This window comes from Rattus rattus, chromosome 5 (assembly GCF_011064425.1).
Source record: "Rattus rattus isolate New Zealand chromosome 5, Rrattus_CSIRO_v1, whole genome shotgun sequence".
In the NCBI taxonomy this organism is placed as follows: domain Eukaryota; kingdom Metazoa; phylum Chordata; class Mammalia; order Rodentia; family Muridae; genus Rattus; species Rattus rattus.
In genome coordinates, this window is record NC_046158.1 from 135308566 (window position 1) to 135361893 (window position 53328).

At 48.3% G+C, this 53328-nt stretch overlaps 1 protein-coding gene across 6 annotated transcripts; it reads left to right on the forward strand.

Moving 5' to 3' along the window:
* The first annotated feature begins 7172 nt into the window (after positions 1-7172).
* Positions 7173-52311, forward strand: Cep250 (centrosomal protein 250). 6 transcript variants are annotated; one of them, XM_032904544.1, is made up of 33 exons: positions 7173-7254; positions 13139-13418; positions 15278-15334; positions 16107-16189; positions 16500-16665; positions 17369-17475; positions 17692-17943; positions 19767-19863; positions 20970-21077; positions 21508-21657; positions 22346-22524; positions 23019-23201; positions 25446-25590; positions 26540-26686; positions 27409-27639; positions 28818-29011; positions 29206-29333; positions 29525-29694; positions 32100-32267; positions 32664-32798; positions 34430-34552; positions 36273-36406; positions 38174-38312; positions 38962-39304; positions 40139-40260; positions 41843-41963; positions 43055-43176; positions 43676-46273; positions 48044-48157; positions 48299-48448; positions 48766-48867; positions 49751-49813; positions 51600-52311. In XM_032904544.1, exons 2-33 carry the CDS (start codon positions 13236-13238, stop codon positions 51858-51860), a joined length of 7275 nt encoding a protein of 2424 aa, XP_032760435.1. In that variant the 5' UTR covers positions 7173-7254; positions 13139-13235; the 3' UTR covers positions 51861-52311. The 6 variants fall into 6 exon arrangements, with proteins under 6 accessions (XP_032760435.1, XP_032760429.1, XP_032760430.1 ...); XM_032904538.1 differs by lacking the exons at positions 7173-7254; positions 13139-13418; positions 15278-15334 and having other exon boundaries at positions 15899-16189; XM_032904539.1 differs by lacking the exons at positions 7173-7254; positions 13139-13418; positions 15278-15334 and having other exon boundaries at positions 15900-16189; positions 21583-21657.
* The last annotated feature ends 1017 nt before the right edge of the window (positions 52312-53328 follow it).

A 53328-nucleotide genomic window follows, 5' to 3' on the forward strand; every position in this document is an offset into this window, starting at 1 on the left:
TCGGACCTGGGTTTGAATCTTGGTGTTTCTGCTGTTTCTACATCATGTGATCTTGGAGAACCATCGAGCCATTCTGAGACTCTGAACAGGGATAACTACGGTACTGACACACAAAGGGCTTTTGTGGGTATTCTGTGGAGTAGATTATTAAACACCTCAACAGAGGGCCAATGAGATGGCTCAGTAAGTAAAGATGTTTGCCATCAAGCCTGACAACCTGAGTCTGATCTCCAGATCCCACAGAGTCAGAGAGAACAGAAGCAGCTCCCACAAGATGTCCTCCAATCTCCTTACTTCCCAGTCTCCCACCTATCTGAGCACATGCACGCGCGCGCGCGCGTGCACACACACACACACACACAAAATAAATAAGATGTAATTTTAATTTTATTTATTATTTATTTTACTTATTGTTTGCTTTCTTTTTCCAATAGAGGGTTTCTCTGTGTAGCCCTGGCTGTCCCGGACCCCTGTAGACTGAGCTGGCCTTGAACTTGGGGATCTGTGTGCCTTTGCCTCCCGAGTGCTGGGAGTGAAGGTGTGTGCCACCACCACTGAGGAAGCTTGAGCCCTTGATTTTCCTGCCACTATTCCCTGAATGCTGGAATTGCAGGTGTGCACTAACATGCTCACTCCTTTTCCAGGATTTCCAATGAAATTACATTTAAGAACTTTATTTTCTTTCTTTTTAAAAGTTCTCTCCCCGCCCCCGTCTCTGTCTGTCTGTCTGTCTCTGTCTCTGTCTCTGTCTCTCTCTCCCTCTCTCTCTCTCTCTGGACTCACTTTGTAGCCCTTGCTGTCCTGGAACTCACTGTTTTGGTCAAGCAGACCTGTGCCTCCTGAGCACCAGGATCAAAGGTGTGTATGTATCACTATGCCTGGCTTAAATTTTTATTTCTATTTGTATGTAGTGGTACACAGAGGTCAGAGGACAACCTGGAGGGGCTGGTTCTCTCCTTCCACCATGTGGGGCTACAGGATCAAATTCAGATCACCCGGTTGGCAGCAGGAGCTTTTCCCATTGGGCCATCCTAATGGCCCCTTTCAACACAGTATACGAAGGATCCTGCTCTCAATGTGATCCACAGTGATAAGGTGGTGTGGTAGGAACTTTAGGGAATTCTAACTTTCAAAGACTCACCCAGTGGTCTGGAACTTTGAGGACATGGAGGAATCTCAGACAAGGGCTATTGTCTGAGGACCAGGAGACTCCCAGGAATTGGGAAGTCTCCAATGAAAAAAAGGAAAAAGACTCCGAATTTGGATGGAAGGCCCTCTCCAGGGAGCAGCCCAGAGTTCCTGCCTGGCTCTTACTATAAAGGTGACTAATCACTTTGGTCCCCTCTGGTAATTGCAACCAGATGCTGCTGCTGGCTGTGCTTCAGTCCCGACATGTTTAATTACTGGGACACAGAGTCTCTGGGTCCCCTGTGGCTCCTTCCCTCCCCCATTCCTGTCAGGAATATTAATGTCAAACCTAAGGTAGGGGATGGGAGCCTTGGGAAGCCACTGGCATGGAAATAATCATCCCAGGCCCTTCCACTATGCAAAGCCTCTAACTTCTTTAAATGTTTCCCACCCATTATCTCATTGGTACCTCACAAAACATCCTTACAGAGAGAGTGAGCCAACGCGTTTCGAGCAGAGCGAACTGAAGAAGAATAATCCCTTGTTTTATTCAAGCTCTTAGGAAGTTTCAAGGACACTTCATATTCCTTGTGTTCCGTCAACCTCCTGAGATCCCAAGTCAGGCCAGCACAGCACAGTAGCTGAAGGGGGCAGGTTGGAGAGGGGAAGGCACGGTCTGTGTCCCAGCTCTACCGCTGACCAGCCGACGGGCCTTTGCATTCATTCATTCGTTTGCTTAATTGTGAGCCCTGGCTATGTAGCAGGGTGTGAGACGTCACAGTTCGTGTTCAAATGCTGGTGAAAGAGACAGACAAATGCACACTTCGAGGGACTTCTGAGTGCCGTCTAGGAAAGAAAACAGTCAACAAAGTGTCTGTTCTGGCAAGGGGTGCCTTGCTGATTGCATGGCATTTCAGAGACAGAGATACGGTGAGACACACCATGGTCTGGGACAGCTGACCACTCCAGTTGGAGGGCCCAGCAAATGCAGAGGCCCCAGGGTAGAAATGTGTGAAACCTAAGAAAGTTGCTGTTGCTGAGGCAGAGGGAGACCGTATTTCAGGGCCATACCTGTGGCTCTGTACGCCACAAACACCAAGTTCAGTTTTATTTGTAGTGCACTGGAGAATCAAATGGAGGATTTTAGGCAGGCGAGGTATCACATAATGAATAATACGAAACTGCTAGCCTTCAGATGAATCTCAGGGCCTTGATTCGCCAACCGGGTAATTGCGATTGAATTATTTAATCTCTCTGGGCCTTACTTTAGTAACAGTATATGCCAATAGCAATCATAATCCCTTGGGGGACTCAAGAAAGGGCTTGGCTGTACTTGAGTGCTGTTCTCTTAAAGGATCTGAGCTCAGTTCCCAGCAACTACATGGGGTAGCCCCCGAGTACCCATAACTGCAGCTCCAGAGGATCAGACATGCTCCTCTCGACTCCTCGGGTTCCCGCGTTTACACACCCACATCTACGCATAATTATAAATAAAATAAGCATTTTAAAAAATGAAGTGTGGCTAGACATGGAGGTAGATGCCTTTAATCTTAGCACTTGGGAGACAGGGGCAGAAAGATCTCGGAGTTCAAGGCCATCCTGGTCTACAGAATGAGTTCCAGGACAGCAAGGCTACACAGAGAAACACTGTCTCGAAAAACAAAAACAAAAACAAAACAAGAAACAAACAAACAAAAAAAAAACAAAAAGGGAAAAAGGAGGAAGAGATGTGATGTGATGTGTAGGAGGCAGAGTGTACCGTCAGCACTTATGTCAGGAGTGGTCAGAATCTGGGCCACAGGATTTTTGGTTCTTGACATTTATTTATCCATTTATACTTTGGAGAGAGGGTGTCTTTATGTAGCCTTGGGAGCTTGCTGTATAGACCAGGCTAGTTTCAGGTTCACAGCGATTTGTCTGACTCTGCCTCCTGAGTGCTGGGATCAATGGTGTGTACTCCCACACCCTGGGGTTCTTAGCCTCTTGTTCAAGGAACTGAGGTAAAGGCTCGCACCAATTGCAAAAGTAGCAAGGAAGCTACTCCAAGCAAAGTAACAGAGTAGGTCAAAGACAGTGTCAAGGGTGACAGCCCAGCCACTGAGATGGTTCAGTGCTTGGTGAAAGCACTTGGTGGGATGGCTTGATGACTTGAATTTGATGTCCGTGGCCTGCATAAAAGCAGAAGGAGAAAATTGACTCCATAAAAATTGTCCCCTGTCCTTCAGATGGGCAACGGAACACTTGAGCCCCCACCACAGACAATGCATGCATAGCCAGTGCCTAGTAAGCTATATAAAACTTTGTCTTGAAGAAGTAAAGAAACAGGGGTGGGGGAGATGGCTCAGTGGTTAAGAACACATACTGCTCTTCTAGACGATCTGAATTCTACTCCTACCAAGGATATCCAGATGGTTACCAACTGTTAACTACTTTTCCAGGGGATCTGCTACCCTCTTCTGGCTCCCAAGGGCACTGCATGCCAGTAGATCACGTACATAGAACACTAGAAGAGGAGGGGGGGGAGGGAAGGAAGGAAGGAAGGAAGGAAGGAAGGAAGGAAGGAGGGAAGGAAGGAAGGAAGAAAGGAAGGAAGGAAAGGCAGACTGTGTGAAGCAGGAGGATCCAAAGCTGGAGGCTCATCTGTATAGTAGACACAATGTTTTAAAAAGAAAGAGAAAATTCTCCTCTTCCCTCCCACGTCGAGCTCTTACCCGGAAACCTTCAGGTGGTTTCGCAGTTCATCGCGCTGCCCCTTACTGCTGGGATTGCACATGCTACCACCCTTAGCATCTTGCGGTTCTGGAGCAGAATCCTCAGGTCCTTGCTGGCCCGTCCGCTCCCAGATTCCATCCCTCTCTTCCTCCTTCCCTTCTTACTCCATCTACGTTCAGGAAAGCCTCAGTTTGTAATACCAGAGGACTCCTTAAGCAGATTGTCCGTTGGAGGTAAGAAATTTAATAGAAGAGTTCTCAACGACATGGACAGACAGCAACAAAGCAGAGGCTTCAAGGACAGTTCAGGCCCACGAGGCAGATGGACGGTCCCTTCCTATGGATCTCAAAAGAAGGGGAACAATTCCACAGCAGAAGCTGGTAGCTTAGCTGTCCATGACACCTAGAAGCTGGTAGCTTAGCTGTCCATGACATCTAGAAGCTGGTAGCGTAGCTGTCCATGACACCTAGGTGGCACGGGAGAGAAGAGATTCGCCACTCTGAGGAGGCAGGGAAGTGAGGAAGAGGAGGACGTCTAGTTATAAGTCAGTGGTGTGTCTCCAACACTTGCCCTGACATTCCGTTCTATGAACGTCCCTGGGGAGTGAGAATGGTACCTGTCATATTCCTAGAATCAGGGCACCTGGTAAGTCTGTTTATAGACTCACAGACAGGCTCTCCTGCAGGGATCTCGGAATCAACCATAACAATGGAGACCGAGCACTGTCTGGGCTGGGAGTCCAGTGATTCGGTCTCCTGAGCCAGGCACGGTGATGCAAGCCTGTAATGCCAACACTCGGGAAGCCGAGGCCGAAGGATCCTGAGTTTAAGATCAGCTTGGACTATATACTTAGACTCTGTCTAAAAAATAAACAGGCTGGTGAGATGGTTCTTCACTTAGCATGATGACAAAGAGCTGGAGGCAGTGGCTAGCATTTGTAATTCCAGCACTCCTGCAGGAGGATGGACAGTGGACACAGGAGAACCACTAAGAAGCTCCCAGGCCAGCTACCAGCAGAGCTGCAGAAACCAGAGAGACTGTCTCAGCAGGAAGGACAAGAGAATGTCTGGAAAAGTTGGGCTCTGACCTCCAAACGAGTGCCATGATACATGTATGTTTTCATTCCTGCACACACACACACACACACACACACACACACTCACAAACAAAATAACTTTAAAACACACAGGCAAATAAATTCTATCTCTGTATATGAGAACCCTAATAGAAATAAACAAACAAAAACACCAAGAACTTTAGTAAATGGTTAACAAGATGGCTCAGTGGGTAAAGGCACTTGTTCCCAAGCTGAACAACCTGAGTTAAATCCATGGGACCTGCATAAAAGGAGAGAACTAACTCCTGGAAGTTGTCAATAAATAAATGGAACAACAGCAAAAAACAAACTCCAAACTTCAAGAATTCTAGGAAGTGGGGTTGGGGAGTTAGCTCAGAGGTAGAGCACTTGCCTAGCAAGCGCAAGGCCCTGGGTTCGGTCCCCAGCTCCGAAAAAAAGAAAAAAAAAAAAGATTTACTTATTTAGTTCATGTATATGAGTACACTGTCGCTGTCTTCGACACACCACAAGAGGGCATCAGATCCCATTACAGATGGTTGTGAGCCACCCTGTGGTTGCTGGGATTTGAACTCAGGACCTCTGGAAGAGCAATCAGTGCTCTTAACTGCTGAGCCATCTCTCCAGCCCTGGTTTTCTTTTAACTCATTTATTTCTCTCTTTCCTCCTCTGCAGTCTGGAGGGAGACAGACTTTGTCACTCACTTTTCCATTTAGGAATCCCACTTTCTGCTTTGGTCCAGGTAGTTCCCAGTGGTTGCCTTTTATTATATTTAATAGAATTTCCAACTGGTTGTTAACACATTGTATTATTATCTGATATTAGAACATAACAATTGTCCAACAAATGCTTGCTGTGTAAATGGATACATTCGTACAGACATGAACGGTTCCCCCTTTACAAAGGCCAATGATTACTGTTTGGTTTTGATTTACTACCTCACTGGTCCCTTTTATAGGTATATTTGGTAGTTTGAAAACTATGGCTACTCCCTAAAGTATGCTGGCAGTTTGCTGATGGATTTTCTGTTTTAATTTTTGAGACGGGGTCTCATATAGCCCAGGCTAGCCTTGAAACTCTTTAAGTAGCTGAGAATGCCAAGGAATTTCTGAGATTCTTGCCTCCACCTCAAATGCTGGGGTTACAGGCCTACCCGCCATACCCAGATCTGTCAGACCTCGGGCTCACAATGCTAAGCAAGCAACAGATCAACCGAGTCACAACCCAAACCCTCGGGATGGATTTTTATGTCTAATGTTTTTTAACTCTGAGGATAACTCGACTTATTCAGTTCAATGGATACTTACTCAACGCCTTTGAGACTATACGGGAAGCATTCAGAATATCTCTCTCATAGCTTCAGAGAGGAAACTTATGAAAACAATAAGGCAGCAAATAAAAGGCAGAATTGCTATGAAATAAACAAAGAACCATGATGGGAAAACATGAGGTAAGTTTTACTTTTTAAAAATTATTTTGTTGCCTGGCAGTGGTGTTTTGCCTCTAATCCCTGCACTCTGGGCACAGTATCTCGTGAGTTCCAAGCCAGCCTGATCTACAGAGCAAGTTCCAGAATAACCAGAGCTACACAGAGAAACCCTATCTCGAAAAACCAACCAACCAATCAACGAAACAACCAAACAAACAAACCATCCAAAAAACCTAAAATATTTAAAAAGCTATAAGGTAGTTATTTCTCTCGCCTAGATCTCCCCTCTTTCTCTCTTCTTCCCCACTCCCTTGTAACTCAGAATATTCTGGAACTCCTTCTGTAGACCAGGCTGACCCCTAACTCAGAGATCTGCCTGCCTCCGTCTCCCCAAGGCTGGGAGTAAAGGCGTGTGCTACCACTGCCCAGCTGGCTGGGTCTCTTATGTTCACACAACCTCATGTATACGTTAATTCACTCAATAGTGTTGGAGGGATAGTGCGCAGGTGCACCTCGGCTTTACGCATGCGCATTATTTAACTCTGAAGCCACAGGCGGGAGATTGAGGGCGAGTGTTTCTTCGCCACCTCAGAACGTTCAGTGCTAGAATTCAAAGACTGTGGCTGTCTTTATTTTTGGAGAGCGACTGTGTGTCTCACCAAAACTTCCCTTTCCTTTTGGGCTTCTCTAGTAAGTTGGCTGCCAGTACCTAATATGGCGAGAGGTCTGCATCCGCGCACTTACCACGGGCGCTTAGCTCGGCTGGGCGGCCCCCACAAAAGGGCGGGAGTTTGGGGGGGCGGGGCCTGGCCTCCTGACTGGGAGACGCTCAGGGCCTGGCCTGCGGGCTGCGCAGCGGCCTCGGTGGCTGCGGACCGCTACGTGATCTCCGGGAACCGACCGTGGTGAGGTGGGCTGGGGCAGGCGGGAGGCGCCGAGCGTAACGGTCCGAGGGCCTGAGAGCCCGTGGAGATGTCGCCTAGATAGTGGCTCCCTGTATCCCGGGAGGAGCCCCGGGCCCAGAGAGAGGCTGGGACCGGTCCTAGGGGTCCGGGGCCTGCCTGCCTCAGTTTCCTGCTGCAGCCGCCCCTCCGGAGAACCTCACACTTGAGTGGCTCACTCGGTAGCCCGGAGCTGACGGGATGAGATGCAGCGCTCCCTGCGGATCTCTCTCTGTGCACCCGGGACCTTTGCAGCTCTCTGTGCCCCTATGGGCTTTGCGCGTGATCCGTCCCTGAAAGTCGGGTCCCAGCCCCCTGCCCCATCATCAGAACTTTTATTTTTCAGATCTCAAAGATCACTTTTTTTTTTTTTTTTTTTTTTTTTGGTTCTTTTTTTCGGAGCTGGGGACCGAACCCAGGGCCATGCGCCTTGCGCTTCCTAGGTAAGCGCTCTACCACTGAACTAAATCCCCAACCCTCGAAGATCACTTCTTCAAAACCTTTCTTAAGGCCTGCCCCAGGCTTCAGTTAATCTGATTCTTGGCTTTTGTGATCTTTGCCCAAGTCAGTGTTCTGTCGGCCCCCCTCTTTCATGTTCTGGGCTTGTTTGTTGTCTTTTTTTCAACTCTGAAGTCCCACGATGACTACTAGTAACTAAAAAGTTACTGAATAGATGACAGATCTGCTAAATGCATTACCTTCAAAGGCTCCTTTAATCCAGGCAGCGATCTATGGTGTGTGTTCTTCATAGTCACATTTTATGCACGAAGAGACAAGCATTCCTAAATCAAGTTCCACAGTGAGCTAGAATCCCCTATGTGTATTATGACTTAACTAGATTGAATGGCTGTTTACACATTAGCCTGTAAGATGTGGAGGTCAGTGTTACAACTCACATTTCAATAAAGGGGCTGCTTTTTTTTTTTCTTCTTTAATTGGTAACGAATTGAACCCAGGGTCATATGATCGCCAGTCAGTGTTCTACCGCTGAACTAAGCTCAAGTCCTCTTTCTCCTTTTTATTTTGAGACAGTGTCTTACCAACTTACCAAGGCTGGATTTGAACTTGATGTTCATTTGCCTTGGCCTCTCAAGATAAGATTTCAGGCCCGTGAGTCTAGGCTGGGCCCTGAGAAGGCTTATGAAGGAGAATTGATATTACCAAATGGATAGTTTTCTTAACAGAAATCAAAGCCAGACTTGCACTGTCCTACGGGTACACCCTCACCCTGTGCTCCAGGAATGCTCTATCATATTTTACTCCTTTTACCTCAGAAAGCTTCAGGTGTGCATGTCATTATTTCATACCCATTAGGAGATGCTCTGCAGGGCTGTGGTTTTTATAGTTTCTGACTCTGTGTGTGTGTGTGTGTGTGTGTGTGTGTGTGTGTGTGTGTATGTGTGTGTGTATGATGGGGGAGCTGTGCCCTGGTGTGCACTTCAAGGCTATGGAAGACTTTGTGGAGCTGTTTCTTGCCTTCAGTCTCCATGTGGGTTAGAATCATCAGGCAGATTCCTTACCTATTGAGCCATGCTCCCATTTAAAAAAAAAATATTTAGGGGTTGGGGATTTAGTTCAGTGGTAGAGCGCTTGCCTAGGAAGTGCAAGGCCCTGGGTTCGGTCCCCAGCTCTGAAAAAAAGAACCAAAAAAAAAAAATATTTTTTAATTATGTGCATGGGGGGCAGCAGGGTGGACACAAATGCAGGTGTCAGAGCCTTAGGCCTCCTGGAGCTCAGAGGCTGCTGTTAGCTGCCCAGAGTACATGATGAGAACTGAATTCGCATACCCTGCAAGAGCAGTATGGCCTCAAACTCAGAGGTCTACCTTCTTCTGCTGGGGTCAGAGGCATGTACCACTATGCCCAGCTCACACTTCCATTTAAAAAGAAAAAAAGATTTATTTATTTATTGTATATGAGTACACTGTAGCTGTCTTCAGAGACACCAGAAGAGGGCATCAGATTCATTACAGATGGTTGTGAGCCACCATGTGGTTGCTGGGATTTGAACTCAGGACCTCTGGAAGAGCAGTCAGTGCTCTCAACCACTGAGCCATCTCTCCAACCCCACACTTCCTTTTTTGAATCCTAGTTTTCTTTCATCCTTTCTCTTTTGGGATTTTATTTATTTCTATTTTGTATGTATAAGTGCTTTGCCTACATGTGTGTACGTGCACTGTTTGTGTACCTGGTGCCATCAGATGTTAGAAGAGGCCCTTGCATCCTCCAGGTAGTTACGACTCACTATGTGTGTGCTCAGAACTAAACCCAGGTCTTCTGCAAGAGCAACAAGTGTTCCTAGCCACAGGGCCCTGAGTCTTAGTTTTCTTAATTGTAAAATGAGGACAGTAATATTAGTACCTCTAAGTTTTTCCTTTGTGATGATGAAAGTTGCAGCTGATTACTGTAAGAATGATGCATGGTACACATTGTATATTGTCTAACTTTTGTTCTATGAACCGTCGACATTTTGTAAAGCTGTATTGGTGATCAGAAAGATCACGTTACTTAGTGTTGTCACTCAAATATAATGTGCACTTCAGACACCAGGTCTGTTTTAGGAGCAGGGAATGCAGCATTGACTCAAATAATGTTAGCTAGTGTGTGTGTGTGTGTGTGTGTGTGTGTGTGTGTGTGATGTTGGGGGGTGTGTGTGTGGTGTATATGTATGTATGTGTATGTGGTGTGTGTGTGTGGTGTGTGTGCATGGTGTGTGTGTATGTAAGTGTATGTGTGTGTGTATGTGTGTGTGTGCGTGTATGTGTGTGATGTGTATGTGGTGTGTGTGTGTGTGTGTGTGGTGTGGGTGTGTGGTGTGTGTAGGTGGTGTAGGGTGTGTGTGTGTGTATGTGTGTGTGTGTGGTGTGTATGTGTGTATGGGTGGTGTGTGTGTGGTGTGTGTGTGTGTGGTATGTGTGTGTGGTGTGTGTGTGTGGTGTGTGGGTGTGGTGTGTGTGCATGTGTGTGGTATGTGTGTGTATGTGGTGTGTGTGTGCATGTGGCATGTGTGTGTGTGTATGTGGTGTGTGTGTATGTGTGTGTGTGTGTGTGTGCATGTGGTGTGTGTGTGTGTGTGCCGTGTGTGTGTGTGTGTGTGTGTGTGCATGTGTATGTGTGTGTGTGTGTGTGTGTGTGTATGTATGTGTGTGTGTGTATGTGTGTGTGTGTGGTGTGTGTATGTGTGTATGTGTGTGTGTGTGTGTGTGTGTGTGTGTGTGTGGTGTGTATGTGTGTGTGTGTGTGTGGTGTATATGTGTGTGTGTATGTATGGTGTGTATGTATGTATGTGGTGTGTGTGTGATGTGTGGGGTGTGTGCTGAGTGTGTATGTATGTGGTGTGTGTGTATGTATGTGTTGTATGTATGTGGTGTGTATGTATGGGGTGTGTGTGCTGAGTGTGTGTATGTATGTGTGTGTGTGTGGTGTGTGTGTGTGTGTGTGTGTGTGTGTGTGTGCCCATTTGTAATCTCAGTACTCGGAAGGCAAAAACTGGATGATCACAAGCTCTAGGCCAGCCTGAGCCACCAAAGCAAGACACTGTCTGAGACAAAGAAGCACAAACCAGTCTTTGTACTGGAGGGACTTACATTTTGGTTAGTTGTTATGCATGGTAATTAGAGAAAGATAGACATGGTAAATAAAATGCCAGTGCATATGGATAGTGGTGGTGACACTTCACAGCGTACAACTCACTAAGGTGATATTTGATCAGAAGCCCGGTTAGGAAGCAAATCATGTGGATAGCAAATGAGTGTGGTTCTTGCTGTGTTCTACAACACACGCAGTGGCTGTGTGGCTGAGGAGTGTGAGCTAAGGGGAGAAGAGAAAGAAATAGGATTAATTCATTTGGCTAAGATGGGTCAATTAGGACACTGGGCAAGTACAAAGATTTGCTTTAACTTTTACTGCTGCTGCCTAGGGTGTGTGAGTTTTGTTTTTTCAGACTGGGTCTCTGTATGCCCAGTCAGTCTTCAAATTTACTATCTAGCCCCTTGGAAAAATCTAATTTGTAGCAGTCCTTCTGCCTCAGCCTCACAAGCACCTGACTTTAGGCATGTCTCATTATCTCCTTCAACTCTGGGTTCTCCTTCAACTCTGGGTTCTGTGTGTTGATCTCAGGTTGTCAGGATGGCAACCAGCACTTTTAGCCCTGAGCCACCTCAGCAGTCCTGTCTTGTATTTTGAAAGGACTCTCTAACTGCCCCATTGAGAACAAAACAAAATGACAGAATTCAGGAGGTATCGGTAGCACCTGGGAGGAGTGTGGCAGTGATGCAGTGGTGCTGCTGTACAAGGAGTCATTCCAAGTTTAGAATTAAGCCGCAGTTGTTGATTACCTCACGTGCTCACCATGGAGAAGTGTCGAGCAGATCAGCGGTGTTTCTGGCTTAGCAGGCTCAGGCAAGGGTGACCCTGATCTGAAGCTTTCCACTGGGGGCTGGAAGATCTGTTCTCAGCAGGGCTGTTGGCAGAAGGCCCAGATGCTTTCTCCTGGGCCTCCTCAGGTACTTGCGTGTCCTCAGGACAGAGCAGGTATTTCTCCAGAGAGGTTGATCAGAAAAAGCGAACAAGCAACAAGCCATGGCATCTTCTGTGACCTTGTTGCAGAAGGCATTTCTACCTAAACATTTTTAAAGATTTATTTTACTGTTTTATGTGTATGGATGTTTGCCTGTCTGTGCATACACCACACTTCTGCCCTCAGACATCAGAAAAAGGTGTCAGAGCCCTTGGAACTGGAGTTAAGGTGGTTTTGAGCTACCATCTTGGGGACCGAGAGCCAAACACTGGTCCTCTGCATGAGCAGCAAGTTCTCTTGACTGCTGGGCCAGCTGTCTAGCCTTATTTCTCTTTTTCATCCTACACTCAAAAAGAGAAGATTCAGTTTTCATTTTTTTTTTTTTTTAAAGACAGGATTTCATGTAACCACTATGTAACTGAGAAGGACTTTAAACTCTTGATCCGTCTGCCTTGATCTCCTGAGTGGCTGAACTTCAGGCCTGTGCCACCATGACCAACTTAGGCTCGATTTAATTTTTTGGTGGTGGTGGTGGTGGTGGGTGGTGGTGGTGGTGGTGGAGGTGGTGGTGGTGGTTGGATGGGCTTTTGTTGTTTTCTTTTTGTTGTTGTTTTTTATTTGTATGTGTGCATGTGTGTATTCATGTTCACTTGTTGGGGGCGGAGATTGATTGGGTGTCTCTCTTTATCCTAGGTGTGGAATCAGGATCTTACACTTAAACTCAGAACTCACCAGTTTGGCTAGTGGAGATTGTTACATGTGTTACGCAGAGATTGAATATATAGACAGGTCTCGGTCTTTAGATGCTGGAGAGGCAGGAGATTCCCGGTCATTGCCCGAGGGGTTAGGTAGCCTGGTTATTCAGAAGAGCCCGAGACGCATGTTTGCATATGTATCCTCTCAATCACAAATGTTGGTATCTATTTGTGAATTCTTAACGTTTTTATGGGATGGTGGCACATGCGTGTAATCACAACACTTGGGGGGTGGATGCAGGAGAATCAAGAGTTCAGATTCATTCTTAGCCACATAGCAAATCCCATGACAGCCGGGCATGTATGAAACCCTATCTCAAAAAAGACTGAGGGTCACGTATTTGATGTTCGTTTTGGCCTCTTCACATACCAAGTACATACATGATTCATATACATGGATACGGGCAAAACACTCATACACATTAACATAAATAAATATTAAAACAAAGTTCTGAGGAGTCCTGTAATGAAGAAACCTATTTAGTTCATTCAGCCCAGATTCACTCCACTTAATAAATGTCTGCCCAGTAAATCTGAGAAGCGTAGCCTTTTCAGTTTTGTCATATGTTTTGGTCCCTAGCTCAAGAGGACGTCTAAGACACATACAGCAATGGTTAGACACCCTCCTGCAATCAACCCATAGCTACACAGGAACTGCGGATTTGTTCTGTGAGCCCATGGAGACAGGAAGCCCTGGGTTGAACATGAAGCCCCAGTCACTGCAGCTGGTGCTGGAGGAGCAGGTGCTGGCCCTGCAGCAGCAGATGGCACAGAACCAGGCTGCCTCCTGGCGGAAGCTGAAGAGCTCCCAAGAGGCCCAGAAGAGGCAAGCAACCCTCGTGAGGAAGCTGCAGGCCAAGGTGAGGCAGGTGGCCCTCTGGTGAAGGAGAAAATGGAGCCTCCCCCAGAGTTGGATGCTAGGGTAGGATAAGGGCTGGAGGAGGGAGAGACCATATAGACCCAAACATTCCTGGTGAGGATGGCCCAGACATTCTGACTTTCAACCATAACCTCTCTGTCATAGTCACAACCACTCCAAAGAGTGGATTATGTTCCTTCCAAATGTGCCATTCCATTCACAGTAGTTAAACTAGTCGCCTAGGTGTGTTCTCTTAGTCTAGATAAGTGATTCTCCACCTTCCTAATGCTGCAGCCTTTTAGTGCAGTTCCTCATCTAGGGTAACCCCCATCCATGAAATTGTTTTCATTGCTACTTCATAACTGTCATAAATCGAATGTAAATGTGTATGTTTTCCTGATGGTCTTAGGCAACCCCTGTTAAAAGGGTTGTTTGATACCCCCCCACCCAAGGGTAATGACCCACCGTTTCAGAGCCCACAGTTAGCTAAGCCCTAACCCTAGGATTTCTGGTTTTGTCTTTCTAATATACAAAGGTGTGTGTGTGTGTGTGTGTGTGTGTGTGTTCAAATGCACATAAAGCTGTGAGTGTGAATAAGGAGGCCAGAGGTCAATATTGAGTGTCTTCTATCTCCACCTTATTTTTTTAGTTTTACTTTGTGCATTTGTGTGCATTTGCCTGTATAAGTGCATGCCATGTGTGTGCTGGTGACCTTGGGAGGCAGCTGGAGTTATAGGCAGTTGTGAGTTGTAATATGTTTGCTGGGTGTGGGGAAACTGAATTATTTTTAAAGATTTATTCATTTATTATATATGAGTACACTGTAGCTGACTTCAGACACACCAGATGAGGGCATCAGATCCCATTACAGATGGTTGTGAGCCACCATGTGGTTGCTGGGAATTGAACTCAGGACCTCTGGAAGAGCAGTCGGTGCTCTTAACCGCTGAGCCATCTCTCCAGCCCGGGGAAACCGAATTTGAGTCCTCTGAGAGACCAGCAAGCTTTTAAGCATTGATCCATCTCTTCAGCCTCCACCATATTGTTTTTTGAGATGGACTCTCTCACGGAACTGGACCTCATAGATTTGACTACACTGGCTGTCCAGGGAGCTGCAGGGATCTGCTGCCTGTCCTCTTCAACACTGAGATGGCTTTCTATGTGGGTGCTGGGGCTCTGAACTTGGGTCTAGATGCTTGCACAGTAAACATACTCTTGGTTTGTGTTTTGCAACAGAGTTTCCTGTGTGGCCCTGGTTGTCTTGGAACTCACTCTGTAGACCAGGCTGGCTTTGAATTTTTGGAGATCTGCCTGCCTCTGCCTCCTGAGGTGTACCACCACCACCACCAGGCACATTTTACTGACTAAGCCATCTCCTCAAACCCTAGGAAATATTGATCTTTTAAAAAAAATTGTGTGTGTGTTAAGTGCAAGCAAGCACACGCGTACCTTACACACGGTATGGAAGTCAGGGGACAATGCCAGGTGTTGGCCATGCCTCCTACCTGTTTGAAATAGGGTCCCTTTGTTTGCCACAGTATACATCAGGTTAGCTGGCCAGTGAACTTCAGGGCTTTCTCCTGTCCCTGTTTCCCATCTTGCCACACGAGTGCTGGGACACTACCACCTCTGGCTTAACTTGGGTTCTAGGGATCTGAATTCAGGTCCTAATGCTTACACAGCAAGCACTTTCCTACTGAGCGGTCTCCCTAGAAAGTATTAGAAACTCTTAAGACGATGTGGCCTTACTCCCAACTGCTTCCCAGGTTCACAGCAAATTTGTCCAAGATTCCTGGAGCCTTTGGGTGTGTTGTTTATGTGAGCTGTGGCTGAGCTCAGGGCCTGCTCTCTCTACTTCAGGTTTTACAGTACCGGACCTGGTGCCAAGACCTGGAGAAGCGGCTAGAAGCCACTGGAGTGAGTGAGATTCAGTTCTGGACTTCCCCGAGTCCCCAAACTACACTTTTTGGGCTTTAAATGCTACCAAAGCAGACCGTGGCTATATAGATATTTAGTAGGAGTCCCTTTGTCTTCAGCTCCTAGAGCTCTATCAATGTGATCTTCTAGAGATCCTTAGCCTGAGTGATTCCAAGCTGTGGTTTTCCATAAATAATGCAGTTTGTGGGGACTTAGCATAGTAGACTAGGTATGTGGAATTAGAGGGAAAATTCATTGTTCACCCAGCAGGTGTCAGTGTTTATATGTTAGGAAGATACAGGTCTCTAAGCATGCCTGCGGCAGAGGGATGCATTTATTTTGTTGCCTGGGTTGGACTGTCTTTGAAAGACCCCTTTGTCCTGCTTTGTTCCAACCCCTTAAGCACCTTCTCATTCCCCTCAGAAAGGTTCTCGGGAGAAGGAAAGAACACCTTCTGTGCAGGCCAGGGCACCCCTAGGCATCTTGTACTGTTCTGGGTCACTTCAGTTGCAAACTCGGAGAATGGCAGTCACATCATCTTGTGGCTTGGGGATGATGAGTGACTTCCCAAGGACCCAAGTTGATATAACAGATGCTAAGGCTCAGGGTGAAAGATGCAGCTTCCATTCCATGGGTTAGATGCCAAACTGCCAAACTGCTTCCAAGAGAAAGAACAAAAAAAGGAAGTGGGCCACCACTGAAGGAAGCACCAGTGAATTGTCCTGGGGGAGGTTTCCGTGCAGCATTGTAAGGCCTGTCTCTGTCTCACAAGGGATTGATCCCTCAGCGGTGGGAAAGTGTAGAAGAGCCAAACCTGGAACAGCTGCTGATCCGACTGGAGGAGGAGCAGCAGAGGTGATGGACCCCTTACCTGACCTGAGTGCTTAGGCCGTGGGTGGGAAGGCTGATGGGAAACCTCCGTTCCAAGAGTGAACGTGTAGGTGGGAAACTGGCTGGGCATGGTGGTTCCTGTATGTAACCTAGGCAGGCAGAAAGCAGAGGGGCAGGGAGAGGGGAGGGGGCTCAAGGGAATCCTGTGTCCCAAGGGCAAACAAGACTCTAGTCTTCTAATTCCTGGTGATGGAAACTTCTCTGCCCTGTCTTACTCCCAAGAGGTCCAAGGGTGGGGCCAGACCTTTATTTTGCACTCGCTCTGCCCACGCAGGTGTGAGAGCCTAGTGGAGGTGAACACAGAGCTTCGGCTGCACATGGAGAAAGCCGATGTGGTAAATAAAGCCCTGCAGGAGGATGTGGAGAAACTGACAGTGGACTGGAGCCGGGCCCGAGACGAGTTAATGAGGAAGGAGAGCCAATGGCGGATGGAGCAGGAGGTAGGAGAACAGGAGTGGGCTGGGCACTCTGGGTGCTGTCCCAGGCAGTGCCAGAAAGGGTTAACTTGGACCCGGTGGAAACCGATCTGTCCTTGCTCCTGCCTCTGAGTAGCTCTGCCCAAGCTGACAGCTGTGCCCTGTTTCAGCTTTCTTCCCAGTTCATCCGAGTCAAGGCTTTGTTGGCAGGTAGCAAAAGGCTCACCTCTTGCAAGAGTGACTAGCTTAGGTTTCAAATGGATCTGAAAATTTATAGTCTGCCTTCATCTGGAGGGCTGCATAGCTCGATGCTAAGCAGGTAGCTGCTGAATTGAATGAAGGATAAAAAGTGGTTCTGGGCCCTGGGAAATGTTCAGATCAGAGCTGTAGAAAGCAAATGTTTCTTGAACCTTTGCTGGGTTCTGGGTCTGGGTGATTTGCATGTAGTAGACCACTCAGTTCCTATTTGTTAAGCAGCCACTGCATGTCCTCTTCTGATTAGCCAAGTGGAAGGCCGCTTTTCATCCAGGGGCCCCTGATCTCTTGAATCTCACTGCCAACTTTATTAAACTCTTCAGTATAACCTGAATATAGACTATCCATAAGCTATCTCCTTGGAATCCTTCCTCCCTTCACCCGTCTCCCAGCAGCCATGAGGAATCCAAGACTCTTGTGTTGGTGCTAGGTCCCCTGCCCTTGGGTGTGACTTGGGTTTCTGAACACACAGTTCTTCAAGGGCTATTTGAGAGGTGAACATGGTCGTCTTCTCAGTGTGTGGCGAGAGGTGGTAACCTTCCGACGTCACTTCCTGAAAATGAAGTCAGCTACTGACAGGTCAGTGTGGGGATTAGAAGAGAAGTTTGCCTCTGCTGATTCTGAACTTAAGGCAGCAGGCTCTGTGAGAGAAGGATGGGGGCAGTGCCTGGGAGGGAGAGTTGCTGTCACTGGGTAGATGATTTTCTCAGACCTGCTCCTTAGACTTCTTGGGTTTTATGGCCAAGCTCTTTTCCTTGGTTCCTTGGAGTCTTCAATCTTCCTTCCTGTGCTCAGAGATCTGACAGAGCTAAAGGCTGAGCACGCAAGGCTTTCGGGGTCGCTGCTGACCTGCTGTCTGCGCTTGACCCTGAGAGCACAGTCTCGGGACTCCAGTGGGTCTGGGCGATCAGATGAGAGTGAGCCAGCCCAGCTGCTGCTGCTCGTAGCTAAGACCCAGGCGCTGGAGAAGGAAGCCCACGAGAAGAGCCAAGAGTTAATACAGCTCAAGAGTCAAGGGGATCTGGAGAAGGCAGAGCTCCAGGATCGGTGAGTGACGTGGGTCCAGGAGGAATCTCTGAGGGAAAGCTGACTCCCCTAGAGGGCTGTGAGTGGACAGAAAAGATGTCAAACACACCCCTGCCCTGAGAAGAAAGGAAGTGTGCCGTCTGAGTCCAGTGGCCCAGCTGGTCTGTCACTGTCACTGGCTACCTTGCAAGCAGTCTCTTCCTGCTGGTTTGTAATGTCAACTGTTCTCTGTGACAGCAGTCTCCTTGCAGCCATACTATGGAAACAGTCATGTCTTCCTGTATACCAGCCTTTCCCTGGAATGCCTCCCTCCTTCCCGCTGTGCCTTGCCCTTTAACGTAGAGTTCCCATGTCACCTCTTAGGTGACTTCTCTTACTTCAGGAGCTCATAGTCCTATGCGTTTTAACGACCTGCTCCTTAGATCCTAATCTTACTGTATCTCTTTCATAACTTTGTTTCTTTCTATCCGTCTTGTTTGAGGGGGGATACGTTAGGCTTATTTGTTTTTTCTGTGCTGGGGATTTAACTCAGGACATTGCATATGCTAATCTGACATTCTACCTTTGAGCTGTACCCCTACCTTGGCTCTTTTAATTTTTGGGTTATAATGAAATAGAATTTTTTAAAGGATAAAAGGGAAGACATAAGAAGAGTCCCATTGATTATCAGGGCAAAGTCTGTCATGGCTAGGACTCTCTGCCTATGGTGGTGCATATAAGTTGGGGACTATTTTGTTTTCTCTTTGCTTTTGATTAACAACAGAGATCAGATCTTAGCAAGTTTGTGTCTCTAAGTGTTTTGAACTTCATCTCATAATGTTAAATGATATATCTCTCATAAAATTAAATGAAAGATTGTGATTTGGGCCCCTAGAGGTGATTCATAATAAAATTATTAAGTCTTACATTTTTCTTTTTAGCCAGGTGCAGTAGTCATCACTTTTAATCCTAGCTCTTTGGAGTTACAGGCGGGTAGATCTCTGTAAGTTCGATGTCAGCCTGGTCTACACAGCAAGTTCTAGACCAGGCAGAGCTATGTAGTGAGATCCTGCCTCAAAAGTACATAATAAATAAACAAAAGGGGACTGAATGAATGAACAAATAGTAAGTGATAAGGAAAGGAAGAGGGGCTCCTAGGTGACATTCATTTGAGAAACTTGTTATGCCGGTGCCTGGCTCATGCCTATGATCCCAGGACTCAGCAAGAGAGCTAGTAGTCCTGCCTTGAAGCAGAGGGTTTCTAGTTCAAGACCACATAGAGCATTTTAGACAAGCTTGGCACACACAGTCAGATGCCGCCCCAAAAGATCAAAAAAGGGAAACGGGAAAGAAAGCCGTCTGTGACGTGCTGGGCACAAAGCTCCAAGGTGCTGTTGAATGGTATGGGTGTTTGTGAGTTTTGCAGAACGTTGTTAGTTATATTGTCCCCCAAGTCACCTGCCCTTTTTCCCTATCAGAGTCAAAACCTTGGGCTGGAGGGACCTTGGAACTATCCCCTGTGGCAATTCTGATGTTCTTATTGACTTCAGGGTGCTTGACTTCACAATCAAGCGAGGCCTGGAAGGGCCTGGGCCGGGGCTTTGCTTCAGCTCTTGGGCCCTCAAACCCGCGCTCCAGTCTTGAGATGTGGTAAATCCCTGCATGTGTCTGAGTGGCTTTGGCATTCCCCACCAGATCGAGAATATAGAATCACAAGCTATTCAGGGAGTGCAAGGGACTGGGTATACCTAAGGGATTCTGGGGGCTGCCGTGAGTGTGTCCATGTGGGGGCTGAGATGAGCTATTGTGTGGCCTGTCCATGTCCTTGGGCTATTCAGGTGACAGTGCTATGTTTTTCTTCTTAGAGTGACAGAACTCTCTGCTCTGCTAACCCAGTCTCAGAAACAAAACAAAGATTACGAAGAGATGGTAAAGGCCCTAAGAGGAACAATGGAGATCCTGGTATGTTATGTGCTCCTCTGTGTTGCAAAGGCACTGAGAAGGGGTTGGCAGGTTTCTTGTTCTTTGTGGATAAGTGGTGAATGATGCCAGTTAAATAGCCCTTGGTGGAATTCTCCAACACTGAAAATAAACTTTAGCTGCACCTGGAAATTTGTTAACTCATTCATTTACCTGTGCAATAGAATATTAATAACTGTCTATATTCCTGGGGAAAGTACATGTATATGAAATGTGTCTTTATCAGAGAGAGGCGACTTGTCATGGTGTATTTGAAACCAGTGTGAGCTACATGAAACCCTAAGAAAAGCTAAAAGGTGGGAATAAGCAAGGTATCAGGGAAGGGATCTGTGGAGAGATTGAAATCAAGATTTAAATCAGTGGGAGATTGCTGAGGAGTGTGGTAGGACTTATCCTGCAGCAGGATGGCTATGAGGAAGATGGCTGGCTGCCATCATATCTCTGAAAGTAAGAGTTGAAGAGAGAAGTGAGTTGAAGCTTCGTCAGTGGCTATGAACTGTAGACAGGTAGGAGGTTTGACATGCTGGGTCTGTCACTGGAACAGTGTGTGTCTTGTGAAAGAGTGAGGCTATACTCACTGACTTATGTCAGGGATGCTACAAAAGCAATTCTCTAAGATGGGATATCAGCTTGGTTACATGTCTCCTTTCACCGCAACGCATGTTCTGGTCATTGACTTTTGGCAGCTCCTGAACCCCTATCCACATGTATACCCCATTTACGTTGGAGTCCACTAAGAAGCTGACTTTTTGCCCATTTAATTCCTTTTAGTTGGGAATTCACCAATGCAGACATCACTGGGCTCATGTAACTTAAAATGAGTGAAGTTGGATTGCAAAGAATTCTGGTTTTCCAGAGCTGTCATAGTAGTCACTGATACTAGAACAAGGACCTTAACCTAGGCAGTCATTTAGATTTCTAATCATTTATTCTGAGCTTTTTATTGCCCTATTACCTTGTTTTTAGACCCCTTGGGGAAAGTACGGCTGACGGAAGAGACAGAATGTGTCTGTAACTAATGTGGGGAGGAGGAGGATGAATTCTCTTTGAGAGTTTGACTTCGAGGCTCTCTTCTGTTCTTTCACCAGGAGACAAACCACGCAGAGTTAATGGAACATGAGGCATCTCTCAGCAGGAATGCTCAAGAGGAAAAGTTGTCTTTGCAGCACGTGATCAAGGCTATAACCCAGGCCCTGGTAAGCCTCTTGTCTGTAACTGCACAGTGCCCCCACCTCTCCATGTTCTTGGCTGCCTTGAGTTCTAGCCTGAGGTGTGGACTGAGGGTCATGTAAGGCTAAGTTTCCTTAGTGTACTTGAAGCCTGGGATTCAGGTGTAGGTAAAGTGGTCATTTCCTGCGCTGTGTAGTGGGCAGGTTCTCTGCCTGCTATGGCTCTTAGGTCGTAGGCTGAATTCCAACTCTGTCCTTGCAGTAACGTTTTCTTCCTTTTCCCCCACTTACATACTGCCCCAGAGGGGATTCTAGCCGTGTTGCAAACTCTGACTTAAATGAACAAACATGAGGAGATGAAGGGACCAGTCATCTTTGCTCTGCCCGGGGAGGGACCTGTGAAGGAACCCTTCAGGTTGCCTAGTGCAAATCTCTGTAACGCTGGCTTGCATTTCAGGCCTCAGTGGAAGAAGAGGACACTGTGACCCAAACCCCAGGTTCTGAGAACTCATTGCAGTCAGACTGTAATGAGTTTGATTCCCAGGACCCAGACAAGGCTCTTACTCTGGTACATTCCGTGCTGACTCGGAGACAGCAGGCTGTGCAGGTGAGAGCCCCTAGAGCTGCTCCTCAGCCACTGGCATGGGTGCCCGTAGGCACACCTCTAGTCTGCATTACCCCTTTCATCTAGCCGGTCACAAGATATTAAGTTGTACCCCAAAATGCTCATTAATGTCTCTGTTTGCCCAGTGGTTCTTGTGGCTTACAGATACATATATACATACATACATATATACATACATACATATATACACACACACACATATATGTATGTGTGTGTGTATCCATATACATACACATATGTATATATGCATTCTCATTCTCTCTCTCTCTCTCTCTCTCTCTCTCTCTCTCTCTCTCCCCCTCTGCCAAGTGCATGGATATAATCTTTGAGTACAAGCAAGCAGAGGCCTGGGAAAATGTAAATGTTCCCTACTCCAAGAGACCCTTAATATCCCCTCATGCCACTACATCTGGTGGGCTCCAAGGTCTAGAACCACAGAGCCCAATAACCTCTGATCCATTAGCATCTTAGCTGTCCACATGTCTGTTCTCAGCTGGCTGTTGTTACATCTGTCCTTAGCTGACTGTTACGTCTGTTCCCAGCTGACTGCTGTCACATCTGTTCCCAGCTGACTGTTATTACCACTGACCCCAGCCCCCTTACCTTGGAGACATTCCTTTGCCTTTGGCTTCTTGTTCATCGCCTTCTTTCTATTGCTCTCCTTCCACAGGACCTCAGGCAGCAGCTTTCAGGCTGCCAGGAGGCTATGAGCTTCCTGCAGCAGCAGCACAATCAGTGGGAGGAAGAGGGCAAGGCCCTGAGGGAAAGGCTACAAAAGCTCACTGGGGAGCGTGATGCTCTGGCAGGCCAGACTGTGGACCTTCAGGGAGAGGTGGACTCTCTCAGCAAGTGAGTGAGCAGGCTGCTAGTTCCTCCCCTTCCATGTCTGGTTGGTTTTTGTTTGTTTGTTTTTTAATGAAAGCAAAGCCTTCAAAATTTTATTTTGCCACATGTCTGTTTTTAGTTACAGTTTTGCAGGGTTGGGAATCAAACCCAGAACCTTAGGCTTGTCAGGAAAGCATTCTGAGGACTGAGCCACATTCTCGGTTCCCCATTCCTCATTAAGCCACTTCCCATCACTGTCCCGTGTTTGACCGACTCTTCCTGCTGTCCTGGACCCTCAGATGCTTAAGCCTGCTTTGGTTTTTATTCTATTTCCTGTGGGAAAGCCCTTTGGGTTTCAGTCTCTAAGATTATATAATAAATTATTTTCTGCTATATATATGATATATTGTTGTTGAACAGAAACAAGCTTCTCTTGCCTTTGGCTCCACAAGATCTTTTTCCACTAGGATCTTTGACCTTTGGTCCTTAGGTCTGCTCATCTCTGATCTCAATTTCAGGGAGCGGGAGCTGCTTCAGACAGCCAGGGGTGAGCTGCAGCAGCAACTAGAGGTGCTGGAACAGGAGGCATGGCGACTGCGAAGAGTGAATGTGGAGCTGCAGCTGCAGGGGGACTCTGCTCAAGGGGAGAAGCTGGAGCAGCAGGAGGAGCTGCACTTGGCTGTCCGTGAGAGGGAGCGCCTGTGAGTGTGACCAGACATCTCCTCACCAGGGCCTGGCTTTCCCCACTCTTAGGAAATAGAGATCCTAAAGCCTACACATGGTGGGGTCACGTTAGCTCACTGCTTCCTCCTCTGTAGAAAGATGAGTTCAGTACATTCATGTTGCTGGTGGTTCTCAATCTTCCTAATGCTGACCCTTTAATAAGTTCCTCATGTTACAGCCACCCCAACCACAAAATTATTTCATTGCTACTTCATTACTGAAATTTTGCTACTGTTATGAATTGTATATAAGTATTAATTGCAGAATATGTAGTATGTGGCCCCAAAGGGATCTAGGCATTCTCGAGTCCCTGTGGGGATGAGGGACTGGGAAGGCCACAAAAATGAGTAAGATACCAACTGTGGTGTCAAGGAGCTTGAGATCTAGTGAAAAGTGACAAGCAAGTGCTGTGACAGGAAGCTAAAAGAAGGATGTCCGCCCTAGAGCGCGAACTCGGTGTTTCGGAAGCATAGGAGCAATAGTTATTGAAAATCAGGGGCACTTTTATAGAGGAGGGTTTTGTTTTGTTTTGTTTTGAGTGGGGCCTTGATCTATTTTAATTTATAGGAAAAGGGACCATGGGGACAGAATAGCAAAGAAAAGGAGGTAGGAGTTCTGAGTTTAGAGTTCGCTGGCTGTGAAGAAAAGACCACTGGGAAGTGACCCACCAGTCAAGAGGGAAATCCGGGGTCAGTGCCGACAGTAACTAGCCTGTAATTCCACTAGGTAACGCTGCAGAAAGGAAAGGGACTGTAGAGGGTTGCTGTAGATTTTGACTTTGCCACCATGAGGTAAGTCTCTTGGCAAATTTGAGATGATATTTGAAGAATTATTGAAAACATGGGGCAGTACTTCATAAAATGCTAGCACAGGGCTGTCATGGTGGCTCAATGTGATGCCCGTGGGTTGTCCTCTGCCCTCTCCATGCACATTGTGGTTCCCTCCCCCGACACAAATATAGTAAGTTTTTTGCTTGTTTGTTTGAGAAGGGTCTCACTATGTAGCCCAGGTTAGCCTTAAATCCTGCCCCTCCCCCTTCTTTTTCTTGAGATAGTTTCTCTGTGTAGCCTTGGCTATCCTGGAACTCACTCTGTAGACCAGGCTGGCCTTAAATTCAGAGACCCACCAGCTGGGATTCTAAGTGCTGGGTGGAAGGTGTGCACCATGACTGCCCAGCTTGAGCTCACTCTAGTGCTAGCAGAGAGCCTGGTAGCACGTTTTCCCCTTGGCCTATTCCCTTCCTCTGTGCTTCCTTCCTTGCACCTTGTAAATGGTGGAAGCTTGAGGAATCCTGAAGACCTGCCAAAGGCTAGGACCATGCCCTGTGTTCCCCATGAGGGGAAGGACAGACAGTCCACACACATACATGTGTGTTTAAATTTTAATCTCCAGGGCTGGAGAGATGATGGCTCAGCGGTTAAGACCACTGACTGTTCTTCCAGAGGTCCTGAGTTCAATTCCCAGCAACCACATGGTTGCTCACAACCATCTGTAGTGGGATGCTCTCTTCTGAAGTGTCTGAAGAGAACTACAGTGTACTAACATATAAATAAAACAAACAAATCTTTAAAAAAAAATTCTAATCTCCAGAGGCAGGCAGATCTACAGAGTGAGTTCCAGGACAGCCAAGGTAATACAGAGAAACACTGTCTCAAAAAAATACACCAAAAAAACAAACAAACAAAAAAACCCCATTAATCTGTTTAACTCAATAATAGATTTAGGCAAGTCAAAAGCCAATCTGTTTAAAAGATACCAGGGTATGTTGGTTCATACCTGCAATCCTAGCACTTGGGAGACAGAGGCAAGAAGATTGCTGAGTTCACAGCCGGCTTGGGCTGTAGAGCAAGACCTGTTTCAATCAACAAAACAACAACAACAACCCCCACCTATTTAAAGAGATGCACACAGGGAAGTCTCCCCACATCTGTGCTTTCTCTTCCCACCCTCTTTCCTTCTGTGGGTAACTGTTTCAGTTAATTTCTCGTGTATCTTTTCAGTCCGCCCCATGTTAACGTGCCACTTTCTCTCACTCTGTGTGAACCGTGGGCCACGGGCACACTTTGTACACTTTTCCTTGTCACTTGCCTGGGAGAGCATTCCTATTCCGGGTGTTTGTTTGGTTTGTTGTTGTGCATAGAGAAAGTAAATATATTCTTGCCTCCAGTTGGGATGTGGCTAGTCCCAAACACTTCCCCAACTCCCTGTCCTTCCCTTCTTAGTCAGGAGACGCTGGTGGGCCTGGAAGCCAAGCAGTCAGAATCACTAAGTGAGCTGATCGCCCTTCGAGAAGCCCTGGAATCAAGTCGCCTAGCAGGAGAGTTACTGAAGCAGGAGCAAGAGGAAGTGGCTGCAGCCTTGGCCAGGGTACGTGGCCACCTCACTCGCTGGAAAGTTGTGTTCCTAGAAAAGGGGCTGGAATCACTAGTCTGCTTCTGGGTCCTCTCCCTCCCAACATGCCACACCCTCTGCATTGAAATTCAGTTTGTTTTTTCAAGTATAATCTGGTTGTTAGTCTCTTAAAACCATCCGGTGCGGCTGGAGATGGCTCCGTAGTGAAGAGTGCACTGATTGCTCTTGCAGAGAATCTGAGGCCATTTCCCAGCACCCACACCAGGTGACTCACAACTGCCTGTACCTCCGGGGGAATCTGACATCCTGTTCTGGAGTTCGTAGGCACTGCACGCATATTTGTACATTTATTCATTCATTCATGAGAAAATAGACAAAGACACACACACACACACATATACACTTGATTTTAAGATATAAATATATAAATCTTAAAAAACATATCTATATATGAAAACTTTAATGGCTTGTCAACTCTAGTACCACATTCAACACCTCTTGCATCTGCCTTAAACCGTTTGTGGCCTGCCTTCCCAAGCCCACCCTCACTCCAGGTGTCCTTTGCTCTTGCCACAGAGCATCAGCTGTGTCTCAAGTCATCTCCTTCCTGACACTGATACATTGTACACACCTCCCTTTCACCTTGGCCCAAGAACCAGCTCCCTGCCTGTGTTCCATAACAGCTCCTCTCCCTAACTGAACTGATGTCCTCTTTGAGTTCTCAGTTGCCTTACCATTTCTATAGTATCATGACAACTGTAGGTGTTTGCATGGCTTTCTGTGTTTTATGCTGTAGCCACCTGTTTCATGAATGAATAAATAAATGAATGAAAAACGTGTTTTAGAATGCAAGGGAAGAAATGGAGTGATAGCTTACCATTAAAAAAGCGGGTATCGAGAGTGTGTTTGGTTTACTCTTCCAAGGAAACTCGAAGCAGGAAACACTTCACCCTCTTGTTTTTAGGCAGAACAGTCCATTGTGGAGCTATCGAGTTCGGAGAACAGCCTGAAGGCAGAGGTAGCTGATCTCCGAGCTGCAGCTGTCAAGCTTGGGGCCTTAAATGAGGCCTTGGCTTTAGATAAAGTTGCGCTGAACCAGCAGCTTCTCCAGGTGAGCAAAGGTGTGATTCCCAGGCCAGGGCTGGTGGGACAGTCCTCAGTGGATTAGTTGAAGGCAGGTCAGCTTCCAGTTGTAGCTGAAATGAGCAAGAGAAGTTTGCAGTGCAGAGGTGAGCAAAGGATTAGACTTTAGCACTATAATGGCCCCTACCCCCACCCCTGGCCCCGCCCCACCTGCAGCAACCTTTAAACATTGGATAAATTACCAGGATAGGGTCAGACCATGCCCCAGGAAGGGAGACTAAGTATTTCGTGCTATTGGGTGAGGCACATGTACTGAATAGCCCAAATTACCCCCAAACCATCACCATTGGTTAGATATTTCACCTGTCATTTCAGTAGGGAAAACTTCTCCTGAGATCCAGAAATGTTTCTGTTTCCTTATTGATTGGTTGGTTTTTTGTTGTTGTTGTTTTGAGACAGTGTCTCATGCTGCCAAGACTGTCCCCTGATCCTCCATCACCTCCCAAGGCTGGGATTATAGCAAGTCCTACCACCTGGTATTACTCTGAATTCTCTGAAAACAAGATTTTGCCTTTCTTTTTTATCTCTGTCCCAGCGTCAGGGCCAGCTGGTGCCTAGAATGTAGACACCGGATTGAATGGGTGGATCCCCTCTTCTATTCACCCGTAGGTGGGTTTCTGTCAGAAGCAGAGGGGAATTTTAACCATTGACCTTTGATGCCCTGCACTCCCTTCTCTTTCTGGCCAGTAGTTGGAGCAGGAGAGCCAGTCTATGTGCAGCAGAGTGGAGGCCGCAGAGCAGTTGAGAAGCGCTTTGCAGGTGGACCTGGCAGAGGCCGAAAGGAGCAGGGAAGCCCTGTGGGAAGAGAAGACTCACCTGGAGACTCAGCTGCGGAAGGCAGAGGAGACAGGCGCTGAGCTACAGGCAGAACTCAGGGGCGCCCGAGAAGAGAAGGAAGAACTTAAAGAGAAGTTAAATGAGGTGAGAGGCCATTGCCAGTGTCACTTGTTAGCAGAAAGGACTCAGAAGTGGCATGAGTATTCTTCCTGTTATTTTAAGGAGTTCCTATGGGAGTCCTTCACTGACCTCACATCCTAGTCCTCGATGGGCTTCCTGTATTCTCTGCTCTCACTTCATATGCAGTTCGAGCATGTATAGTTTTCATGCTATAATTACTTGTCTGTATAACAAAAATTAAAAAATTGTATTTTAAAACAGCCTATATATTAAAAATCAGTTTGCATTATTTACTTACTTATTTTGGTTATTTGAGAGAAAATCTAACTCTAGCCCTATATGGCCTGGACTTCACTGTGTAGACCAGGCTGTCCTCAACTTACAGTGTTCCTCCTGCCTCTGCCTCCTGAGTGCTGAGATTACAGCTGTCGTCTACAGCTATACACGTGTTGTGGACACTGTCTGTCTCTCTGTTTCTTTTCGAGACAGGGTCTACCTATGTTTTTTTGACTCACAGCTTGAGGGGATATGATCCGTCAAAGTGGGGGAAGCATGGTGGCTGATGTCTGTGGTGGCCAGAGTTTGCAGCAAGAGGCACTGTCTCAAAACAACAACAAAAAAACCCAACCAATCAATAAGGACAGAAGCAGAGATGGTGCTTGATCATAGTCACCAGGAGGCAGAGGAAGGGGAACGAGGTCCCACTGGGCTTTCTTCCCTGTTTGGTGATCTTTAACTCCAGCTCAGGAGCCGTCATCTCAGGTGGCTTGCCTTTCTCGTTCATCCTCACAGACACACAGAGGTGTGTCTCCTCGGTGATTCTTAGTCACGAAGTTAACAATGAGGATCAATCGTGACAGCTGTACCTTTCCCTACCAAGCCTCTCACTGCCCTGATGCTTAGAGTATGCCACTCTTAGAGTCCCTTCCCAGGCTGTTGGTCACTTTCTTGTCATATGTATGTGAGTCCTGCTGGCCTCGGCACAGTGTCTTGCCCACAGGAGAGCTTCTTTTCTGGCCTGGGGACTTTCAGTTGATCAAGGAAATAAATAAATAAATGCCAGTGAGTCAGCAATGGCTGGAGCTCACAGTGCTGAGTCTGGGATGTGAGGACCCCCTGGCCCTGACTTGCTGGCAGCAGCTCTGGGGTAAGACTCCGGGGATTCTGCCCTACTCTGCGTCTCATCAGCTTCTCTCCCTCAGGCACATCACCAGCAAGAAGCAGCTACAGCTCAGCTACAGCAGCTGCATCAGGATGCAGAAAGGCAGGAAGAAGCACTGGCCAGGGCAGGCCAGGAGAAGGAAGCCCTAGTACGGGAGAGGGCAGCTCTTGAGGTGCGCCTGCAGGCTGTGGAGCGGGACCGACAGGACCTCGCCGAACAAGTTCTGGGGCTTAGGTACAGTCCATACTTGGTTCAACCAAGCACAGAGAGCTTTGCAAGGCCAAGAGTAGCCAAGCTAAGCTCCCTGTTCTAAATGAGTTGTAGACATGCCACTTCCCTGGGTAACCTGTACTTACAACCTAGTCCCTCTTGAGAAGGTGTAAGGGGCTTGATGGGTTAGAACTCTTCTTGATTCCTAAATCTCATAGGTCAGCCAAGGAGCAACTGGAGGGCAATCTGTTTGAGGCCCAACAGCAAAATTCTGTGATACAGGTCACCAATAGTCAGCTGGAGGTCCAGATTCAAACTATTATTCAAGCCAAGGAAGTAATTCAAGGTGAGCGCCTGGCTGGGTTGGGGCACTCTGCATTCCAGGGAGAGGGTAACAGCCCAGAAAGCAAAGGGAAGCTTTCTGCAGCCAGACTCAGGCCTCCAAGGTGGAAACTGCTCATGAGGCGGGTGGGCGGGGAGATTATTAGGTAGACAGCGTGGGCAGAAGCTCAGAGGTGGTCTCTCCCTCTATCTTAGGAGAAGTGAAATGCCTGAAGCTGGAATTGGATACCGAGAGGAGTCGTGCAGAGCAGGAGCGGGATGCAGTCGCCAGGCAGCTAGCCCAAGCTGAGCAAGAGGGGCAAGCAGCTCTGGGGCGACAGAAGGTGGCCCACGAGGAGGAGGTGAACAGGCTCCAAGAGAAATGGGTAGGTGGTGGATGTGGTTGGGGACTAGGAGAGGCAGACATGGCCTCCGTTCAGTGAGTCTGCCACCTGCTGCCTCTTGTTCCTGTGATTGCTGCTTAGAAGAATGAAGTGTGTGTGTGTGTGTGTGTGTGTGTGTGTGTGTGTGTGTGTGTGTGTGTGTGTGTGTGTGTTGCTTGTTTGCTTGCTTGCTTACTTGTGCGTCTGAAGAATTAAGTATGAAGCCTAGGAGCAGACCTGGCAGAGCACAGTCATAGTCTGAGCATTTAGGAGGCAGGAGGCTCATGAGTTCAAGGCTACCTGTGTTACAAAGGATTACCGTTTTCCCAAAAGCCAGGAGACTCCCAGGCATGGTAGCACATGCCTTTTTTTTTTTTTTTTTTTTTTTTTAAGATTTATTCATTTATTATATATAAATACACCTTAGCTGTCTTCAGACACACCAGAAGAGGGCATCAGATCCCATTACAGATGGTTGTGAGCCACCATGTGGTTGCTGGAATTGAACTCAGCACCTTTGGAAGAGTAGTTGGGTGCTCTTAACCGCTGAGCCATCTCTCCAGCCCAGCACATGGCTTTTAATCCCAGCACTCAGGAGGCAGAGTCAGGTAGATCTCTGTGACTTTGAGGCCAGCTTAGTCTATAGAGCAGAGCAAGTTCCAGGACAGCCAGGACTGGAACTGTCTGGTGGAAAAAAAAGAATTGTTTCTTCTGCCTTCTAATTACTTAGTTAAGTTTCTTGGTTTTATTTTAATTTTATACACATGTAGATTTACTGTTATGCTTTTGGGGCCTGAGGAACTACAGTAGTTACACTCCTAAGGAGTCCCATGGTGTTTACATGGACAAGTGCTTCCTATCAGTGTCACTCTGAATAAGGCAGATACAGGCACCAGAGAACACAGCACACATCCTGTAAAACCCTTTTCTAACTGGGTGTAGTGGCAGTGCACACTTTTAATTCTGACACTTCATAAGCTGAGGCAGATGGATGTCTATGAGTTCAGTGCCAACCTGATCTACTTAATGAGTTCCAGGATCACATAATGAGACCCTCTCTAAACATTTATTTAATTTAAGAAAGTTAGAAGAGAGTAGTATGTCTGTGTAGGAAAGGAAAGAGAGAAGGGACCACCGTGATCCAAGTGTGACCATGACAGTCACTCCTTCCAGGGAATCTGAGGCCATTAACCTATCAGTCAACAGGTTTATAATCTTTTACTTTGGGGCTTTCAGTAGGTATCATGTCTGAATTTTGGTAGAGGAAATAAATGCTTTGTGGACGCTACTCAACAAGTATTTTCAAATACCTGTTATCATCTAGGCACAAAATTCTAAAAATGGGCAAATTTTTGGCTGCCATCTTGCCAGAAAACTCATCATAAAACATGGTCAAGGGGCTAGAGAGATCAGTGGTTAAGAGAGTCTGCTCTTCAGAGGACCTGAGCTGGTCCTTAGCGCCCACCTCAGGTGATTCACAGTTGCCTTTACAGCCTTCCTCTGGCCTCTGTGCCCATACATACATATGTGGTACACGTATACACATAAATAAAAATAAATATTCAAAACCAAAATAATCTATGGTCTTAAGTTGGTTCTCTCCCTCCAGTATGGGTTCTGGAGATAGGACTCAGGTCATCAAACTGATGTAGCAGTTGCTTTTACTTCTTGAGCCATCTTGCTGGCCCAGAATGTAGCCTTTTTTTTTTTTTTTCTTTTTTTCGGGGCTGGGGACCGAACCCAGGGCCTTGTGCTTGCTAGGCAAGCGCTCTACCACTGAGCCAAATCCCCAACCCCAGAATGTAGCACTTTTAATAGCAAAATATTTTGCTTGCTTATAGGATAACCAGCAGTGATGGACTATTTCTTCCTGTTTTGACATCACAGATTCAGCTCTCTGGTGGCCATACATTTAGATGGAGCAAACAGCTTGATTTTCTTCTTTTTATAGTTGACTTTTTGACCCTGAAGGTTTAGTGTTTATGATGGTTGCATGGTTCACAATTTTATTTTATTTATTTTAGTTTAGTTTAGTTTAGTTTAGTTTAGTTTAGTTTAGTTTTGGTTTGTTTTTTCGAGACAAGGTTTCTTTGTGCAGCCCTGGCTGCCCTAGAACTCATTCTTTAGACCAAGCTGGCCTCAAATTCAGATCCACCTGCCTCTGCCTCAAGTGCTGGGATTAAAGGCGTGCCCTCCACTCCCAGCTTATACATTTTTTAAAATACTATTTTTTTAAATCTCAAATGACTTTTAAATTTTAGCGAGACAGAGATTTAAACCTCCCTGCAGAAATGACTCACCAGGCTTAGAGCAGTGCCCAAGTCACAGTGAGACAGTGAAGAGATTTGAATCCAGACAAGCTCCCCTGCCTCCTCTTCTCACTCACTGGTTTCTCCTTCCATGATCAGGAGAAGGAGCGTGCCTTGCTGCAGCAGAAGCTGGATAAGACCCTGGAAACCCTCGAAAGGGAGAGAACAGAGCTGGAAATGAAGCTGAGAGAGCAGCAGACAGAAACGGAAGCTCTCCGTGCGCAGAGGGAAGAGGAACGAACCCAGGCTGACAGCGCTCTGTACCAAGTAAGCAGCTTGGCGTGTTGGACCCTATGATCTCTGAATGCCCAGTCTCTTACCCCTTACTCTTCCATTCCTAAGAGCAGGGCTTACGAGGGGCTTCCTGAAGAATGTAGCTACCGCCCTGCTGCTTGTGAGGAGACTAGCATACAGTTAGCTGCAAGCAGGCAGTATGTCATACTTCCTGAGGGAGGGCCAGCATTGACCACATCCTGTCAGCTTACGAACCAGTGGCAGTCTTTGCACTTCCTGATCTAAGTTAATGGTCTGAGACTTTCCTTTGCCCTCCGCCTCTCATCCTATTGTTGGAAGAACTTAGAGCTGATTGATGTGCCTATGGCCTCCTGGGTGAATATGATAACCCAGAGCCATGAAGCCCTTGCCCTTCCTGCCCTTCCACAGATGCAGCTAGAAACAGAGAAGGAGAGAGTATCCCTCCTAGAGACGCTGCTACAGACCCAGAAGGAGCTGGCAGATGCTAGCCAACAGCTGGAAAGGCTGAGGCAGGACATGAAGGTTCAGAAGTTAAAGGAGCAGGTATGGAGGGTAGTCCTGGGTCTGATACTTCTGCTTCCACCACCCAAATGGAGGGCTTGTAGGTGTGGACCATAACACCTCGTTTTAAGTATTGTTAGGGACCAAACCTTGGGGCTTCTTGAATGCAAGAAGGAAGCAGTTTGTAATTACTTTTAATCACATTCGTTTATTTACTCTGTGTGCATGTGTAGCATGCATGTGATGTGCAAATGGCATGGCATGTGTATGGAATTCAACTTGTAGGAGTTGGTTCTTTCCGTCTACCATCTAGGACCCTGAACTGACCTTGGGTCATCACACTTGGCAGCAAGCACCTTACGCATTTAGGGTAGTTTTGAAGGGCATGTTGGGCACAGGATTTCATTGTCATAGGGTCCTGAAACAGATGGACAGAGACTTGGATAAAAGAAGGTACATGGCTCTCTTTAGTGTGATAAACTTAGGGTGAGTACAGAAGAAAGGAGAGAATGACAGGACCCCTCTTTAGCCATAGGAGCTTGGGGTTTGTTTTGAGGCCAGTAGAAAACTGGTGAATGGTATTTTAAGCACAGGAGAGACACATGATTTTTTTTTATTTTTAAGATTTATTTATTTTCATTTATATGAGTACACTGTAACTGTCTTCAGACACCAGAAGAGGGCATCAGATCCCATTACAGTTGGTTGTGAGCCACCATGTGGGTGCTGGGAATTGAACTCAGGGCCTCTGGAAGAGTGGTCAGTGCTCTTAACCTCTGAGCCATCTCTCCAGTCCCAGATTTATTTATTTTTATGTTATGTTTATATGTATTTTGCCTGCATGTATGTATATGTACTATGTTCATGCCTGGCACGTGCAGAGGCCAGAAGAAGATGTCATATCCCCTGGAACTGGAGTTACTGACATTTCAAGCCACCATGTGTGTGCTGGGAACTGAACTTGGGTATTCTGAAGAAGCAAAGAGTAGCAAGTGCTATTTCTTTATCTCCCATCATGCATGATTTTATATATTTCTGTATACATATTTTATTTTTAATTATTGTTATCTTTTTGTGGTTCTAGAGAGCAAACCTGGAGCCTTATATATGTTAAGCAAGTGTTCAGCTACTAAATTACAATGCCACCCCAGAATATCTTTTTCTTTCGAGGCAGGGTCTCTCTGTTAAGGGTCTTCCACATGCCTCTGCTAGCTCTAGGGATTATAGGCATGCCTCCTCATGCCTGACCAGGATCTCTTTTAATGCAGTACTTGACCAAGTGGAAGTGTGTGTGTGTGTGTGTGTGTGTGTGTGTGTCTGTGTGTCTGTGTCTGTGTGTCTGTGTGTGTGTCTGTGTGTCTGTGTGTGTTTATGCAATTAAGTGGAGAGAGGGATCTGTTCAGAGAGGGATCTGTTCAGGAAGCTGCTAATTGGTCTAGGTAAGGGACAGTTACAAACTCTAGGGCTTGTCCAGAAATGTCTGAACCCATGCAGGCACATGGAAGGAGGGGAGATGGGGTCTGGGAATAGAGGGAGAAAGAGTATGCACTGCTAGTTCCTGCCTCAGCTTCTGTCAACTCAGTAGGAACAAACATCAACTATTCACACAGGAAGGCTTTCAGCAGCCAGCTCCTGTGGAGCTTCTCTGTGCTCACCAATTCCTCTTTCTGTAGGAGACCACTGGCATGCTGCAGGCCCAGCTTCGGGGGGCACAGCAAGAGCTGAAGGAGGCAATCCAGCAGCACAGGGACGACCTTGCTGCCTTCCAGAAGGACAAGATAGACCTGCAGAAGCAGGTACCTTCGCCCCACAGCCCTTCCCTATGTAGCCAATCCTTCCTACTCCCTTCTACAGACAGGGGACCTGAGTCCTGCTTCTTGAGCCAGGGAGAACAGAGATAGGCCAGAAATAAGTGCAGAGTTGAAGGGTGTTCAGAGCTGAGCACGTATCTGTGAAAGTTCTGGGATTGTATTACTAGCCTTTATCCACACATTCTGCCAGTGGCCAATTGAAAATGTTGGGAAGACATTTTAGTGTAATGTATAGACCTTTTTTGGTTCTCTAAATAGTATATAATAACCGTTCAGGTAGCATTCCCATTTCATTAGGTAGTGTTTACATCATATTAGGTTTGATAAGTAATATGGAGATGGTTTAAAATGCATAGGAGAATGTGAATAGATTTCATTCAATGACTGTACAGTTTAACCTCGGTACTGAAGAGGCGGACTGTCGAGTCTGAAGTCAGTTTAAGTTGCACAGTGGAATTCTGTCTCTAAAACAAGGACAGGCTCGGAAGGTGGCTCAGTTGATAAGGTATCAACAGGTGTACTGTGTGAGGTCCGAGTTGAGACTCTCAGCCCCACATGAAAATGTGGGTGTGATGTGATGCCATGTGCTGACACGCGGGCTGAAGAGGCAGACAGGATGGTCTCTAGAGCTCACTGGCTGACTGGTCTTGCTGAAAGTAAACTCTGGGCTTAAGGAGAAAGAGAGGCCCTGCCTCAAAAAAGGAAAAAAAGGTTAGAGTGTGATAGATGCGGACACACATTAACCTCTGACCCCCCCGTGCGTGCATGCACGCACACACACACACACTTAGAACCATATATACAGAACAGAGAACCCATTATGTGGTTTATATGAGCATCTGCAGATTTTGATTCCAGTGGAGATGTGTTACAGGACACTGCAGCCACTGCTTTCCATTTCTCTGGAGTGACGCTAAGTTGACTTTTCTAAAGCAAGCCAGTCTCGGTTGTTTGTCCTGTCCTCACCTTGCCATGTTTACCAAACAGCTTTTCCATCCTATAGGCCTATAGCAGAGGATGCTCTGAGTTCTTGTTTAAAAGAAAAGTAGTATTTACGGTTGTGTGTGGCCACAATGGTCATGTCCGTCACTTTGCCTTTTGGGATAGTTGTATTCAACCAAGATTTTTACTTATGTCTGCATCTACATAGCATTTCTCATGCTATGAACAGAACAGGATGACTAAGAATAGGGTGCGTGGCTGGGCAGTAGTGTACACCTGGGAGGCAGAGACAGTGGTTCTCTGAGTTTGAGGCCAGCCTGGTCTACAGAGTGAGTTCCAGGACAGACAGGGCTACACAGAGAAACCCTGTCTTGAAGAACGAAACAAAACAAAACAAGAAAGTGTGTGTGTGTGTGTGTGTGTGTGTGTGTGTGTGTGTGTGTGTGTGTGTGTGTGTGTTTGTGTGTATGTGTGTGTGTGTGTGCACATGTGCACACACGCTCACACATACATCATAGTGAGATAGTCAGAACTAACTCTACAAATTATCTACTGTTCTCCACAAACATGTCTTGGCATGTGTTAAGTGTGTACGCAAATAAATGAATAAACGTGTAAATGTAAAGAAAACAAAATAGTGTCAGGACTAGTGAAACCTCAGAACTGTGGAGACAGCCCTGACTGGTACAGCTTACAGGAGCCTGAAGTTTCTTCCCTCTTGGCCTGTCTTTGCCCTCTCAGCCTCATGCTCGTCACCTTCCAGGTAGAAGACTTAACGTCTCAGCTGGTAACCCATAATGACTCCCAGAGGCTGGTGAAACAAGAGATTGAAGAGAAGGTGAGAGAGGCTCAGGAATGTAGCCGGATTCAGAAGGAACTGGAGAAAGAGAAAGCCAGGTAGGCTAGACAGCCAGAGGGGTGGCTTTTCCTTCTCACTGTGTCTCTGTCTCCACATTTCTCCACATGGCACTCTGGCATGGTCTGTGCATGGCTGTCTTGACCTCCAGGTCTTACTCCAGGGTATACATGTAGCCATCTGGAGTGGACATGGTCTCTACCTCAAATCTTATACTTGAGTCATTAGTAACTAGAGAAGACCGTTGGCTGATGCACCACTGTCTGATGGCAGTGCGACTCCCTCTTCAGTAGAATATATTCTGTAGGGAAGATTGTTCACGGTATGGAGGAAAGAAGCAAGGTGCAGAGGGAGAGGGGGGCGGGGAGGGAGAGGGAGAGAGAGAGGGAGAAAGAGAGAGAGAGAGAGAGAGAGAGAGAGAGAGAGAGAGAGAGAGAGAGAGAGACTTGCTTTAGAAAGATGTAGGGAAAGTCTTTCCCAGAAAGTTGAATTTAAGCTGAATGCTAATTTGAGCATGATGGTGCACACCTTTAATTCCAGCACTCAGGAGGCAGAGGCAGTCAGATCTCTGAGGCTAACATGGTCTACACAGTGAGAAAGCGAGTGCCAGGGCAGCCAGCACTACACACAGGGAAACCCCAAAACAAACAAATACTAAGCTGCACAGAGAAACCCTTAAATAAACAGATAATAGACAAACAAACACAGAGATAAACACTAAAATAAACAAACAGGGCAGCCAGGGCGACCCAAAGGAACCCTGAAATAAAGAAGAAAACAAATGGTTGATCGATTGATTGATTGATTGACATGAATGCTAGGGTTGGCGATATGGTTCAGCAGGTAAGGATGCTTGGTGCTGAGCCTGCCAATCTGAGTTTCACCTCCAGGAACCATGTAATGGAAGGAGAGACTCTATCCTGAAGATTGTCCTTTGGCCTCCATGTGCCCTACATACACAGAAATAAATATACTAAGTGCTGAAAGCTGAAACAGCCACCCATGCAGAGGAAAAGAGCTCTGCTCAGTGAGAGTAGATTTCATGCTTAGAAGTCCCGAGGCCAATGGAAGGCAGTACGCCCTGTATGGTGATGCCCAGAGAGTGGTATAGGTATTGTTTGCTATGTCCATAGCAAGGAATATTTAGCAGGAAACTACAAGGATTTCAAGTAAGGAAATCAGCATAGTCCAGTTTCTGCTGTGTTAGAAGGGACAGTAATGTCCTGAAGCACCTGGAGTGGGGTGAGCCCATTCAGAATGCCTGAGGAGTCTGAGAAGGGATGGGTCTTTTTGATAGTGACACCTGAGTCCTAAAGACAAGTCAGGAAGCTGGTGTAGCTGTCCAAGGGAGAGTTAGCAATACTGAGCCACCATAAGTAGTAGGGAAGGGAAGAAGAAAGGACCTGGAGACACACGGGCTTAAGACTCATGTGGGTCGGACGAAGCGGGTTCTGAAATGGTATGGCTTCCATACTGTGACACTGGAGCCTCTCAGAGAGCCAGGGGACAGAGTGAGAGATGGTTGTGTGGGAAATTGGGGACTCAAAGGGTCGAGAGGTTTGGATGTAGTGAATTTGAAATGTGCGAGTATGTGTGTGGAGTTTATCAGAGAAGAATACATTTGTACTGAAATGAGTCTCCATATGCATGACAATCCCACGAGCCCTTAGTAGGTGTTCCTACTAAGTTTTCCCCGTGAGCCTCTCATCACCACTGCTGTTCGTATTTAATACAGTCCGATGATTGGTGGGCGAGGCACGCTGTCTCACTCCCTGAGAGAATGACCTGCCTCTCTATCCTGTTTTCAGCCTGACTCTGTCACTGGTGGAAAAGGAAAAGAGACTCCTTGTTTTACAAGAAGCTGACTCTGTTCGACAGCGGGAGCTGGACTCCTTGCGCCAGGACATCCAGGAGGCCCAGGAAGGACAAAGAGAGCTCGGTGTACAGGTGCCCTACTAGGCTGAGTCCCATCTTCTGATGGGCTGCACTTAGAGAGGCTGAATGAATTGGTTCGTCCAAAGAATGGGAGAGATTGGGACCTCAGCATCCCTGGCTGTGGGGGATCCAGGGCTGGCAGCCAGGGCCTTGAGAACCTGACTCAGAGAATGTCCCTGTGGGGAGCCTGACATCCTGACCAGAGTTCACAGAGTACCCATGTGGACCTGACTCATGCAGTCACTTGCAAATAGGCTTTATCTGATTGGCAAAGTGCAGCAGGAAGAAGTTGGAGGGTATCAAAAAATACCCAGCAAGAGGACTTCCATACTCAGTTTGCTCACAGTGAGACCTGAACCTGGCAAGATGGAGTTAGGAAGGAGAGAACAGGAACCATAGACACTGGCAGGGGCACAGGTCGGCCTGCTCATCTTCATGCAGTCTCACTAGCTCTATCAGTTTCAGAGCAGAGTTCAGTCACAGCCAGGGCTGTCTGCTGTCTGCCTAGGAACCCTAGTTGTCAGAACAACTCATTTCAGGTCTGTCCTACTTGCTACAGAGCTCAGCCTGCTCGACTTCTTCCCACTTTGCCAAGTGGGGTCAGGTGTGGGAGGACTAAGGAGAGGGTGCCACTGCTCAGGACTCTCCTTCCTCCTGGCAGGTGGAACTCCTGAGGCAGGAGGTGAAGGAAAAGGAGGCTGACTTTGTGGCCCGGGAAGCACAGTTGCTGGAGGAGTTGGAGGCCTCTCGGATTGCAGAGCGGCAAGTGCGAGCGTCTCTGTGGGCCCAGGAAGCCAAGGCAGCCCAACTGCAGCTGCAGCTGCGCAGCACTGAGGCCCAGCTAGAGGCGCTGGTTGCAGAACAGCAGCCAGAGAACCAGGCGCAGGCACAGCTGAGGAGCCTCTACTCTGTCCTGCAGCAGGCCCTGGGGTCTGCATGTGAGAGTCGGCCTGAGCTGAGGGGTGGAGGTGACTCTGCTCCTACTCCGTGGGGCTCTGATCCAGGTGAGGAAGCCATCTTGTGGGGCATAACTGGGGGAAGGGAGGGGACTGTAGCTCCTCTTATGAAATAGCATCAAGGCTAAGGCCACAGGTGCTGTAACTGGTCCAGGTGAGTTTGAACCCAAGTCTGTTTGGTAGTAAGTCAGTCACCTAACTTCTCTGAACTTGATTTTTCTTGACCATAAAATGAAAGTGTTGAAAGTCCATCTTAGGACCTTTCTAAGGAGATTACAAACTTAAAGAGTCAACCGTGGGCCAACTGCCTGCACCCCCAGCACTCAGGACACTGTAGGTTCTAAGCTCCACCAGTCTGAGGCACATGTGAGTTGCTGGGCATGATGGAACTTGCTTCGAGTGAGAGCTGGGACAGGAGGATTAAGAGTGCAGTCTTCCTCAAGTATATAGTAAATTCCAGGCCAGCGCAAGCTACATAAATCCTGTCTTTTTAAAAAAATAAAAATAAAAAAATAAGCTGGGCAGTGGTGACGCTCACCTTTAATCTCAGCACTCAGGAGGCAGAGGCAGGTGGATCTCTGAGTTTGAGGCCAGCCTGGTCTACAGAGTGAGTTTCAGGACAGCCTGGGCTACCCAGAGAAACCCTGTCTTGGAGAAAAACATAAATGAGCAAATAAAATAAAAAAGATAAAAAAATTTTGCAACTTACATTTGAAAGCATAGCAGCCTGTGGGCTGCGTTATCCAATGGGAAGTGTGGATGAGCCACAGAAGGGATGCTCTGGAGAGGGAGCTGCTGGGACTGCCAAGACCCCGTCGGGAGGGAGGGGTGCCTGCTGCTTATTGTGGCAGCCCGGTGAGGAGAGTTTCCCCTTTTCTTCAGATCAGAACGGAGCTTCGAGACTCTTAAAAAGAGGGCCCCTCCTGACTGCACTGTCAGCTGAGGCTGTGGCACTGGCTCTCCAGAAGCTTCATCAGGACTTGTGGAAGGCCCAGCAGGCCCGGGTAGGTCCTGTCGTCCTTCCTTCTCCTGTAGAGCTGAGACAGACTTGTGATGGAGGAAGTGGGCCACAGGACAGTCACCCTGAGCTCTGCACCTCTGTCACTTACTGTCCTGCAGATAGGACAGGGCATTTGGATTTCCTGGGCCCTGTTTTCTCTTGGGAAGTAGGGCAGATAATGTGTCCCCTTCCTCCGCTACCCCCACCATCACACACTACTTCATGCCCCTGTTGCTGTGAGTGTGAATCTTGAAGTTACCCTGTGAACTGTAAACCTTCAACACATGTGGGTTTTGTTTTGTGTCATTTCCTCTCATCCGTGAATGTGTTCTTAGTATCAGATCCTCTGAGAAAAGTCAAGTAAACTGGGGAATATGGAATCACTATTTATAAGAACATTCTAGGCTTAAGACTGAACTTACTCCACCTTACCATGCACCTGTCAGTACTGAGCTACCTGTGCACCAGCCACTCAGCTGCTGACACAGAAACACAAAGACCCAACCTGCCTTCAAGAAGCCCTTCCAGGGGTTGGGGATTTAGCTCAGTGGTAGAGCGCTTGCCTAGGAAGTGCAAGGCCCTGAGTTCAGTCCCCAGCTCCAAAAAAAAAAAAAAAAAAAAGAAAAAAAAAGCCCTTCCAAGGTGGAGCCCAAAGTGCACTCTGCTAGTGGAACTGATAAGCCATTGGTTCCGACATAGCTAGAGCATGGTTGGAACTGGGAGGGAGTGTCAGGAGAAGAGGCAACTGGTCTAAACTGTGAGTGAGGTAGGCTATGGGGAGGGAAGGACTGTGCCCTGTAATAGGACACTGAACAGTTATTTCAAAAGAAATTATCCAGGCGTGGTCACAGCACTCAGGAGGCTGAGGCAGGAGGATTAAGAATTTGAGACCAGGGGTTGGGGATTTAGCTCAGTGGTAGAGCGCTTGCCTAGCAGGCACAAGGCCCTGGGTTCGGCCCCCAGCTCCAAAAAAAAAAAAAAAAAAAAAAAAAAAAAAGAAAAAGAAAAAGAAAAAGAGAAAAAAAAAAAAAAGAATTTGAGACCAGCCTAAGTTTATTGAGACCACATCCCACCCCCATCCCAAAATTTAAAGACTTGGGCAGATAACCAGGTATGGGACCTTGAGTGTCTGTAATCCCCGTGCTTAGAATGTAGAGGCAAGATGATCAGGAGTTCAAGGCCAGCCTTGGCTACATGAGACTAAAATAACAACACATAGGCCCAAGGGCCCCAGTGCCCATCAGGCTTACCTTCCTTCCAGGGAACTAAATGCATGAGAATTTGGAGAGGTTCTCAACCTGTGGGTCTCTGTCCCTTTAGGATTTCAGTGACTAACCCCTCCACAGGGACTGGGAAAACACAGACATTTATATTACAATTCATAACAGTAACAAAATCACAATTATAAAGTAACAACAGATATAATTCATGGTTGGGGTCACTACTGCATGAGGAAAGTGTTATAGCATCAGGAAGGTTTAGAGTCGGGTCATAACGGCAAGGGCTACAGAGAAGGGACAGAGGTTGAGCTCCTGTGGGACAACTGTGTGAAGAACAGGAGCTCAACCCCACCTTCCCTTTCCCAGGATGACCTAAGGGACCAGGTCCAGAAGCTGGTGCAGCGCCTGACTGACACGGAGGCCCAGAAGAGCCAGGTCCACTCGGAGCTGCAAGACCTGCAGAGACGGCTCTCACAGAGCCAGGAAGGTGAGGTGCGCAGGTGGGCACAGGAGTGGGAGACGAGATAAGACGCCCAGAAAGGATAGGACCCCTTCAACTCCTTTACCGCATTCCTTTAGCTCCTGTGGCCATCAAGGAAGGAGCTGGAAGGAACAGGTTCCGTAAACTGAGAGAAGTTGCTGCCTAGGCTGCTGTTAGTCTCTGCATTTTTAAAATTGCACACTTTTTATTTATTTTTATTAGTGTGTGTGTGTGTGTGTGTGTGCATGTATGTGTATGTGTATGCGTGTATGTGTATGTGTTTGCATGCGCGCCATGGCACACATGAAGGTCAGAGGGCAATTTGTTGACATCAGTTTCTTCTTCCACCTCCCAGGTTCTCGGGGGATCCCACTGTGGTAGTCAGAGCTTTTCCCCTCCCGAGCCAACTCATCAGCCCAGACAGGAGGTTTTATTTATTTACTTTTTTGCTAAAGCACAAATCCTAGCAACCCCAGTTCAGAACTGTCAGAACCTAGATTTGTGTTTCTTTTGTCATTTCTCCATGGTTTTTATCATCTCCCATTTTACTCTCTAAATTAGCCTTTGAGGACAGGGTGATTATAAACTTACTGTAAAAAAGGCCTGGAAGGAAGTGGGGAAGAACCTGCTGTCATATGCTGGGGGTGGGGGGTGGGGGTGTCAGAGGGGTGGTGGCCACTGGAAAGGAGAGGAGTTCTGTTGCAGAAGGAAAGAGGTCAACCTGGGTGGGTTTGAGCCTTTCTTTAGTCATTCGAGGGTTCCCTGAGACCCTTACAGACAGCTGGCTCTGACGCATCTTCAGGCTTGAGTGTTTCTAGGAACTTCCCACAATCTTAGATAGTTTGGGGCTAGGAGGGCTGGCTACCAGCTAACTGTCCTCTGGAGAACTGATGTGTCAGGTGAGGACGGGTTAGGATGATTAGCAGGCTGGGCCCGGCCAAGGCTGGCAGCAAACACAGGTGTGCTGGCAGGTAGGGATGGTACAGGGCGCGGGGTGTAACTCTCTCCTCCTGGCTGCACCTGCCTCCGCCTGCACCTGTGCTCTTCCACCTGTGACCACGCACCTGACTCCTCCAACGCCTCTGTTCTTTTTAAAGAGAAATCCAAGTGGGAAGGGAAACAGAACTCCCTGGAGTCTGAGCTAAGGGACTTGCAGGAGACCATGGCATCCTTACAGAGCCGCCTACGGCAGGCAGAGCTACAAAAAATGGAAGCTCAGGTAAAGTGCTGGTCTAGGGAAGGGCGCCTGGGGAGAACTGCTTAGACATGTCTGTTGTCAAGGTCATGGTGAACCTTCTCTATTTTTTTCTGAATTGGTTGAGACTTGTTCCTTGGTCTACAAGATCAGGATCTAGAATGCCTCTTTGCACCAGGCTATCTCCCCTGGGCACAGGAGCTTTGGAAGGTGGTAGGGATGCTCTTTTATGGGGATCACTGTAAGTGGAATACATTACTTCTTCAGTACTTGTTAAGGCCTGGTCACTGCTGCTGCCATAGAAGAGGCCAGGGTTAGGGTAACAGTATCAAGAAAATAATCTTGTTGGCAGTAGTATGCACACCTTTAATCCCGATATCTGGGAGGCAGAAGCAGACAGATCTGTGAGTTTGGAGCCAGCCTGGTCTACAGAGCAAGACAGCCAGAGCTACACAGAGAAACTGTCTCAACCCCCATAAAAAAGGAAATAATCTTGTCTTGGCGTTTTGCCTCTGGTTTGCAGAATGATCGAGAGTTGCTTCAGGCATCCAAGGAGAAGCTGTCAGCCCAGGTTGAGCATCTGCAAGCATGTGTGACAGAAGCCCGGGCTCAGGCAAGTGCAGCTGGTGTCCTGGAAGAAGATCTGCGAACAGCTCGCTCTGCGCTTAAACTGAAAAACGAGGAGATCGAGAGTGAACGGGAGCGAGCCCAGGCTTTGCAGGAGCAGGGTGAACTGAAGGTGGCTCAGGGGAAAGCCTTGCAGGAGAATCTAACCCTCCTGGCACAGACCCTGTCTAACAGAGAACGGGAGGTCGAGACGTTGCAGGCTGAGGTTCAGGAACTGGAAAAGCAGCGGGAAATGCAGAAGGCTGCTCTGGAGCTGCTCTCCCTGGACCTGAAGAAGCGCAGTCGGGAGGTAGACCTGCAACAGGAACGGATTCAGGAGCTAGAACAATGCAGGTCCGTCTTGGAACACCTTCCCATGGCCGTCCAAGAGCGGGAACAGAAGCTGAGTGTGCAGCGGGACCAGATCAGAGAACTGGAGAGTGACCGGGAGGCCCAGAGGAGTGTCTTGGAACACCAGCTTCTGGACCTTGAGCAGAAGGCTCAAGTGATTGAGTCCCAGAGGGGACAGATTCAGGATCTGAAAAAGCAACTGGGGACACTGGAGTGCCTGGCCCTGGAGCTGGAGGAAAGCCATCGCAAAGTGGAGGGCCAGCAGAAGGTGATCACAGAACTGGAGGGCCAGAGGGAACTGCAGAGGGTGGCTCTAACCCACCTCACACTGGACCTGGAAGAACGGAGCCAGGAGCTGCAGGCACAAAGCAGCCAGCTCCATGAGCTGGAGAACCATAGCACCCGTCTGGCGAAAGAGCTGCAGGAGAGGGACCAGGAGGTGATGTCTCAACGCCAGCAGATTGAGGAGCTACAAAAGCAGAAAGAACAGCTGACTCAGGACCTAGAGAGGAAAGGCCAGGAGCTGGTGCTGCAGAAGGAAAGGATTCAGGTTCTGGAAGATCAGAGGACGCTGCAGACCAAGATCTTAGAAGAGGACCTAGAACAGATCAAGCATTCCCTGAGAGAACGTGGCCAGGAGCTGGCCTCTCAGTGGCAGCTGATGCAGGAGCGGGCAGAGGATGGAAAGAGCCCGAGTAAAGCCCAGCGAGGGAGCCTGGAGCATTTGAAGCTGATCCTGCGTGATAAGGAGAAGGAGGTGGAGTGCCAGCAGGAGCGCATCCAGGAACTTCAGGAGCACATGGGCCAGCTGGAACAGCAGCTCCAGGGGCTGCACAGGAAGGTGGGTGAGACGAGCCTGCTCCTGACCCATCGAGAGCAAGAGACGGCAACCCTGCAGCAGCGCCTCCAGGAAGCCAAGGAACAGGGCGAGCTGAGAGAGCAGGTGCTTCAGGGTCAGCTGGAGGAGGCGCAGAGAGCTCTGGCCCAGAGGGACCATGAACTAGAGGCCCTCCGGCAGGAACAGCAGCAGACCCGGGGCCAGGAGGAAAACATGAAGCAGAAGACAAGTGCTCTGCAGGCCGCGCTGGAGCAGGCGCATGTGACACTGAAGGAGCATCAGGGGGAGCTGGAAGAACACCGGGGACAGGTGCAAAGGCTCCAGGAAGAACTAATAGTAGAGGGACGGCAGGTACGGGCCCTGGAGGAGGTGTTGGGAGACCTAAGAGCTGAGTCTCGGGAACACGAGAAGACCGTGCTGGCCCTTCAGCAACGGTGTGCTGAACAGGCCCAGGAACATGAGGCAGAAGCCAGGACCCTGCAGGACAGCTGGCTGCAGGCCCAGGCCACACTCGCAGAACAGGAGCAAGAGCTAGAGGCTCTGCGAGCAGAAAACCAGTATTCCCGCCAACAGGAGGAGGCTGCATTTGGCCAGGCAGAGGCTCTTCAGGAGGCCCTCAGCAAAGCCCAAGCCGCCCTGCAGGAGAAAGAGCAGAGGCTCCTTGAGCAGGCTGAATTGAGCTGCACTCTCGAGGCCAGCACTGCCACCTTGCAAGCTACACTGGACACCTGCCAGGCACGCGCCCGGCAGCTGGAAGAGGCCTTGAGGGTTCGGGAAGGTGAGATCCAGGCCCAGGCTCTCCAACACCAGGAGGTTATGCAGCACCTCCAGCAGGAACTTTGCCAGAAGGAAGAAGAGCTAAGGCAACAGGATGAGCAGAGGCAGCTACTAGAGAAGGCTGTGGCCCAGAGGAGTCAAGAAAATGGAATCCAAGAGAAGCAAAGTCTGGAGCAAGAGAAAGAGGAAACACGGGGACTTCTTGAGAGCCTAAAGGAGCTACAGCTGACTGTAGCCCAAAAGGAAGAAGAGATTCTGATGCTGAGGGAGGCCCAGCAAAGGCAGAATCAGGAGGCCTCTTCCCCAAGCCACAGGTCCTTCCCAGCCGAGAAGCCATCTCTACAACTGCTCCTAGCGCAGCAGGACCTGGAGCGGCTGCAGAATGCCCTAAGGCAAACAGAGGCCAGGGAGATTGAATGGAGGGGGAAGGCTCAGGGCTTGGCCCTGGCCCTGGCCCAAAGCAAGGCCAGCATCAGCAGTCTGCAGGAGATAGCCATGTTCCTACAAGCCTCTGTCCTAGAGCGGGAATCAGAACAACAAAGACTGCAGGTGAGTCACCCTGAGGCGGAGGGAGGGCAGGGAACAAGGCCATTAGCCGAGCTCAAGAGCTGCCTGCCTGTGGTACCTCAGAGCAGGAAAACTGAGACAGCGAGCGCCACACCTCAGAGCTAGCAGAGAAGATGAGCAGCTAGAGTCGGCCTCGTCCATGCCTGGTCGGAACTTCAGTGTGCTGTGAGCATGCTGCAGGGACACCCATGCCTCCAAGGGTGGGTACTAACAGCTTCCTGGTAAAGGTAGTGTTTAAGGTTTGGTTGGAAGGGACTGGTAAGGAATAAGCCAGGTAGAGTGGGGGTAGGGCTTTCTTGGAGAAAGGAAACAAAGAGGAAGGGCCAAATGGAAGACCCATGAGGGAGGTTTAAGTCACCTGGGACATAGATGGTGTTGTCAAGAGAAGAGGACAGCAGAAGCCATGGCATTCGAGACTTCTAAGGACTGGGTCACTAGTGGGAAGTGGATGGAAGATTTAGGGCAAGCTCAGGAAAACTGCTCAGGACAGCATGTGGAGCGACATCAGACTTGGGCAAACCAAAGGGGGACTGACAGGTCCAGGGAGACTTCAAATGGCAGGTATGAATAAGGAAAGGACAGAGGCAGCACCAGGGTCCCACCCACTGAAATAAAGAAAAGTAGGCTTGAGGAACATGGGCTTGGTGAACATTGGCTCCATGGAAGTGGAGCGAGGCACGTGGAGCCGTGGAGGAGACATCTAGCAGGCAGTTGTGGGCCAGTGGGTGAGGAGTGAAACCGATGCCATCAGCAGTGTGGACCTCAGAAGTACCTGTGGAGAGTCAAGACAGCTAGCGAGAGTTGGTTCTCTCCTCTCACTGTGTGGGTTCCTGGGATGGGACTCAGGTCATCAGCTCAGTGACAAGCATCTTCACCTACCGAGCCATCTTACTGTCCCTGGGACTCACGAATGTGGGCGTGCGGGTACGTTATACATGAGGATCAGGGGCACTTGGCTTCCTCCCCTCCCCAGACCCTACAGAAGCAGCTCTCAGAGACAGCGCTTTGTGGTGGGGGCCAGTTGTTTCATATTTTTGTTTTTCGAGACAGGGTTTCCCTGTGTAGCCCTGGCTGTCCTGGAACTCAGTCTATAGACCAGGCTGCCTCTGCCTCTCAAGTGCTGGGACTAAAGGTGTGCGACACTACTGCCTGGCTGTTGGTAGAGCACGTGTGCATGTCTCTCTGAGTGTGTGCTCCATGTAGTAGGTGCCTGTGAAGGGCAGAGATCATCCCCGGAGCTGGACTTAGAGGTGGTTGTGAGCCAGGCCATGTGAGCGCTAGGAACCTCTCTTTACGTTTAGCATTTACACACTGTCGACAGTTTTATATGCCGGGTCCCATTGTTTTCCTTTTAACCTCCCTCAGAGAAGGAATTGACCCTATGTTCATTTCAGGGTTGAAAAATGCCAGAGACCTGAACTTACCCAAAGTCAGACATCTGGTTGAAGTGGATTAGCTCTGACAGTCTGACAGGGACTCTGATGAGAACACTTGACTCATGCTTTTCCTGTGACCCTGTGCCATACCACACGCACAACATACCACACACATAACGCAAACACCACACACACAGCACATACATACACACACAGCACACAAACACAAAACACAGACGTACACCACACTTGCACACACGACACACACTTGCAGATCTGTCTCCCTTCTTGAGCATGGCTCGATTATGAAGAGGGCAGAGGATGAGACAACTTTGGACACGGTTTGGCACAGTGTGACTTTTGTCCTGTACCTTAGGAGGAGTTGGTACTCAGCAGACAGGCTCTGGAAGAGCAGCAGTCACGTGGCCCACACTCATCCAGCAGAGCAGACCAGGGGCCCAAAGCTGGACAGGACACAGAGCCTGGAGAGGTGAGTGGGGCCCAGTGGCATAGGAGGAGCCCTGTCAACCACTTGTCTTTTGGGAATGTGCCTCTGAACCCAAACTGTCAGCTTGGTCCCTTTGCCCTCCAGCTCCTCTCCCCAGATGAGCATCATAGGTCTCCCCTGCAGGTAATAGAGGCTGAGCCCAGTCCTGGAGTGGGGGAGAAGGAACAGTTAAGACAGAGGCTTGAACGTCTGCAGCAAGCGGTGGCAGAGCTGGAAGTTGACCGGAGCAAGCTGCAGTGCCACAATGCGCAGCTGCGGACCACCTTGGAGCAGGTCAGTAACTTCCACCGTCTCCCGCTGGGACCCCGTGGGCCTGTGTCTCCATTCCTCCTGCTGTTTCTGAATCACTTTTATTAAATCACAACTGTGCTTTGCTATGGGTGCTTGGTCACCACCAGGGGTGGGGTAGTCATGACAGAGCTGGAACAGCCCACAAAGCTAGCCTCTGCTTCCAAGGCCTGAGAGCTAGCCTGCTTCCTCTGCCAGGAGCACTTGCACCCTACCGTATGCCCTCCCCAGCCCAGTCTTACTTCCTGTGTGGCTTCTAGCTCTCAGCCTGCACTTGTGATTTCTCGATTGCATATTGGCAGGTGGAGCGAGAGCGGAGGAAGCTGAAGAGGGATTCTTTGCGTGCATCACGGGCAGGGTCGCTGGAGGCCAGAGAAACAATGAATTCATCCCCCACACAGCAGGTTTACCTGTTTTTCTTCCTGCCCTTACCTGCCTTAACTCCACCCTCTGTAGCGCATACCCCAGCACTCTTCTGTATAGAGACAGCCACTCTAGCTAATCCAGAGCCCTCCTGGCTTGTCTGCCCTAGTCTGCCCTTGTTCAGAAGGAATCCTACATAGGTAAGTGTGTTCTCAGAGATAGTGGGCCTGCGTTCTTAGTTCAGATCCACTCACTCCCAGACAAGCGTCTCAGGTTCACCTTGGGTGAACCAGAGTCCCTGGTGTCCAGGAGTTGTGTCATGCTTACCAGCCCTTGACATGCCCAGGAGTGGGATCACAGCTTTGCAGCTCGCTTAGAGCGCTTGGTTTTGAATTTACAAAGTTAGGGTTCTTGATAGCTCCTGGCATGAGGCCCGTTTTCAGGGAAAGCGTTTGGAGAGGTGTTTGCCCTTCTTAGCTATGGCTGCCTTAGGTTGGCATGCCCATCAGTATGGGAGAGAGAGAGACCTGAACATCTCCAGCTTCACCTCATTTCCCAAGAGCAGACACTGTCTTCCCTTTTATATCTTTGGCTCATAGCCCACGGCTGCCACAAAACAGATCCATTGTGAACCCTTATGTTAAATACAAAAGTTCCTCACAGAGGATGCTGCCTTTGTGCTGCTGTGGGTCCTCCTCAGCCTCCCCTAGCCCTGGAACGACGCCCTATTGAGCTTCAGTCTGAGCTCAGGTACCTCTGAGCTTCTGTCCCTCAGATGTTGCCTAGACCCCCAGAAGTAGGATGACAAGTTCAGCACTCCTAGGACCTGCCAAGTGGATAGACCCCTGGGACCCCAGCCGGCCTTGGGGCAGAGGTGGGGTGCTGTGGATAGCCCAGGTAACAGGATCCATATCTGTTTTCTAGGATGGGAGAGGAAGTCAGAGGGGGTCCTCGGACAGCATGCTTATGGTTGAGCTTCAAAGAGAGGTATGTTCTGGGAGATTCCACTTTCTATTTCCCTTTCCCTCTCATCATGCAGGCAACAAGGCTCAGTGTCTGTTATGTGCTTGGCCCGGTGCCTCTCTCCAGCTGGAGAAAGGAAGTGGCTTTGGCATTCAGAGAACTTTCACCTTCATGGGAGGCAAACTGTGCTGCAGTTCCAACCCCACCTGGAGTGTGGGAAGAAGTCCAGGCCGGCCTCCATCCATACTTACAGAGGGGAAGAAGCAGGGTGTCTAGATCAGAGTGGACCAGGGAGCAGTGACTGGCCTCTGCCTCGGCTGTAGGCAGGCAGGACTTCCGACAGCACAGTAGGCAGAGCACCCAGCCAGGCTCCAGCAGGCCACCACACTCAGGGAGACGACATCGGTGCCTCCCTGCCTGCCTGGAGAGTCTTCCCTAAGGTTCCCACCCTCTTCTTTCCCCACACCTTTCTCCCTCCACCCACCTCTGCCGAGGAGCCTTGAGAAGTGTAGAATTTGACTTCTGAGCCTCTCTCAGAAGTCAGCAGTTATTACTGTCAGGGCTGGCTCTCGCACTTTGCCTGTTGGTTTTAATTTTGTTAGATTTATGAGACGCAATCCTGACTCAGCCTGGGGCAAGAGAAGCCCTTTCTTTTCCTAGTGCAGCTCTGCTCCCTGCTGCCTCTGCCCTCAGTAGTTCTGTACAGCCCTGACTCTCCAGTCACGTCCCGCTGTCTGCTTACCTCACCGTGCAGCTGAGGCACGCATGTTTAGTTGGTGATTCTCAACCTTTGCTGAAGGCTCGAGTACCCGGGCAGGAATTTTGAAAAAATGCCAATACTGGGGTTTCACACCATTCTAGTTAAGTCGGAATGTTTTCTTCCAAATGTCTGATGGGACTTTTACTGTATTAAAGCGTCCCATATCTTGATTAGGTTGTGGTTATGCACAGACATATCCATTCTGGAAATCATTAAAATTAAGACTCTGGGTGTTTATCACATGTAAACTTGCCTTCAATAGCTTTGGTGATGAGCTGGAGAGGTGGCTCGGTGGTTAAGAGCACGTGTTGCCCTTGCAGAGGTCCTGAGTTCAGTTCCCACCACAACCATCCACGAACTCCAGTTCCAGGGAATCTAATGCCCTCTCCTGACCTCTGCAGCACCAGGCACACGATGCACACATGTACATGCAGGCAAAAGAGTCACACACTTTTTAAAAGTAAATCTTTTAAAAATTAAAAAAAAATTGTTGAGTTTTATTGCTGCTTGTAGCTCTCTGTGTGTCACCTGTTGTCCTGTATACATTGATAAAATATGCTGACAATGTACAGGAGAAAGGGTTTTCTAGTTTTAATTTCAGGTAATCGTCCATCATAGCAGGGAGTTCACGGCTGCAGACCTTAAAGCAACTAGTCACATCACATCAGCAGCTCAGAGAGCAGAGGGGCACGACCACTGTCAGCTCCCTATGGTCCAGGACCCAGAGCCACGGAGTGGCACCACTGCATGAGCTGAGGGCTCACATCGTTTATGTGGAAGAGATGGCCCCTCTCTGAGATGCTTCCCAAGTGATTCTAGGTTGTGTTAAGCTGACAGTTAAACCAGCCATCATAACTGGAGGCAGTGTTGAGAATCACTGGATTTGGAGTCCATGGGGCCCTTTCCCTAGCCCTAGCCCCTGATTATGAGATTCATATATGTAGCAGGGTTGATTTCAGTGTGGAGCCATGAGCCACTAGAGCACAGAGCACAAGGGCCTGGATAGCTTCAAAGCCCTCAACTGCTGTCCCTGATTTTCCTATCCACCAGGTAGCCCTGCTGCGAGCCCAACTGGCCTTGGAGCGAAAGCAGAGGCAGGACTACATCGCACGATCCGTGCAGACCAGCCGTGAGCTAGCAGGCCTGCATCACAGCCTGTCTCACTCCCTCCTCACCGTGGCCCAGGCCCCTGAGGCCACTGTTCTGGAGGCCGAGACGAAAAAGCTGGATGAGTCTCTGAATCAGAGTCTGACATCCCCAGCGCCATTCCTACATCCCAGTCTGGACACTACTCAAAATACCCACAGGTAGTAGCCATAGGCAGGGCAGGATGCAAGCCAGGTGGTACATCAGATGACTGCAGAGGGTCACAGCCCTCCACCCAGCTACAGATTTGCCAAAGGCAAGATTTAGCTGTTACCCAACCTGAGAGACCCAGCCAGCCGACAGTCCCAGGAAGAAAACAAGAACCTTCCAGGCTGGAGAAGAGTCCAGTTCACACGGGAGCGAGCCAAGTCACATTTCCTTGCTAACCTACTGTTACCCAAGAAGTGCCTTGCCCTGACTACAGGGCATCTGTTGTCTTTCTACCTGATGAAGCAGCCATGATCTACACTAAGCCTGAAGACCCAACAACATGTGGGTATTCTGTCCTGGGCAGGAGCAGCCTGAATGTATGGAATAAGGGAGCGTCCCTGGCCACTTGTCTTCGGTGTCTCCCTTCCCTTCCTTCCCTTCAACAGTAAATCCTAGGTCTTTGCATCAGTCCTTGGCTGCTGTCTCTGCTTATGTGGATGGGTGGAAGCAGGGCATCAAGGGAACTCAGGAAGACTTACTGATTTTTATATGGTGGCATGAACGTACTACACGGTATGTTGACTAACTGGGAAGCTACATAAGAAAATTTCCTCTGGGTGGTGGTGGTGCACACCTTTAATCGAGCACTCAGAGTGGCAGAGGCAGGATCTCTGAGTTTGAGGCCAGCCTAGGTCTACAGTGAGTTCCAGGAAAGCCAAGATTACACAGGGAAACCCTGTCTTGAAAAACCAAGAAAAAAAAGAAAAGGAAAAGGAATGCCCAGGCCAACCTGAAGTGTGACTGATAAGAACCATGCAGTAGGTCTGGTGATTTGCCTGAGCAAGTAAAGGCACTTCCTGCAAAGCCTGACAGCCTGAGTTCTATCCCCCAGTCCCACAGATAGGTGAGTAAGTTGCCCTCTGACCTCCACACGTGTGCAATAGCACATCCATGCCAATACACGTGCATGTACATTGTAAACAAAACAAGAACCAAATAACACACTAATGAGTTAGAGACAGTGTGAGGATGAACAGAAGGACCATGAGTCACCCACTGACCTTCGGGGATGGGGAAGTTGAGAGTGCTGCTAAGCTCACTGCTGGGGAACCGGTCTATTGTAGCAAAGGTTGGTGCCAAGGTTACAGGCTGGATTGTGGCAGGCCTCAAGCTCTAACCTAGACGCTAAGCAGCCATCTGCTGAAGGATATTTGATCACACGGTGAGCCCTGAGACTGTGGTGTTTACTGGGGGAAAAACCTGTTTCCAGTTGTGGTACGGCTCAGCCCTTAGCACCCACCTTTAATCCCTTCTGCTGGGATAAAGACATTCCCGTAGTACTTACCTTTAGTCAAACAGTGAAGACGAAGCTAGTTTGTAGAAGGAAGCACCCATGTTTGAAAGTACTGTTTAGTTGAGTGTCAGACAAAATGACGAATCTCAGAAAGATTTGACAGAATAGGATATGCCCAACTCATGGGAA

Bases quoted from the DNA above. Each gene is read 5' to 3' on its own strand.
- Cep250 (XM_032904544.1), top strand. From the start codon at position 13,236: ATGGAGACAGGAAGCCCTGGGTTGAACATGAAGCCCCAGTCACTGCAG. The intron at 13,419-15,277 runs GTGAGGCAGGTG...TCTCTACTTCAG, and splicing joins TGAGGAAGCTGCAGGCCAAG to GTTTTACAGTACCGGACCTG. The intron at 25,591-26,539 runs GTACGTGGCCAC...TCTTGTTTTTAG, and splicing joins TGGCTGCAGCCTTGGCCAGG to GCAGAACAGTCCATTGTGGA.